General features: G+C 54.0%; 1 protein-coding gene across 1 annotated transcript; it reads right to left on the bottom strand.

The window, feature by feature from the left end:
• Positions 1–1,715: 1,715 nt before the first annotated feature.
• Positions 1,716–59,234, bottom strand: LOC144732598 (leucine-rich repeat and calponin homology domain-containing protein 1-like). Its single transcript, XM_078614066.1, is given in 20 exon segments — positions 1,716–7,674; positions 8,817–8,894; positions 9,170–9,307; positions 9,922–10,040; positions 10,723–10,807; positions 10,809–10,915; positions 11,618–11,675; positions 11,980–12,025; positions 12,544–12,615; positions 12,779–12,910; positions 13,634–13,689; positions 14,629–14,723; positions 15,416–15,560; positions 16,423–16,501; positions 17,249–17,382; positions 18,170–18,306; positions 18,804–18,909; positions 25,213–25,342; positions 32,035–32,179; positions 59,022–59,234. Coding segments are annotated over 20 exon segments (2,286 nt in total). The 5' UTR covers positions 59,206–59,234; the 3' UTR covers positions 1,716–7,434.
• Between the last annotated feature and the right edge of the window lie 1,714 nt (positions 59,235–60,948).

The raw sequence follows: 60,948 nt of genomic DNA, 5'->3' as shown, positions 1-60,948 counted from the left end.
AAACTAAAATGAAATCGGGAATTTTACACAAACCGAACACTCCCGGCTCCGAGTTCAAAATTCCCAGTCGGAATAAAATCATTACTGCGCCTAAAGACCAAACACTTCATTTAAAATTCTCGGCTAATGCAACATTGTCAAATAAATACAAAGTACAGAAGCCCCTGACTGAAATGAGGAAACTCAAGAGGAATGGCCCTGGGGGGCTCTGCGAGGCTGAGTCGCCACTGAACGTGTAGATCCAACTCAGTGTGGTGCCTGTACACGATCAGCACGTGCTCTCAATAAGGGCGAGGATGGGGAACCACAGGAAGCGATACAATTTGTAATAATATCACAGACTGCTTCTCAAGACTACCAAACAAAAAACGTTGTGGATATTAATTACGTGGAGAAGCAGTCGTGGGCAGACGCAAAACAAGAAAGATCATTGAACAAGGGGGGGCAGGGAGGTTTGGCTGGGGTAGGGAGTTCTAAATTGTGGGGGACGGCGCAGGAGAATGAGCGAACTCGCAGAACGCGCAGTAGCTCACACGCCTACCACCCACCAGTGGTTCTTAACCTTCACTGCAGCCTTGCACCCCCTCCTTTTGGTTCTCTATCGTAACAACTAAATAGACGTTACTACATAGGTTTCTTGAAACAAAGTAAGTTGTACTTACGTGCCCGTGCTTAATGTGTTTGGATGATTGACCTTAAATTTCGATTTAAAGCTTTCGTGACTGCAGGGATTCATCTTCTTGGTTCTTTCGGTAAAGTCACGTAGAAGGGAAGTAATAAAATAATAGCCGTCCTCAGGTGAACACTAGGTCTGTCGGGGAGACAGCGTCTGAATGGAATTCAGCTGCTTGCGTTGTGGCCGAAACGTCGTGAGAATTATTTCATGTTTTATTTGTATTATTTTATTACTTCCCTTCTATGTGACTTTACCGAAAGAACCAAGAAGATGATTTACCTTCTAAACAAAAACATTCTGTCCATATCTCGCAACCGCCAAAAATGGCATCTCGCACCCTCTGGTTAAGACGTTAAGAACCACTGGCCTACACCAACTAAGTGGAGGCCGATCTCACGTCCCCTCCCCCCACAGCGTCTCACAGCTGGGCCTGTGGGCACGCGGCTCTTGGATAACCGCCGCATCCGTGTCCCGGGTAGGCCGGATAGCCAGATGGAGGCCTCGCGTGTTAGTCAGGCCTCCCCCCCGCCCCCTCATCAGGTGGGAGCTGCATTGAACGTCAGAAAGTGTCAGCGGAGTTCTAAGTCCAGACTGTGCCCGGACGAGCGGCAAGGTCGATTAGAAGCGATCATCCAAAGACAGTGTGGCTCTTCATTGCAAGGCCGAGCGGGAAACTGGTGGGTGACTGGCGGGCCCCTGGTGGCCTTTCGTTGCGGACCCTGGCGTGCGGCCTTCCCGACAACGCACGGATGTGAAAACACATCGTGCTGTTAAACCCCCCCTCCCCCCTCCCCAAATGGTTTCGCGGCCCTCACTCACACTGATGGTGTCTTATCGGCCCAAGTGGACATCTGCACCGCCCAAAAAAAGCGCATTTCGCCGTGGCTGTATGCGCGAACACCGACTCTTTGGCGTTTGTTGGCGGTTTCGAGTCAAAACATTAGGTTGAGTCAATCCGTTGGAAATACATTGAAAACAAAACGTTTCAAAACCAGCCACTGTCACGCACAAACAAAAAAATGAACTCGGAAACAGGACGTGCTGATATCGTTACTGTCGATTGACGAAAACCGAAAGAACGACAGATTTCCCCCCCCAAGGGAGACGATTATCTCTGCGATGGGGAAAAAAGATCCCAAAGTTTACACCATAAGTTCCCTCCACTCGGTTCTTGCAGACGCCTTCCCACAGTTGGGCTTTTTGTGTTTTGTGCCATGAGAGTTGATAACACTGGTCAACAAAAAAAACATTTTTTTCTGGCCTGGACTTTTGCAGCTGTGTTAGACTAATTTCAGGGTGCTGATTCCAAATCTGATCTCAGATTTGCTCTATCACATCTCATTTTTATGCTATCGGCATACCACATTTTCATTGATTTTACCCGAAATTAACTCTGTCACTTATGATTGCAAGTTGTTGCGAGTCAGTGACTGCTTTAGTGTTAAAATATGGTGCTGTATTTTTAGGATAGTGTGTTTATAATATAATTTTATGTAGATATCCACATTTATTTAATATTTTTCTTCTGCAGTTTTGATTGAAAATGCAACATTTGATATCTCAAAACCTGATGTGATAGACAAAACTGATGCCAGATTTGGAATCAGCACCCCAAAATGACCTTAAAACAGTTGGAATATCTTATGCCAGAAAAAGTGTGTTGACCAGTGTAATTCGCGCCACGACTTCGCATGCGGAGGTAAATGCTTCTTTTTAACCACGTGTGTGCTTTAAGGGGGGGGGGGAGGAACACTTCTCGATTGGGATTATAAAAAAAAACTTGAGCACTAACATCTGATACAAGATCTGCATTACTTATCACTTACAGATTTGCTCTTAATGTGAGCACAGCGATACATACAAAATAAGCAATAGACACACTGTCAGACTCGTTGTTACATCTTATAGATTAGGTTCAGCTCGAGTTGGGATGGAGATGGAAAATGTGTTCATGAAAAGGGAAGTCGAGCGAGGAGGTGGAATGTTTGAAATGACGGTGAAATAAGTGACACGAAGACTGTTGTGAACAGCGCACACAAAGCTTGGCATACTTGCATAGCGGACATATTCACCGCTCCGACTGACTGCTGTTAGGTACACAAACCACACACAAACATACACGCACGCATGTTTTCCTTAATCCACGAGCACGCGTCCTTGCAACAACAACAAAAATCCCGCCTTGGGTGCGAAGCAGATGCAGGAGCAGTTTTGATTCAAATAATGCACACGGAAATAACTGCTCGTGCCTGCCAAGTATGAAATCAACCGACGGAATCTGTGGCGTGACATGACACGGGCGCTCAAGAGGAAAGTCACGCGCGTGTTATTCGAGGCCGCTTCGTGGGTTCAAGAAGCCGGGCGCGGGGAGGAGGGCACCGGCAGGGAAAGACTCCAGAGACAAGCGACGGGAGGGGGCGGCGGGGGGGCAAGAGGGTCCAGACAAGACGATGGAAACAAGGCGACTAGTGCAGAAAATGGGATGACAGGTGAACACCGCAGGCACGGGGAGGACCACGGTCGAGAAAGCCGCCCATCGTCTTGGCCGACGGCCCTTCTCTCGTGCCTTCACACCGCGAGGTGAGGATCGCACGGGCGGACCCACGGGAGGACCTCTCCTCTGCTGGAGTTTGGCCACCGCTTTGCCCGATCACCGGGGGGGAGCTAGCGAGCGTGGGCCATCTCCAGCAGGGTCTGCACCGTGAGGCCCACCTTGGCCAGGCCCTTCTCTTCCAGAATGTCATGCGGTAGGCAGAGGCGCTCCTGGCCGTGATGGAGGGAAGGTCACATGCAGGGAGGGATCGGGAGGAGGAGGGGGGGGCATCACGGACACGGGGCCATGTTAACGAGGAACATGCTTTTAATCACGGCGACCGGCAAACAGGTGGCTCCACGGGTAGAATTATGCTCGTGGTAACACCCTACATCGAAAGTGAACAAAACGTTGTGCCAAAGATGGAGTTACGGATATTGGTTATAGAAGGGCTAGAATTTGGTGGGTTGGTTTGATTTGGGTTAGGGGCAAGGTGAGGGTCTGGTTGGCGTTTTCTTTTTTTACCGCAACAGACTTTTCACTCTGTTGTTGTTCACTTCTCGGTTTCTGTGTTCGCACGGCGGCAACGCACGCGGTCTTTTTTTTTGACGCGCGGGCGTCGAAGGGCGCGGCGCGAGGCAGTGAAAGCGAGGCGCTGCAGCGCAACCCTTGAGAATGCTCTTCCCAGTAAAACAAACGCATGGAAGCGCCAAATTCGGAGCATAATTCCCCCGGGCCAGTGGAACCTTGTTTGCACTATTTATAGTAAATGACAATTAGAATGAACCAAAAAAAATCGGGGAGAAATATTACTGCACTTGTACCAGAGCGTGCACGCACACCGAAGGTTAGCCATGCGATCGGACAAAGCGCAGCGGGCGCAAGGAGCGACCTGTGTTTTAAAGGCCGCGAAAGGGGAGCGGTGGTGTCGCAGTGGACCCGAGGAGCGCTGTAGATGTACAACACACCGGGGCGATCACAGCGAACCATGCGTCACTGTGGGTGCCAGTGCAGCGATCGCAAGGGGTCGCAGGTGCTCTACTTACAGCTTTTGGCTATCGAACAAAGACGGGCACCGCAATCGCGCGCTTTCAGCTGCGCTTCTCCGGCCGTCTGGAACGCTCTTCCTTCCGATATTAGAAAGCCACTGGAGCGATGCACTTTGAAATCGTCTAGATCGATAACTTATTTCTTTAGAACTGCATATTGTGCTTAGTTTATTGTCCTTTACCCCCACACCTCCGATTAGCACGGTGGGCTATGTACTGTGCGAAAGAAGTTCAACATACACACATACGTACAAACGGTCGCGTGCTCTCGGCAGGGTCAGCTCCGAGCCACCGCAATTCGGATCTGCGGATAGGGCAGCACCACCATGGGGGCCGTCCGTCGGGGGCGGTGAAAGGTGATCTTTTTAAAACGCAGGTCCCTCTCCGTTCTGTTAGTCGCTGGTCTCAAGCGTACCAAAGCAAAGCAACACTCAAGCAGTGGAGCAGGAAAAGGCATCATTTTCAGGGCGCAAGCGTGAAAGCGATCTCAGAGCGTCGGCGCGGCTGGATCGCTCTCCGCTGCGCCGCACGCGATTGTATTTCGCTGACATTGCAACACTTCCCACTTTTGATCTCTGCACAAAGGGTTTCTGGGTTCAAAACAACGGCCACAGGCTCAGTCAGGACTCGGGGGGGGGGGTGGGGGGGACAATGCATCGACGGTTCCCGTCGCACCGACAGCCACCCACACACCAGCGTCACGCTGCGTTACATCGCGAGCAATATCCCATCTTCACAAGCGGTCGGGAAACCTTAGCCCAAACCCACCCCCACACACACCCCCCTCCGTTGGGAAAATGTACGTCGATTGCACGGTGGACATCAAGAGAGGGCCTCTTTAAGGTGCCCTACATTCATATCCGCGTTAAGGTGCGAAGAGGAGCACGTTGCATATAGAAAGAGCGGATCAGCCGACCGCAGAGGGCCACAGCAGCAAGAACAGGCGCTTGTAGTGACGCCTCGTGCACGGCCGCTTCCACATTGACCACTCGGCCACTCTTAGCGTTTTTTTTTTTTTACTCCCGACAACCAAAGCATTTAAAGTTAGCAGAACCGCTCCGAAGCCAACCTGTAACCAGCACTTATCCAAGGTCGCCTACGCCGAGTCTCGCACAACCCAGGACTTGCTACTCGGTCTCTTGTACGGAGAGGAGAAACCGTGCGACGAGTTGTGCGGTGTTAACCAAGTCCCCCAAATTTTCCCAGGGGGCACGACTTCATGAACGCGGAAGGCGCGCGGCTCAGCGCTGCCGCCTCCGCTGCAAGCCGCTGTGGCCACGAGCGGCGAGCGTTCCCCAGCTCGACGCGAGGTCCAACTTTTCCAGGAAAGCGCTGAATGGAGGTAACACCGGGGAGAAAGTACGGCCCGGTGAGAGCTGCGTTTGATGGAGAGATCCGCGCTCTCAGGCTTTGACCTCCCCCGAGGTTAAAGGGCGTGAAAAGTGGGCGAGTGGCCATGGAAGGAAGCCACTTAGGGAGCGTGCGAGGTGTTTTTTGGCAACAAGGAGAGGCATGGCGGAGTTCCACTGAGATAGTTTCACAACTATGGCTGCAGAATTCTACTGTAGTAGTGCTTTTAAAAAAAGAAACAATAACTCGTGCGAGAGCTAACATTTAAGTAGGCACGGGCGAGCCTTTAGTGAATTAAGAAAAACACAACGGACCATCACTTTTAAATCTCGCCTGAAAACGAATTTCTTCACAACTGCTTTTTGTGTTCAGTTTGTTGTCCTTCCCCCCCACCCCGCACCTCCGATTAGCGCGGCCGGCTACGTACGGTGCGAAAGAAGTTCAACGCACGTATACAGCACGCAAGACGTCAAAAGTTGGGCTCTGTGTCCTAACGGAGGTCGACCGCGTGGAGACGAACGGGCAAGGGGGTGAGAGGCGGCAGCGGCGGCGAGGAAGGCACCGCTCTCCGGCCGTGAACACACCGTCTCATCCGCCGAGTGAGAGGGGGAATGTGAAAGCACCCCCTCCCCTCCCCCTCTCTCCCCACCACGTGGGGCAGCCACGTAGGAGAAGCGGCTGCTTTTCGGCGAAAGTCAGGTCAGCTTTCGCTCATTTTGTCTCTTTGCTTTGCGAGTCCTCGTCATTGTTTTTTGATTAATCGTAAATGCTAAGTGTAAAGCTTGGAATGGCTATGTGCACGCAACGACGGGCGGACAGCGGGGAAACGGGAGGACTAAGGGGTGTCAGGCGCTTCACTAAGGAGGTACGTGGAAGGGGGGTTGGTGCGGAGGGCGGAAACGGGAAGAGATGCGGCACGTGGGGACACGTGGGGAGAACGATACGGGGAGCAACACGAGTATGCTTGGAGGACAAGCGGGCACGGGAGTGGACATGGGGAGGGGGGGATGATGGTAACCCAAAGTCAGACAGGATGCGTCACGCCAAAGTGAAATTAGTAGTGTGTTAACTTTAAATAAAGACTGTGAAGCCGAAACAAAACGGTGAGTCACTGTACAAAAGCAGAACAGAGTAGCGTATATAATGCATGCTTGGCATACGATTATAGTTAACTATAAATAATGTAACAAAAACAACAATACAACTTGAATGGAATAAAGTGAAAGGGGTGGGGGGGGAGGGAAACATTACTGTACACGATATTAAATACGATGTTTACGGTGATGGGAAATTACACAAAGCACTTTATAACATGTACACCATGCTTGTCTATAAATAAATATGGGCATCATTTATTGCGCGATGCGTTTAGAAAACTTTGGCAGAAGACGACCAACAAGCAGAGAAGGAGGAAGATGATTGGACGAGGAGGAGGAGGAAGAGGACAGCGGACACAGAGATGTGCAGCACAATGACGGGAGGGTGAAAAGCCCTGGGGGGTGCGAACGCGACGAACCGACCCAGCCCGCACGGCTGGAGCCGGTGGCGCAGCTGAAACATCGAGTGGGGGGGGGGGGGGGGAGCGCAGCCAATCACGCGCGAGCGTTCGCCAAAGCGGCAGAGTCACGGGGCTCCAACGGAGCGTGTCATCGGGTCGCGCGACGACTGCCCGCGGCCTCCTCCAGGGGCAGCAGTCGGGGTTCGTCTCCGTCGTGACGAGGGCCCTGGACCTGCCTCTCGTGGGGCCCTCGAGAGCGGGGGGGGCACGGGGGGACCTCCGACCGCGGTCAAGCACCCCCGACGGCGCGCGAGCGGACGTATCGGCGCTAGAACAGGGAGACCCCGTGCAGTGCGTAGAGCAGCATCAGCATGGCGAGGAGGTAGAAGAGACAAAAGCCGACAAGTTCGTGCACGGGCCGGCGGCCCATCAGAGGGATGGCCGCGAGGGCCGCGTCCGCGTCGGCGCCCAGGGGCCGCGGCTCGGCCTGCTCGAGCAGCGCCGACACGGTCACGTGTATGGCCGACAGGTTCCCCTGCGTCACCTCGTATGGCGAGCACAGCGCCGACTGCACACACGCGGTGGGGGGGGGGGGGGTGGGAGGAGGGGGGGGGGTGGTGGGGGGAGGGGGGGGTGCGTTCGGGGTGGGACAGGGCAGCCGGAGTGCACGATGGGAGGCATGTAGGTGGGGGGGGGAGGGAGAGGGCGACGAGATTCGGGTCCCAAACACGGAAAGTTTGGTGAAACAAAAGACCAACGGAGGGAGTGAGAGGATTACAAAGGGGGAGGGAGGAGTACCGCAGGCTCGAACGGAAAGGAAGGGACACCCGGGGGTGGTGGTTAACATCATGCATTGAGGGAAAAGACAATTGAATGAGTTCGGCATTCAATTAAATTAGAGGGGTCGCAAAGATGGGGTGGGGGGAGCGGCGGGGGGCAGGGACGAGACAGAAAAAACAAAAACACATTTATTAGTAACATGTGCAACGCTCGGAGCGCGACGGAGACTGCCAAGCCGCTCCTCGTAGAAGCTCGTTAGACGAATAACGGCGTCGAAACGCCGCGGTGGCGTTAGGAGCTAGCGCTGACGCAGACTCTGCTTGGCACATTGAACAAAGCGGTCGCCCGAAGACAAAACACGCCGTACGAAATGTCACGCCGGTCCCTGTCGGGTTTCAGAATCGTTCTTTTTTGGGCAGAACAATGACGGCGATGGATTATAAACCGCTGCCGAAAACGAGTCAAACTGGGAAGGAGCATGCATCTGGAATACATTGTAAGCCTCACACTGCTCCCACTAACTTTTGTTACCCTTGACCCACGATAGCATGCTTCACCATGTCGCGCTGCTGCCGACATCTCAAAATGCGGCAGCATTTGCCAGGACAAAACTGCCGACGTGGCTTGAGAAGGTCGAAACTGGTCCTGAGTTTACAGGCATCAACAAACGCTGCTGGAAAGAATTAAGTCTCCCGTAAGCTCCAAGGAAGGGTGATGGACTAAAAACATCATTTTCACGTGGCGACACGAAAGCAAATTACGTATCGTAGTATTACCCATAACAGCAGCGGCACATGTTGAGTTTGTTTATACAAGCGGCGACTTTGTATTTATTATGGCCTTTGACGACGGTCTGAGAGTACAAAAAGTATAAAACGTGACAGTAAACCCACTGCTTCGTTCAAGGCCGCCACCCGTTCGCAACGTTACCTTGGGAACTCCAATCCTTTTACAGGCGTTCAGGAAACTCTCCACGTTTTTTCTGCACTTAGTCATCGAGAGTTGCGGCTACAAAAAAAACACACAAACAAAAAATCACCACAGAGAGACGATCAGAATATGACAACAGGCTCTTGGACGTCAGCTGGTTTCGGAGCATCGAGGGCCTCGCAAGCCTTCCCATTGACCAAGCCCAGGGGTCGGCAACCAAAAAAACAAGAAGAGTAATTTATTTTAGACGTTACGAGATCCACCGGGAAATACGGTCGAGCGGCCCTGGTGTGGGGGTGGGGTGGTGTCGATGGGGGGGGGGGGGGGGGAGCGGCGGGGGGGGGGGCACGCACCACGGCGGGGGACGGCTCGTAGATGATGGGCACGGAGCGCGGGCGGACGTGATTGGCGAGGTTGCACAGCATCACCCCGTCCATGAGCGCCGAGCCCATGTCGAGGGGGAGGCACCGGTTCAGCCGCGACTCGATGTTCTGCGCACACGGCACCGTGGGGGCGCGCACGCAACGGCGTGAGCGGCAGGGACGCGACGGCTTGCGACGGCAACCGGCACAGCGCGTGACGCGACGCAAGGCGCCGGCACGAAACGCACCGCGGCAAGAAACGAGGATATCCACTTCCATTGCCGAATGAATGCGAACAAACAACTGTAATGTCTCGTAAAAAAAACATTTCTCGCAGGTCATTTCTAGCAGACTTCTTTGATGTGTGCATGGGTACGACAATACGTCTGTTATTGGATGTGTGTCGCTGGCCCAGTGATAGGCATGGTTGTGGGGAGCGGTAGTGTCGTTCGATTCCCGCTCACGACCAACCCCAGTGACGATTATATATCTGAACCGGTCCTGGGCCTCCTCCCCTAGGTCGACTCAGCCTCAAGCGAGTACCTGGTGAGGTGTGTAAAACCGCCTCCACTGGGAAGAGGAGGGCGGCCGGGCGTGGTGCTGGCCACCCACCTCCTCGTGTGCCGTGTCGGCCTTCAGAGGTGCCCGCTAACAGCACTTGCCCCGACAGTCTGTTGAGGCTATACAGGGGTCCGTTGTCTTTGTCCCTAGCACACCCCCCCCCACCCCCACCTATGCCTCACCTCCCTCAGCTGCTCGATGAGTTTGATCTCCTCCTTCATCTGCTCCATCTTCCTCCGCACAGTGAAGTTGGGGTTCTCCGGTAACAGCGGATGCAGCCGGCCCTTTTGCAGGCTGAACGCTGTGAACAAGACGAGTCAACGGATTGTATCCATCTGTGGATTTAATTTATGCTGTGGATTGAATCGATCTGCGGATTGAATCGAACTGTGTGGAGATTTTGAGTGTTATCCCACGTAATTAATGAAACCGATTACATTTAACAGGCATGTAACAATTTGGCCGTCTTACACATCACATTCATTTTTAACACATACAGCGCCTCCGAGTAAGTGCAAGGGCAACTATGAACACCGCGGTATTAAATGAATGAAGTACCAATGAATGAATCAATGCGTCGTCGCATGCCCACAACTTAAAAAAACAATAACCAACACAATGCACATCCAGCACTTGACGAGCTCTGCTAGACACATGCGCCGTGCATACGTACTGGACGTTGAACTTCTTTCGCAGCATACGTAGCCAACCGTGATAATCGGAGGTGCCGGTGGGGGAAAGACACGGAGCGTTATAGGGTGGCGAATCCACACGGCAGAACCTCGCGTGCCATTATTGGCAACGGGGGAAGCAGGGGGGTGGCGGTGGAGCAGCTGGGAACACGCGGTTTTTGATCACCGTCGACGAGCGTGCCAGCACCGCCCGAGCACCGCTAATCTCTCCCCGGCGCCGGTCAAAACGGATTCCGCTTCGGTCGCTCCGGACGGTAGCCATCCCCCCCCCCACCCCCCAAAACCACCTACCCTGAGAGTCGCCGGTCGGGGTGGCGGGGGAAGGACGGGGGGCTCCCCCCTCGGCGCCATTCTGCTGCCTCTGTGGCGGGGGGGGGGCGCCGCGGGTTTCCGTGGCCGTTCACGCGTGCGGCGGCGGCTGCAACGGCGGGGCATGGCGCTGCTGGTGGCTGTGGCGGTGCGCTAGCGGGCGGTGGCGCAGCGGCTGATTTTAGGAGTGGGCGAGCGAGCGAGCAAGCGAGCGAGCGGGCAGCCGGGGAGAGTTCGAGGTGAGGGGGGGGGCATGCAAGGCAGGGCAGGGTTAGGGCAGCAGAAGGCAGGGCAGGCCAAACCAAAGCAAGACGGAAGCACGCAAAATCACGCACGCGTGTGTAGACGTTGTGTGTTTCAGGGATAAGGTGACCGATATTGAAAAATGGTTGCAGATCCCAGCACAGGAGTGAAGTGCATCATTTATAAGAGAATGGTGAAGGGAAGGTACAAGTTCAGAGTGCGAACACAGATGGAGTTTTGTTAAGTGTACTTGGATGGATTCAAAGGATCAGGTTGAAAAAGTGTCGAAATTCATTGTTCGAGTTCCGATGGAATTTCAGTTCAGGGGGCATGCAAGACACGGATCAAAGGGTAAGATGATAAAGATGGCGGCGTGAGGATTTTTACGTGATTGGTGGCGAAACAAGAGTTTTGCGGTCACAGTGTTTAAGTGCGTGTGAAATGGAGACATTTAAACACTGTTAGTAACCACAACACCTCGACGTTTGCTTTAGTCGGCACAATACACAAGCACAGGGCACACCGATGAACTCAAGCCGCGGTGCGTGGACGCGCGTGAACGCCGGTGAAGCGCGCGCGCGCCGTACGAGTTCATACGCGCGACGTATGAACTGCGAGCGACCCGGAGCCCTACCTGAGCGAGGCTTGAGGCCAAACGGATGCCAGTCGCCACCGTGACTTGCCGCACGCTCCTGCGGGTGCGACACGCAGTCACAGCGCGGTCACAAAGCGATCACATTCACCGTCACAAAGCGGGCACATCGTGGTCGCCAAGCGGTTGTATCGCGGTCGATAATCTGACCGGGACGGCACGACCGCTCGCCAACGAGGGCAGCGGACGCTCTCCGCGGGTGAGCAACTACTCACCCGGTCTAACGGCCAGGGCACAGGTGACGTACGGTCAGATTGCGAGCCGTCAGGAGTCGAGTGTACTCGGCATGAAGGCGAGAAGGAGGTCGGCTGACACCACGAGTGGGTTAATGTGGGAAGCCTCACCTGTGCTGGTGGTGAGGACGAGGAGGCTCGTGCTCCTGAAGGACCACTGCAAGAGAGGAACGGCACACGTCAGAAGCCCACGACGTGATCGTGGATCAAACGTCAAGATCGCGCTCGCCCTCCTCAAGATCCTCCGTGAGACCTCTCCCCTTCTCACCGCTTCCCATTTATCTCCAATTCCCTTCCAGCACGCTCCCACCTAACCCCCGAACCCCCGTCTGTGTGATCGTGCCAGGAGTGTGCGGTCGTGCCGGGAGTGTGTGGTTATGCCAGGAGTGTGTAGTTGTGCCGGGAGTGTGCGGTTATGCAAGGGGTGTGAGGTCGTGCCGGGAGTGTGTGGTTGTGCCAGGAGTGTGTAGTTGTGCCGGGAGTGTGTGGTTATGCAAGGGGTGTGAGGTCGTGCCGGGAGTGTGTGGTTGTGCCAGGAGTGTGTAGTTGTGCCGGGAGTGTGTGGTTATGCAAGGGGTGTGAGGTCGTGCCGGGAGTGTGGCTACGTGGTCGTGGATGTGCCTTGTGGTCATGTGCTCGGCGAGTGCTGCCGTGTCTGGCGGGTGTGTCGCTCACTTGCTTGCCGCGGCGGTGCCGGACGCCCCTCCCTGTCCGGCCGCCATGGCGTGCTGAGACGATGGACTTGCGCTGCGGGCGGGGGAGCGCAAACGGTGCCGTCAGACAGACACTCCGACTCAATCGACCGTGCTTAACGAGCACGCCGCCACGTTCCACGGTGACAATCGTGACGGTGGCGGCGATGGGCGTTGTCATCGACGACGACCACGGCAGCGTTGGTGTGGCGGCGTACCGGTCTCCTCCGTTGTCCCCGCCGGCCTGCGGCTCCCCCTCGGGGATGGAGTCCATCTTCGCGAGTTTCCTGTGCGCGTCCGCGCTGCCCTGCTCTCCGCTCGACGCCCCTTCCCACTGCACAGCGCCGCTCCTGGGACAAAGACAAAGAACCCCACCCCCCCCCCCGTACAGCCTCAACAAACTGTAGAGGTTAGCGGGCACCTATAAAGGCCGGGACGGCACACGAGGGGGTGTGGTTAGCCGACACCACGCCTGGCCACCTTTGTCTCCCGAGTGGCTATGTTCACACGTCGCACCAGGTGCTCATTTGAGGCTGAGTCGACCGAGGGGAGGCCCAGCGCCGATTCAGATAAATCGTCTTTGGTGTCGGCCATGAGCGGGAATCGAAGTCCGGTCGCTGGGACAAGACACAGAGCCATGCACGTGCCATACACGCGCCACACACGTGCCACACACGTGCCACACGCGCGCGCTCGCTCACACCCTCCTCCTTCCGCTCAGCCGCCACTGCCAAAACAAGTCAGACAAAGCAGTCTGCCGTGCACGCGCACCGAAAGCCATCTCTAACCAAACTCTTGCGCGCAGACGTACAAGTCGTTATTCATCCAGCTGTACGCGGGAGAGAGCAAGCGAACTCCTTTGTGTCACAGGTCACAAGACGAGGCCTGGCGCCCGCACGCACAGTCTCCACCCCCCCCAACTACTGGCTCCACGAAACCCACAACCAAAAACCACGGCCATCTCTACGGCTCAAACCGTGGCACGCCACAGCGCTTGCGTCCACGCCGATCTTCCCCCCCCTCTCGTCCGCGAACATTTCACGCTGCCGTTAAGGGATTTACAAAACGCTCACCGGTGGGGCTCCATGGCGGGCGGCTCGCGCGAGTTCAACGTGGCCTCCGTCCTGCCCTGCAAGCAGACAGGAGACGTCAGACAAATATCCCCCGAGTAGCCTCAACAAACTGTTGGGGCAAGTGCTGCTAGCGAGCTGCACCGATGAAGGCCGCCACGGCACACGATGTGGAGGGTGGTCAGCGCCATGCCCCGGCAGCTTTTGTCTCCCCAGTGGCGATGTTTACACACCGCACCAGGCACTCATTTGAGGCCGAGTCGACCTAGGAGAGGCCCATGACCGGGAATCGAACTCTGGGTCGCAGGGTTCGTAGCGTGGCGCATTAACCGCTGCACTAACGCTCCCTAAAGGAGGCATCACTTAAAAAAATAGCTTTAAAACTAATTTCTTGTTGTGTTTAGTTTTCCATAATACAAGTTTGTTTGGGTTACATCGCGTAAACATATAAATGTGTCGTTAAACACGCCACCACCCAACACAGCCAATTAGTAAGGTTTGTCGCGTAAATTTGCTGTGTCGGGTGGTGGCGGGTTTAATGACACATTTATATATTTACGCGATCTAACTAAAAAAACCTGTATTATGGATGATATTGGTCGCCAAAGCCTGTGTGTTAAACTGTGTTTAGTTTGTTGTCCTTTCCCCCCGCACCTCCGATTAGCACGGTTGGCTACGTTACGGTGCAACAGAAACAACTTCAACACACGTGCAGCACAACACACGTGCAGCACAACACACGTGCAGCACAACACACGTGCAGCACAACACACGTGCAGCACAACACACGTGCAGCACAACACACGTGCAGCACAACACACGTGCAGCACAACACACGTTCAACATACGTACAGCACAGAAAAGAAGTTCAACACAGGTGCATACACACGGCCACGACAACCGGGCCCCGCAAACGGCGCCCCGTCGCCGTGACGTTGCTCGCTTTCGCCGGTTTTGTTGAAAGCGAGCGAGATGATTCGCTTCAGGAGGGGACGCACCGCGACGTGGCCTGGGAGAGCGGCAGACATTGGCTCCTTGACCGGCACCCCGGCGGCCTCGCGAGCGCTTGCTGCGTCGTGTTCGTGGCGTGCGCCTGTCAAGAAAAAAAACAACGCACGTCCTGTGAGTCGCGACGCGCGAGTCTTCGATTGCCCGTCGACGGTTCCCGGATTTCTGCGCGCAGCTCTGGCTAGAAAAGCGTTCGATGTGGCCACTCCGAAGCGCTTCGTCTCTTGGCGTCCACCACCCTGCCGTCTTGGTCCTCAATGAAACGACACTACTGAGATATTATTACGTTGTTGTTTTTAAATCCGCAATTGTGGAATGCTCCGATGTCGTCTGCCAGCCGAGTCGCCGCCAAAAACAGAGCTCCTTAGCTCTTTGGGTTTTACTCGGTGCCAAATAACCTTCTGATTATCTTCTTTAACGGAATGCAACATGTCAACTACGTCAACTCCGATGACGTGTTGCTAAATGCAGTTGCGAGGATTGTTCCTCACCGCTGAGATAAACAACAATTGGTGCGTTGTTTAACGCCTGTAGCGTGCTGGAGGGTTCCCGAGTGACATCGATTTGATCAGATAACAATCACGGGCGTAGCTGTGGAGAAAATGAACAACAAAGTAGATGAGACAAACGATGCGTCTCCATGCATCCGTCTCAAAACGTGCCCAACGGCCTTCTGGGAGAGCATATCATGGCTCAACACGAAGCGCTGCAGCGGTCCCCCAAGCAGACCCGACGACGGATCGCGGGAGTTGGTGAAAGCATCGGCGCGGACCTTACCGGGAGCCGAACCGTTCACCAGGGGCGGCTGCTTCTCCTCCTCCTCCACCACCACTGAGGAGGAGCAGGGGGGGGGCGGCGATGCCGGCGCCGGATCGGAGGTGGCCGACTTCTTCGGCGACTCCGCACACGGCTCCTCCTCGGTCTGTGGCGCCAGCGGACGCACGCACGCGGGAAAAACCGCACCGAGCCCATATGGCATGAGTGTGCCTGTTAAACCCCCCCCAACTGTTTTGACGCGAGATATTAAAATTTTTCTGCACGGTAGGGGGCACAGGTGGTGCATCGGGGGGCCAGTCGTCTCAGTCAGTCGAGCCATGGCGCCTGCTGGGTCTGTCCCGTGACCTTCTGCCAGCGGGCGTTCCGACACTTCACGTGGCCTTAACGTGCAAATAAGCCTGGCACAAGCGCAATGGTAATGTCACCGCCACTTAGTGGCGAATGGTGGTTGATGTTGTTTGACGCAGGTCACCCATGTAAAAGAGAATCGAGGCCTCGGTGGGCTACTGCGCGTATCTACAGCCACTTTGTCAATCCACTGCTGGACCAGTGCCCCCCCCCCCCCCACTCCGCGCGGGCTGCGGGGGCGTTTTTTGACATTGTCGGCGAAGGCGGAAAGTAAATGTGGGAGCACAGAAGAACAGCACAACAATGGATTTCGCTGCACCGCCCTCTACTGCCCACCACGTAAAGCCTGCGACCCTATGACCACCTGCGGGCGCATGGTGGTCATTACCGCGTGAAATAAAGCCGACTATCATGACGACGGTGACGATGACAATGTCGACAACGACGACAACGACGACAGGACAGACGTTACGTAAGAAGCCGGCATCAGCAGCGGGCCAGCGCCGCACCCCAATATTTGTCATCGCTGGCCAGCCGCCGGGAGTGGGGGGGGGGGTTTATTTTTCCCGAAAGGGCCCCGACTGACCTACGCGGGAGGGAGGGGGGGGCGGTCACCTCGTAAAACAAAAACGCCGGGTCGGTGACGAATGGACGCTCACCTCAAACCTCTTGTCGCCGCTGTCGCTCACGATGCCCGAATCTGGCCTCCAGCTGCGCTCGCGAACTGAATCCTCCACGCTGAGTTGGTGGGACGCAGGAACACACGCGCACACACACACGCGAGCACACACACACGCGAGCACACACACACGCGAGCACACACACACGCGAGCACACACACACGCGAGCACACACACACATGCGCGCACACACACGCGAGCACACACACGCGAGCACACACACGCGAGCACACACACACGCGAGCACACACACACGCGAGCACACACACACGCGCACACACACACGCGAGCACACACACGCGAGCACACACATGCGAGCACACACGCGCGCACACACACGCGCGCACACACACACACACGTCGCGCGGACAAAACAACAACAGCAAAATCGATTGGTGCAGGGGGGACATATTTGAACGTGTCTTGCGCCTCCCCTAGGTCGATTCGGCCTTAAACGAGTGTCTTTCACGAGCTCCTTTTATGGTACAGTGGGGAGCCAGTAGTGTAGTGGTCAGCGCGCTGCGGTACAAACACGGTAACCCGAGTTCGATGTCCGCTCATGGCCAACACGTGACGATTATCTGAATCGGTCCTGGGCCTCCCCTAGGTCGACTCAGCCACAAATGCGTACCTGGTGCGGTGTGTGAAATCATCGCCACTGCGGAGACAAAGGCGGCCGAGTGGGATATTGCCCGCACAGCCCCTCGTGAGCCGTGACGGCCTTCATAGGTGCTCGCTGACACCACAGCACTTGCCCCAACAGTCTCTTGAGATTATCCGGGGATCTTTGTCTTTTGACACTCACCAGCTGTCCACGAAACGCTTGGGGATGGGGCGTTTGAGCTGCTCGGGCGTCTCGAAGGGCTCGTAGCGGCCCTCGATGCGGCACGCCTCCACCGTCAGGAACTTCATGATGTGCACCTTGCCCTTGACGCACACCTGCACGGGCCCCGCACATGCCAAGACACACGCACGCCCACCCCGCCACGGCGGTGAGCAACCCAGGAGGCCACCCCCCCCCCCCCGCCAACCTTGCAAAATCCCTCGTCTCCAAACGACAGGTTTATCCCAAATGGCCGCTGCTAGACTCCCCGCCCACGCCCGTAAATCGAGAACCACGTTTGTAATCGTCACGGTCCAAATTTGCCAAATTTCATTAAATTACCCGCAAATTACTTGGTGGGAATAAAGTTTGGCAGGACCCTCCTGAGAAAGAGTCGCGTGACTCGGCAAGCCTTTCCTGGGAAAGCAAGCGTAACAGCCCATGTCGATGCCGCGGTGGCTGAGATGTTAACTACCTCACCTGGTATACAGGAGTTCGTGGGTTCGATCCCGCCTGTTTATTTGGACTTTGCACGTTCTCCGCGTGTTCCCGTGGATTTTTCTCTGGGTCCTCCGGTTTTTCCCTCCACATTTAGAAACAACTTGCGTTTTGAGTATTTGGCTGCTATACATATCCACGCGGTAAGTCACTTAGTTCAGCTATCATTTGTGGACAGGTCGCTTCTGAAAAAGAAGCTATATAGCTCAGTGGGGGCCTTACCTGGTAAAATAACAAAAAATTGTTTAGTTTAAATGCTAATGACAAGAACAGCAACCAAGTAGCCACGATTTCAGCTCACGGCGGTTGCTGTCGTTTTCCATTACAACCGGCGGCAGCTCCTGCGGAGAAGGGCCCAGCTAGCGATGCCCCGGGGGGGAGGAGGAGGGGGGTAGGAACACGCACCTGGGCGGGGGGCAGACGCAGCGGGTTGTTGTCCAGCTGGATGACCTGCAGGCCGCGCAGCCGGCGGTAGCACAGCGGGATCTCCGTCACGCGGTTGCACGCAAAGTCCAGCGAGACGAGGGGCAGCCGTGACAGCTCTGCAAAGCGCGCGGGGACGGGCACAGGGGGCACGGGCGGCGGTTTGGGTTTTCATGCCGGGCGGAGCAAAGGTGGCGCTGCTTGCCTGCTGAGTTATGCTGGGAGGTCCTGGGTAACGGAGAGTGGTGCTGGAGGTGCTGGGTGATGTTGGGTGACGCAGGGTGGTGCAGGATGGGGCTGGGTGGTGCTACGTGCTGCAGAGTGGTGCAGGATTGGGCTGGGGGATGTTGAGTGGTGCTGGGTGGTGCAGGATGGGGCTAGGTGTTTCTGGGTGGTGCAGGATTTGGGCTGGGTAGTGCAGGGTGGTGTAGGGTGGTGCAAGGTGGTTCTGGGTGACACAAACAGAAGTATGAGCTGGTATTGGGTAAGGGAGTGGTACGGAGCGGCACGGAGCGTGCCAGCTTTTCACAAGATTACAACCGGCGTCGCTGGCCGGCGTTGCGGGGCATGGCGGGACGCGGTGAGCTGCGGCGAGCTGCCCCCGCGGTGCGCGTACCGTCCGGCAAGCAGGTGAGCCGGTTGCGCCGCACGTTCAGCTCTCGCAGGAGGACGAGCGACCCCATCTCGGGCGGCAGGACCTCCAACTCGTTGCAGCTCACGTCCTGTGCGACAGTCACAAAATACAAATATCCCCCCCCCCCCGGTTACAGCCTGAACAGACTGTCGGGGCACTCTATGAAGGCCGCAACGGCACACGAGGGGGTGGTGTGGCCGGCACTACGCCCGGCCGCCTTTGTCTCCCCAAGCGGCGATGTTTGCACACCGCACCAGGTACTCATTTGAGGCAGAGTAGATCTAAGGGAGGGCCAGGACCGGTTCAGATAACAGTCGCTGGTGTTGATCGTGATAGGGAATCGAATTCGGGGTCGGCGGTTTCACAGCACAGCGAGCCGACCGCTGCACTACCGCTCCAACAACAACAACAACAACCACCATTCGCCACTAAGTGGCGGTGACGTCACCACGACGCTTGTGCCAGGCCATGTGCACCCTGAGGCCACGTGAAGTGTCGAACGCCCGCTGGCAGGAGGTCACGGGGCAGACCCAGGTGCCACGGGTCGACTGACCGAGATGACCGAGATGACTGGCTGATGCACCACCTGTGCCACGAGAGGGGGCCGCAAGGCACTACCGCTCCACACACACACACGCACGCAGGCAAGCACGCACACGCGTGGGGGAAACCAGGCAGCAGCTACCAACTCATCAAAGCGTAAAGTTGCAAAACATATATCCGACGATAAATTTGCCGGGTTGTTGGCAACACTGCAACCATCGCCAGTCACGTTGCCGTTACACGCAGCGGCCACGAGAGGGGGCCGCAAGGCACGCAATGGCTGCACGTGGACAGACAAGACAGACAGCCCTTCGACAATCCACTGCTGGATGAGGGCTCTCCCAAGGCCATCGACTGGAGGAATCCGATGAGCTACAAAGCTCTTTTCACAGATGTCCAAGGGCTCGGCCCGAGCTTCGGCAGGTTGGTTAAGAGCGGGTAAGGTCAAGGAGGGGGGAGCAGCGAGGGCATCGTAGTGTGGAGCAACAATGGATATAATGCTAATTCTAGATTTGAAGCTTTCGTGACTGCAAGGATGCATACTCTTAGTTTTTTCGGTAAAGTCACTTGGGTAAAAATTGAAATTAAAATTAATAAAAGTAAAATAATAAAAATCACGACCTCACTTGATACAGCAAATCTGGCTGTGACGGTCCCACCTGATGATGGAGACTTGTGTTGCCTCCGAAACGTCGTCATTTTTATTATTTTATTTTTATTAATTTTAACTTCATTTTTTACCTACGTGACTTTACCGAAAAAAACTAAGAGCATGATATCTTGCTAGTCGCCACGCGGCCTCGCGGCTTACGGCAAATATATCAAGCAATACCACACATATGCTTGGTTCTTCCGGTCAAGTCACGTAGAACAGAAATAATAAAATAATAAAAATATAAAACAATAAAATTATCACGACGTTTCGACTGCAACACAAGCAATCATCGTCAGGTGTGAAATCCACAGCAAAAAAATTAGAAAAAAGTGGCGTTTTTTTTCCTTAAATCAAAATGCAATACCACACGGTTTGGATTTATATAGGACAGTGTATAAATGCAAACGCATCTCAAGATGCTGCATGGAAACAGTGGGCATGTTTATTTTGTAGAGATGCAGTCCCGTCAGACAGGAAAAATCTAAAGTTGCCGTCGGATCTAGATTTGAACAGGGGGAGTTGGCAGTACAGATGACTGGGGGGGGCAGGGAAAGGTGGTTCTAGACAACAGGGGCAGCAGAGGAGAATGAGCGAACTCCCACTGAGTGGCGATTGACTCTATGGCTGGAGCGCTGTGATGTGTGCAGGGAGAGCAGAGTGAGCCGAGAGGAAAGGCGAGCGAGTACATGGGAGTGGGGGGATCTTGAATGCACCGCAGTCGTGAGATGTTAACTCCCTCGCCTGGTATACAGGAGGTTGTGGGTTCGATCCCGACCCTGACGCCTGCTGTATAATTTGGAGTTTGCGTGTCTCTCTCTCTCCGTGGTCGCGTGGATTTCTCTTCGGGTCCTCCGGTTTTTCCCTCCACATTTAGAGTCAACAGCACGCGTTTTAAGGGTTTTTGGCCGCTATAAATGTCCACACGGATAAGCACACTTTCTTGAGCCATGAATTGTGGCCAGGTCGAACTGTATAGCTCAGTGATTAAAGGTGCGATCTTGAAATCCATCCGGGATGGGGGATTGAGCGCCGGCGGAGGGATTGTGGCGAAGTGGTCTCGTTCACGGGGGTCGGGTAAACATCATCCCACGCTCGTCAGCAGAGCGGCCAAACTGTCTTGTTTGGTTGAACCTCTTTTGCACCGGACGTAGCCAACCGTGCTAATCGGAGGTGCCGGGCAAAGGGCAACAAACTCATTCCAGTTCATTTGCCGCCGACGATTTGACGCGGAGCGGTGCCGACCGCGGGACCCGCTGGTCGAGGGAGGAGCCGACACCGCCGGGTGGTGGTGGTGGTGGTGCGTGTACGCGTGTTTATTAAACGGGAACATTGGAGCTTTTCATGCGGACGTAACGCGACTTGACGTGAATGTCTAAAAGGAGGCTGGCTAAAAAAACACGCCAAGTCGGCGTATAAAGAGGCCGGGTGGCAGGGAGGGAGGGCCAGAGAGAAACGGCTCCCTGGCGAAAAATAAAAAAAAAGATCTCAGTTTTGACTTGGTGGTTTCACGGCACCGCGGCTTGTTAAACCAGGACAATAATAACCAAAGCGAGCATTTCAAAGGCCAAGCCGGGCGGCGTGGGCGGCGATCTCCGCATTTGGGAGATTCCCGCGCTGAACAAAATCGCGGGTTAGCGGGCCTCCAGCCGCTACCCCCGCTAGCGGCGCGCGGCATTCCCCACGGAGGAAGGCCAGGAATCGTCCACGCGCCATCTGTGCCCCGCAGATTCACACAGGACCACCCCCCCCTCCACTCCGAGTGCAGAACAAGCCGAACATTCGGCGGGGGGGGGGGACGTGAGGCAGGGGAGAGGGGTGGGCAGGAGAGGGGTACAGGAACCGACCCCACACCATCACCCCATCATCACCGCGCCCCACGCTCGCTCCCCTGAGAATCTTCCCTTAAACCGGCCCCTCCGACAGGGCGGCCGTGTGTTCGATTCCCAGCGGTGCCCTTCATCAACGGACCACGTGAAGTAGGAACGGCGGCATCCGTAGCTACAGCAGCGGCGGGGATGTTATAACAAGGTCCCATTTAGATGAAATATCTAGCTTGCTTTTATACCCTTGGTGGACGCGAGACACCTTATAAGGAGTAGTGTGTCTGGTTGAAGCCGAGACGTCATCCAATCGTGTGTGTCAGAATTGACGATTTACATTTGATGCAAATGTTATGCTAACGTTACAGATTGGTTAACGGCATGAACAAAAGAAACAGAAAACGAGAAACAATACTATGGAAATACAAGGAAAGAGACAAAAACAATAATTTATTCTTCACTCGAATCATCGCCGCGAATCGTGACGATTCACTCAACTGCTCAGGGGGAGCTGCATCGTCAACTCATAACACCCCGAATGAATACGCATATCCAACGACTTACGATTACCCGTCACGATTCGGCGTCGCAAATTCGATTAAAAAGTTCCTTGCAAAAGGTTTCTATTTGGTGTTTGAACATCTTAACACCTGTTTCGTTAACAGAAAGGGTAAAACCTGCTCTTATTTTTTCAGAAAAAGTTTTCATCACTTTAAACGTCATATTCCCTCGTCGCGCGTGGACCTTTTACGTGAACCCCAAGGCGTGCTTGTCGATCGTGAGCATGACACATCCACGAGCGGACGAGATCGACAGTGCGGGTTGCTGACGACAAGGAGCATAGATCTTGAAGCACGGGAGTATTGTACAACAACGGGCTGCAAAACAACAACCCGCAGTTGATGGCGGCCACCCATCCAAGCAATATCCACGGCTCAACTTCCGAGAACCACTCGCATTATTCACGACGATTCGGTCGCGAGGCCCTAACGCAACGATGAAAAAAGCGCAGAGTCAGGATGCCACCCCGAGACTCCTTGAGACCGCACGCGAAGGCTCGCGCCGGGCTAGGGCCCAGACCGAACGCCGCCCCTCCGTCACCCACCTCCGGTGAGGCCCTACGGAGGTCAGCCTCATTACAGGGTCACGGCGGTCACGTAAGCGCATTCCTCGCGGCCGCAACGCTCGCCACCGCCACCGCTGGCATGCGCATGCCCCGTGCGTGCTCGGAGCCCCCTGTACGAGGCAGCGCGAGCGAGCGTCACTCCCGTCGGAAGCTCTGGGAATGACATTTGACCCTTCCGACTCCGCGGCACGTGGCGGCTGGAGCCGCCTGCTGCAAGGTGGTTTACTGGCCGGGTGTTTGCCCCCGGAGGCCATTGGGGGGTGGGGGTCACACTGGTCCGAACACAACAACATCGGTCACCGGACGAAGCATCGCTGAGCTTTAGCAAAGGAGTTATCGAACGTTCATTGACTTTTTATGAACTCCAGACACACTGCGATGTCGATTTTCTGAGCAGGCTATCTGGTTACTGGTGCGATAGGACAAGAGGTTAAGAACCATCCAAACTTCTTAACTTCACTCAAATAGCATAGGCAACTACATCAACTGCCTAGCGTAACAATCTGGCCAGCTTGATGTTGTTGGTTGACGTTGCTGGTGTCCAGTTATCTCAAGAGGAATGGTGTAAGAAATCTAAAACCTTGGAATGTATTGTGTGAAATGCATGGCTATAAGGGCGCCATGGTGGCGAGATGTTAGCTCATTCGCCTGGGTATGCTGCAGGTCATGGGTTCGAACCCGACCCTGACGCCTGTTGTATATTTGCAGTTTGCGTGTCTCTCTCTCCCTGTGGTCGTGTGATTTTTCACTGCTCCATCCGGTTTCCCCCTCCACATTCAGAAACAAAGTGCGTTTAGAATATTTGGCTGCTATAAATTTCGCTTCCGAAAAAGCAGCTGGATAGCTCAGTGGGCCTTACCTGGTAGAATGAAAAATAGTTGAGTAGTTTAATAGTTTTTTTGTAAGGTTTTGTTTTTGGCAGATCACTTGTTTTATCGAGAAGCGCTGTTTATTTTAAACTCGATGCGTGTTGCTGTTGTCTTGCGAAAGTTCCAGCGCTGAACCTTTTGCACACAGTCCACGCGTTTCACCCCCAGATCTCATTTTCAAAGGGACTTTTGTATCAATTGGTTCTCACAGATGGTTACAGGGAAAGGCACATCATCACGTATGTAAGAACACGTGACGAAGATGTTCAACAGGGTGATGCCATCACACTGATGGTGGTGAGGTCCACAAATAGTGGTGGTGATGACGTGTATAGGTTGATGATGGTGGCGATGTGTATGAACAGTGCCAGTGGTGAACGTGGGGGATGTGTATGGATTGTGATGGTGATGATGCGTATAGACGGTGATGGAGGTGATGATGGAGATGGTGGTGATGTGTATGGATGGTGATGATCGTTATGGTGTCAGTGTGTATAAACGTTCATGGCAGTGATGATGGAGATGGGTATGAATGGTGATGATAGTTATGGTGGTGATGTGCATGGACGGTGATGGCGGTGGTGATGATGGCGGTGGCGATGTTTATGGATGGTGGTGGTGATGTGTATGGATGGTGATGGCGTTGGTGGTGATGATGGCGGCGATGTGTATGGATGGTGATGGCGTTGGTGGTGATGATGGCGGCGATGTGTATGGATGGTGATGGCGGTGATGTATATGGACAGTGATGGTGGCGGTGGTGTGTATGGATGGCGATGGTGGTGGTGTGTATGGACGGTGATGGTGGTGGTGATGTGTATGGACGGTGGTGTTGGTGGTGGTGATGATGGCGATGGTGGTGGTGTGTATGGACGGTGATGGTGGTGGTGATGTGTATGGACGGTGGTGATGGTGGTGGTGATGATGGCGATGGTGGTGGTGTGTATGGACGGTGATGGTGGTGGTGGTGTGTATGGATGGTGATGGCGTTGGTGGTGATGATGGCGGTGATGTGTATGGATGGTGATGGCGGTGATGTATATGGACAGTGATGATGGCGGTGATGTGTATGGACGGTGATGGTGGTGGTGGTGTGTATGGACGGTGGTGATGGTGGCGATGTGTATGGACGGTGGTGTTGGTGGTGGTGATGATGGCGATGGTGGTGGTGTGTATGGACGGTGATGGTGGTGGTGATGTGTATGGACGGTGGTGATGGTGGTAGTGATGATGGCGATGGTGGTGGTGTGTATGGACGGTGATGGTGGTGGTGATGTGTATGGACGGTGGTGATGGTGGCGATGTGTATGGACGGTGATGGTGGTGGTGATGTGTATGGACGGTGTTGGTGGTGTTGTTGTTGTGTATGAGAGCCCACCAGCTCCAGCAGGCTGCACAGCTGTCCGATGTTGGGTGGCAAGGCACCGATCTTGTTGTTGCTCAGCACCAGGACCTTGAGCATGGGCAGCTTGCACACGTGGACGGGCAGTGAGCCCAGCTGGTTGCGGCTGTCACACGACAAGACAAAGACAAAGGTTCCCCGTACAGCCTTAAAATGTTGAAGAGGCAAGTGCTATTAGCGAGCACCTATGAAGACCGGCACGGCAAACGAGGGGGCGGGTGACCAACACCACGCCCGGTCGCCTTTGTCTTCCCAGCGGCGATGTTTACACACCGCACTGGTTACTGGTTTCAGGCCGAGTCGACCAAGGGTAGAGGCCCAGTACCGGTTCAGATAATCGTCACTGGTGCCCACACACGTACACTGTATATAACACCCCACACACACACACTCAACCCCTTCTGTCGCCGGCAGAGTTAATTACTGCCCGTCCTCGCACACTGAAAAAAACTGAAATTTTAATGAGAAAGGGTTTTGGTTTTATTTGTGCGGTGGGAGGAGCACGGGGGGTGTGGGAGCGAAGTCCCTTCTCTCTCGCCAAGCACGCGGAGTCACCAGGCGCCCTCCGTGGAGGTAGTTTCTTCCCGTTGGGGAGAAACAAAACAAAAAACCCCGTTGTCGGCTTGCTTAAACGTGTGTTCGTTTGGCGAAGAGTGTCGTATTATTACGGTGTAAAAGTACAAAAAGCATCTCTCTCCGCTTAGCAACTCATTGTATCTCTGGAATCTGTCCTGGGGGTGAGGTTGGAAGAGGCAGGCAAGCGCTGGCGATGGTGCTCGCACATTAAAGAGGCAGAGGGCACGGGCTGCCTAAACAGGTCCCGTCTCAACAGTTCAACCCCGCAAAGGGTTTGCAATGCAATGGTGAGGACGACGCACGCTCGGGAGAGAGGCACACGGTGGAAAGACGTGGTTTTGGCTGTCATGAAAAAGTCAGAGTGGGGCAAGGGCAGGATACGTTGCTGGTCAAGGCCCAGAGTTGCCGAGCCGACCGTGTTGAGAAGCTGGTTCGGGATCTGTTGTTCGGGAGCTGTTGTTCGGGATCTGTTGTTCGGGATCTGTTGTTCGGGATCTGTTGTTCGGGAGCTGTTGTTCGGGAGCTGTTGTTCGGGAGCTGTTGTTCGGGAGCTGTTGTTCGGGAGCTGTTGTTCGGGAGCTGTTGTTCGGGAGCTGTTGTTCGGGATCTGTTGTTCGGGATCTGTTGTTCGGGATCTGTTGTTCGGGAGCTGTTGTTCGGGAGCTGTTGTTCGGGAGCTGTTGTTCGGGAGCTGTTGTTCGGGAGCTGTTGTTCGGGAGCTGTTGTTCGGGAGCTGTTGTTCGGGAGCTGTTGTTCGGGAGCTGTTGTTCGGGAGCTGTTGTTCGGGAGCTGTTGTTCGGGAGCTGTTGTTCGGGAGCTGTTGTTCGGGAGCTGTTGTTCGGGAGCTGTTGTTCGGGAGCTGTTGTTCGGGAGCTGTTGTTCGGGAGCTGTTGTTCGGGAGCTGTTGTTCGGGATCTGTTGTTCGGGATCTGTTGTTCGGGATCTGTTGTTCGGGAGCTGTTGTTCGGGAGCTGTTGTTCGGGAGCTGTTGTTCGGGAGCTGTTGTTCGGGAGCTGTTGTTCGGGAGCTGTTGTTCGGGAGCTGTTGTTCGGGATCTGTTGTTCGGGAGCTGTTGTTCGGGAGCTGTTGTTCGGGAGCTGTTGTTCGGGAGCTGTTGTTCGGGAGCTGTTGTTCGGGAGCTGTTGTTCGGGAGCTGTTGTTCGGGAGCTGTTGTTCGGGAGCTGTTGTTCGGGAGCTGTTGTTCGGGATCTGTTGTTCGGGATCTGTTGTTCGGGATCTGTTGTTCGGGATCTGTTGTTCGGGAGCTGTTGTTCGGGATCTGTTGTTCGGGAGCTGTTGTTCGGGAGCTGTTGTTCGGGAGCTGTTGTTCGGGATCTGTTGTTCGGGAGCTGTTGTTCGGGAGCTGTTGTTCGGGAGCTGTTGTTCGGGATCTGTTGTTCGGGATCTGTTGTTCGGGAGCTGTTGTTCGGGAGCTGTTGTTCGGGAGCTGTTGTTCGGGAGCTGTTGTTCGGGAGCTGTTGTTCGGGAGCTGTTGTTCGGGAGCTGTTGTTCGGGAGCTGTTGTTCGGGATCTGTTGTTCGGGATCTGTTGTTCGGGAGCTGTTGTTCGGGATCTGTTGTTCGGGAGCTGTTGTTCGGGAGCTGTTGTTCGGGATCTGTTGTTCGGGATCTGTTGTTCGGGATCTGTTGTTCGGGATCTGTTGTTCGGGATCTGTTGTTCGGGAGCTGTTGTTCGGGATCTGTTGTTCGGGAGCTGTTGTTCGGGAGCTGTTGTTCGGGAGCTGTTGTTCGGGAGCTGTTGTTCGGGAGCTGTTGTTCGGGAGCTGTTGTTCGGGATCTGTTGTTCGGGATCTGTTGTTCGGGATCTGTTGTTCGGGATCTGTTGTTCGGGATCTGTTGTTCGGGAGCTGTTGTTCGGGATCTGTTGTTCGGGATCTGTTGTTCGGGAGCTGTTGTTCGGGAGCTGTTGTTCGGGAGCTGTTGTTCGGGATCTGTTGTTCGGGATCTGTTGTTCGGGAGCTGTTGTTCGGGATCTGTTGTTCGGGATCTGTTGTTCGGGATCTGTTGTTCGGGAGCTGTTGTTCGGGAGCTGTTGTTCGGGATCTGTTGTTCGGGAGCTGTTGTTCGGGAGCTGTTGTTCGGGAGCTGTTGTTCGGGAGCTGTTGTTCGGGAGCTGTTGTTCGGGAGCTGTTGTTCGGGATCTGTTGTTCGGGAGCTGTTGTTCGGGAGCTGTTGTTCGGGAGCTGTTGTTCGGGATCTGTTGTTCGGGATCTGTTGTTCGGGATCTGTTGTTCGGGAGCTGTTGTTCGGGATCTGTTGTTCGGGATCTGTTGTTCGGGAGCTGTTGTTCGGGATCTGTTGTTCGGGAGCTGTTGTTCGGGAGCTGTTGTTCGGGATCTGTTGTTCGGGATCTGTTGTTCGGGAGCTGTTGTTCGGGAGCTGTTGTTCGGGAGCTGTTGTTCGGGAGCTGTTGTTCGGGATCTGTTGTTCGGGATCTGTTGTTCGGGAGCTGTTGTTCGGGAGCTGTTGTTCGGGAGCTGTTGTTCGGGAGCTGTTGTTCGGGAGCTGTTGTTCGGGAGCTGTTGTTCGGGATCTGTTGTTCGGGATCTGTTGTTCGGGAGCTGTTGTTCGGGAGCTGTTGTTCGGGATCTGTTGTTCGGGAGCTGTTGTTCGGGATCTGTTGTTCGGGATCTGTTGTTCGGGAGCTGTTGTTCGGGAGCTGTTGTTCGGGAGCTGTTGTTCGGGATCTGTTGTTCGGGATCTGTTGTTCGGGATCTGTTGTTCGGGATCTGTTGTTCGGGATCTGTTGTTCGGGAGCTGTTGTTCGGGAGCTGTTGTTCGGGAGCTGTTGTTCGGGAGCTGTTGTTCGGGAGCTGTTGTTCGGGAGCTGTTGTTCGGGAGCTGTTGTTCGGGAGCTGTTGTTCGGGAGCTGTTGTTCGGGATCTGTTGTTCGGGAGCTGTTGTTCGGGAGCTGTTGTTCGGGATCTGTTGTTCGGGATCTGTTGTTCGGGAGCTGTTGTTCGGGATCTGTTGTACGGGGTCTGTTGTTCGGGAGCTGTTGTTCGGGAGCTGTTGTTCGGGAGCTGTTGTTCGGGAGCTGTTGTTCGGGAGCTGTTGTTTCGGCCACCCGAGATTAAACCGAGTCCTGTCCCTTCACAGGCTCCCTCTGTCCGTACCCCCCGCATTGGTTTTAATATTCTCTCTCTGGTGTTCAAGGCCTTAAATGAACTTGCTCCTCCCCCTACATTCCGCCTCCCTGCATTCATGACCTTCCTTTCAGCCACATATATTCCATCACGAGTCATTAAGATCCTCAGATTGTGCATTGCTCACCGTCCGGCTTCACACTTGGGGGAGGGGTGATCGTTGCCTCTGCAATTGCGGCAGCACAACTCTGGAACTCCTTGCCCCTTTGAGGCCAGGGGACATCCGGGACACTTTACAAATCATTAAATCTCGACCAAAAAAACGCATCTGCTTAAAAGGGCTATCTCTCTTTTTAGTTACTTTCAAACGTCTCTCTCACTTCTACTTCTTCTTTTTCCCGGTCGATGTTAAAACTGCTTCCGCCTTTCCATGGCATAGCGCCCTGAGAACGATCGTTTAAGGGCGCTTCATACATTAAAATCATGATTATTAAGTGCAGGACCGAGCGGTAGGATGAACTGCGCGCAGCAGAAGTCCCGACGGGGAATTATTTTTTGTTTTCCTTTCCAAGGGGCACAGACACGCGATCGCAAGTTCAAACGCGCGCGCTTCAGGAAGAACGTTTACAGAATTAAGCAAACGCCGGGGGACGAACAGAGCCTCACGGGGGCCGGCAAAACACCGCCGCAGACAGTTGCAGTGAGAATAACTTTGGCCCAAGGCACATGCCGCCCCCCTGCCGTCCCCATCACCCCCCCAGCCCTCCGCTCCCTGTAAACAGAAGCGCGAGTGTTTTGTGAAAAGCGCCGAGAACGGCGGCAGCCCCGGGCCAGGGCAACAGTGAGCGGAGCTCAACGGCCTCGGCGTGGGTGGCGATGATGCTCGCTCGCTCACGGAAACGCAGAGGGGTGGGGGGGTGCTCTGTTCAGCTGGCGCAAATAAATTATTAACTTTTCAGGTCAACAGTAGGCAACGTACGTGCGCACGCAGGAACGCGTTACGGGCGCCTGCCACCGCCACCGAGGCAATTCCCTCGGTTTGTCGTCGGCTACTTCTCCCCGTTGACTCGCCCAGCCCGCACGCACGCACTCACTCCAAAAGCGCCCGTTGCACACGCACGCGCACACTTGCACTATTATCATCATCAGTTGAATTTCTGCTCGTCATCTGACAAAGCAGTCCGGCGAGCGAGCGCCAGCGGTCGCGTGCTGCGAACACGAAGCGACTTCTCCGAGGCGAGGGCTGGCGCACGGACACGGCTATTTTAAGACCAGGCACAAGGAAGGGTGCGGGCGTGCCGCCCCACACAGTGGACGTGGGGGGGGGCAAGGGGTGGTGGCTCACACAAACTTTTGTTAGACCTCCGATTATATTAACGGGCTGTGTGGGGGCAGCGGCGCAGAGTTGGCAGTACAGCAAGCGTCCCCGACTACTCCGGTTTCCTTCCACGCGAAGCTGAACGCTCACAATAAATGAGGTTGGTCAAACGTCCCAACGCGGCGTGCTCGTCGACTGGAATCATAAAACTGAGAAATTATATCCTGGATAAATGAAAGGCAATATTATTATTATTGTTTACTCGGCGGGGTAGGAGCAGTGGCTTGCGCACTGCACCACAAATTCGGTGGAGCGTGATATCGAAGCCGATCCTGGGTACCACCCTTTACGAACCCACACGATCCAGCAAGGTGAAGTATGGTAATAAAAAAACCCACAATTTTCTAGTGACGGTCAGCTGACAGAGGGCCGAACATTACTATTGCTGTTCTCAAGATGGAGACGACGATGACAATGATCGTGATGATGGCAACGGTGCTGTCACTGCTGGTTAGCAGCGGTGGTGCTCGCACGGCACTTCCGCGGACGCGCCCTGCCATGCCGCTTCAGTTCACAATGTCCGCCCCGCTGCTGTGCAGCCATCTCTTCGGCTGACGATCAAGTTTCCCCGCCGGCCTGGGGAGCTCTCTCGGCACGCCATGAAAACGTGGCGTGACGACACGCGGTCATCTCAACTATGCCTCTCTCTCTCCTCCAGGAATGCGCAGCTCTGCAGAGAGCCGGGCACGGGCAGTGCAAACCCCAGGCTCAGGTCTCAGCATCACAAACCCTGCCTCCCACAATCAGCATTTCAAACCCTGGCTCCCAGAATCAGCATCTCAAACCCTGGCTCCCACACTCAGCATCTCAAAACCTGCCTCCTACAATCAGCATCACAGACTCTGGCTCCCATACTCAGCATCACAAACTCTGCCTCCCATACTCAGCATCACAAACTCTGCCTCCCATACTCAGCATCTCAAACCCTGGCTCCTACAATCAGCATCACAGACTCTGGCTCAAATACTCAGCATCTCAAACCCTGGCTCCCACGCTCAGCATCACAAACTCTGGCTCCCATACTCAGCATCACAAACTCTCACAAACCCTGGCTCCCATACTCAGCATCTCAAACCCTGGCTCCCACGCTCAGCATCACAAACTCTGGCTCCCATACTCAGCATCACAAACTCTCACAAACTCTGGCTCCCATACTCAGCATCTCAAACCCTGGCTCCCATACTCAGCATCACAAACTCTCACAAACCTTGGCTCCCATACTCAGCATGACAGACTCTGGCTCCCACGCTCAGCATCACAAACTCTGGCTCCCACACTCGGCATTCCATGTCTCATCCAAGAGCAAGGAATATTCCTTGCCAGGGAGGTCTCCCCCAGGCATAGAGCGCAGCCACCACTCCTCATCAACATCTGCTGCCACCTGTCCCACTGTTGCTGCAACTCTGCTGCTGCAATGCTGCTGCTACTGCTGCTGTAGTAACACCACCGCTGTAACGCTGCTCGCTGTTGCTGCAATGCTGCTGCTACTGCTGCTGTACTAACACCACCGCTGTAACGCTGCTGCAACGCTGTTGCGAGTGGAACACGGCTGCTGCTGCTGCTACAATGCAGCTGATGCTGTAACGCCGATGCTGGAATGCTACAGCTGTAATGCTTCTGATTCAATGCTGCTGCTGCAATGTTACCGGCTGCTGGTACAACACTGATGCTACTCTAACGCCCATGCTGCACTGCCGCTGCTGTATTACTGCTGCTGCTAAGGCTGGAGGCCGCTCACCTGAGGTTGAGATAGGTGAGCACCTGCAGGTTTCCAAGCGGATCCGGGATCGACTTGATGCAGTTGTGGTACAGGTAGAGCGTTTCCATGGAGACGTAGTGACAGACGTCCAGCGGAACCTCGCTCAGCCGGTTCCGGGAGAGGTCTACGGGATGGCACGCAGACAGACGACGACACGGAATCAATCGGCAACACCAATTATTCAAGCGATATCCCTCGTTCAACGCGGCAGTAGTAGATGCGTTCCCGAAAAATGCCACGTCAAGTGAATAACCGCGTTAAGCAAGGAATCGCTGTACGAGCCGAATCACATTTGCACCATAAGGTCAGCCTGCAGTCACCCCATGGAGCGGACAAAGAACTGAGACGAGGGTACGCCGCCACGTACCGCATCACGTCACGTGCAGCATCATACCACTCAGACGCGTGGCTCCAAGTGGTTCGTCGTCAACTGCTCAGTAAGCGCGTTAGAATCATGGCGAGTGATTCCGCACTGTAACAACGGTGCACGGTTCCATGTTATAACAACGGTGTGCGATTCAGCGTGATAACAACGGAGCGTGGTTAAGCATTATAACAACGGCGAGTGGTTTCGCGTTATATCAACGGTGTGCAGTTCTGTGTTGTGTGAAAAGTGTTCCCCAACGGAGGAACCGCTTCAGACCTAAAAGGTGTTGTAGTGTGAATTCATTACCCGCTTCCAGTTTGCATTCACCTTTCTGTCCAACTAGCTTCTAATTGTTAAAACGAAGTGTTAAGAGGAGTTGGTTTTATTTGTCGCTTTCAGGTAGTGCCAAAACTGTGCCCGCATTCATCGGTTATCGAATTGTGCACATCGGAATAGACTGTGTCATTTATGCAAACTACACGCAGGTACAGAAATATTCGCCAACGTTTCTTTTCGCTGAGCGAGCAAAAAAAGAGTACAAACGAGATGGAAGAAAAGAAAAAAAACGAATTCTGGAACCGGAATCACGATTCGTCGTCACAAATCCAAGCATCGCGCGACACTGAACCGTTGGAGGGAATGACACCAGATCGTAACGGAGGCGCAGTTTTTTGCGAGCGGCGTTGACACAAGCCGCTGAGCCGTGTCCCAGAGGTTCCTTCCGACTCTTTCTGCGCACACGTCGCGAATCGAGCGAGAGCGACCTGGCCACGCCGAGGCCAATGGTGACAGCAGAACCCACCGCGATAACAAAAAAAAAACATCGGCCAACACTATGATACCTCCTTTACCAGTGGCAAAATATAGTAGTAGGTTTTTACCCTTTAAACTGGTACAAAACTGACACCTTTATACAAGGCATCATGTTTGCAATAACCACAACACAAGCAATCAAAATGAAAACAAAAAGAAACAACTCTGATAATGGTAATGATATGCACTGTCCTTGAAGTTGATTGGTCCACACCCGAGACAGCTTTCCTTAGAGCCTAGTCTCCATTGGTTTTGGACCAGATGACGCCAAAAGGAGTACACAACTCAAAAACAGCGCACTATCAGAGTATTGAGAGCAGTTTGCATTTTGACTGCTTGTGTTGCGGTTATTGCAAACATGATGCCTTGTATAAAGGTGTCAGTTTTGGACCAGTTTAAAGGGTAAAAACCTACTACTAAAATCGGCCAAATCGAAACACAACACGTTTTCGGGACAACGCAATACTCGGAGAGCGATCGCCTAAAAAAAATACACCGACCCTGCACATTTTTACGTGGGCCCGCCTGAATATGCGGGCCACATGGCCCGAATTGTTGACGTGTTCTCGCGTGCAATGCGTGGCGGGGGGTATGGGTCCTGTGACCCGCAGGCTGTATGCGGCCCCCTGTCACGAGAGGCATAAATCCATCACGCGAACTCCGGTCGTCCTTGCGGCGGTGGCTTTTGGCGGGCCATCGAACGAAGACGGCCGTTGGCATCAGGTGTGCTTCCGCGGCCGTCTGGAACGTCCTTCCTTACGATATTGGAGCTACGCATTTTTAAATCATCATCTACATTGACAAACTAATTTCTATAGAACTGCTTTTTTGCATTTAAGTTTGTTGTCCTTCCCCGGCACCTCCGCTTAGCACGGTTTGGCTACGTACGGTGAGAAGGACGTTCCACATACATACGAGGCATACCATTTCGAAACGGCCCACAAACGATATTTGTCCATCAATAAGAGCATCTTGGCCGCACTGATCTGTTGCTGAAGGGGGAATATTTTCAACTCGGCCACACCGACTCTCGACTCTTTCCTGGGTTCTTTCCTGAAGAAACTTGGCAAGGTTTAAAGTGAAACGTCACGTGTCGAATTGCAAACATTTTGGTTGTGAGAATTGTTCTTCGGCCGACACGACAACAATCGGGTCCGTTAATTGCTTCCACACGTGACAATTTACTTTGTTTGGCCGCGTCGGACGGAGGAGGGTTTCACAACACAACATTTGTCCGGCTCATTGCATGGCCTAACCCAATAGTCAATTACGAACATTGACATTGGAGTTGACATTGTCAGCACTAATTGAACACGGAGCGCTATCGCGGCCAATATTATTCATAATAAAGGTTTTTTGGGTTGTGTCGGTTGTAATATACCAGCGAAACGTCGTACTCAAATTCTAAATGTTGCGCGTTTACTCTCCAACACACTGGTGTGCTGAAGTAGTAAATAATTGGCACGTTTTGTTAACGTGACAAACCCTTACTATCTTCTTGGTTCTTTCGGTAAAGTCACGTAGAAGGGAAATAATAAAATAATAAAAATAAAACATAATAAAATAATTATCACGACGTTTCGGCCACAACGCAAGCAGCCGTCCTCAGGTGAAGAACATGTCTGCACCTGAGGACGGCTGCTTGCGTTGTGGCCGAAACGTCGTGATAATTATTTTATGATGTTTTATTTTTATTATTTCCCTTCTACGTGACTTTACCGAAAGAACCAAGAAGATGAATCCCTGCAGTCACGAAAGCTTTAAATCGAAACCCTTACTAAATCGGCCGTGTGGGGTGGTTGGTGGCGGGTTTAACAACACATTTATCTTTACGCGATCTAACCCAAAGCGCCCCCCCCCTTTATTACGAATTGCCAGCGATCTCGGTCACTTCCGTCAATGCGAGGGGCTCTTGCAGTGACACAAGTGACTGAGGCGCGTGCGTGCATGTTAGTGTGCGGTAGCCCGCCAAAGGTATTCGACGACAAGGCCTATTCGGCCCTCAGGAAGGTAAAGCGTTTCCTCCTCCTCCTCCCCCTCCTCCACTCCCACCCCTCCTGTAACACGACCGGACGCACCGGGCGTCTGCATTGGGATTATCTTCCTCCGCTGACCGACGGAGGGTAAACAATGTTGCTTCGGTGCGAATGATTGGGAGACCTTCTCTGGTCGACACGTCCAGCCTCGGCACCTCCCCACATCGCCAACTCCAAGCCGCGGAGATTCTCCAATTATTACATTAATTAGAACCAATGAGGGCCGCGACAAAGACATCAAATAAGTACCTCCGCGTTAATTAGATTTCGCTAGAAGCTGGGTAAAAAAAAAAAGTTTTCACAGAACAATGAATCCCTACGCGAGCGCTGGGATTTCAAGAGCCGCTTTTTAAGGGTCACGGAGTTTTGGTGATGAGGTTGGGGGGCACCGCTGCGTCGCAACGACCCCGGCGGGGCGGGGCGGGCCAGGGTCGTGCGTTGTGGACGTTGGCAGATGTCCCGAGGCGATAGCGGTGGCGATTGCTTACATGCTTTGGGTCCGGTGCACTTTCCATGAACCCGCACTGTGTGCGCTCGCAGCCGCAGCAGCAGCAGCAAGCGCCGGAGGAGTTTACAAAAAAAATCCCAGCAACAAACCACGACGTCGCCAGAGCGGGACAGTACAGCTCGAACCCAATTCTAGTTTGTTTCCCACAACCTATTTTACACGGTGGCAGTTCTATGGCTTCAGGTGCGCCGGCGGATCGTTACATCGCAGGGTCACGAGAGGTGGCGACGCCTTCATCCAGCAGTGGATCGATGTATGACTGATGATGATGAAGGCGAGCTAATGGCGCAGGATTCTCGGTAACTTTACAAAGAGGCTCACTTAACGCACCGGGCTTGCCGGGCTCGCGCGCGGATCGAATTATTATTTTATTTTGCTTCGAGCAGCCGGAACAGCTTAGAGCGGATTCCACTCCCGTCTCAAGGTTACGGGGGCCTCCTCTGAAGTTTGCATTCTTCAAGCGGACGTCGTCACTGGAGGCGACGCTGCCCTCCGCGCACGCGACACAGCGAGCGCAGCCGTTTAACCTTGACCGTCGGCGGCACAGCGCGACCAACGTGCTGTGCGCCGCGTGCACAAGCACACCTTCGCTTGGAAGCGCACGTGGGCGTGCATATGTACGCAGGCGCGCGCGTCCATACATAGAGCCTTACCAAAGACCCCCCCCCCCCCCAGTATAGCCTTAATAAACTGTTGGGGAAAGTGCTATTCGGGAGCACCTACGAAGGCTGGCACGGCACACAAGGGGGGCGAGTGGCCAGCACCACGCCCGGCCGTCTTTGTCTCCCCAGTGGCGATGTTTACGCACCGCACCAGGTACTTATTTGAGGTCGAGTCGACCTAGGGGAGGCTCAGGATCGGCTCAGACAATCGTCACCAGTGTTGGCCGTGAGTGGGAATCGAACTCGGGCCGCCGGGGTTCGTAGCGCAGCGCGCGAATCGCTACACGACCGCTCCTCACGAGCATTCACAGTTACACAGTCACATACACACACACAACGTAGCCACGCACGTGCAATATGGTAAACTCTGCGACCCGCACACTCCCACTGCTTCTCCGAACTTATCATGCGGGGGTTGCGGCATGGTGTCGTGCGCCATCCAAAGGGACGTTAAGCTTCGGTAAACTATTTTCACCGCGCTACATATACGTACATACCGTGTGTCGAACAAGTTAACGTCACTTTGTTCACCCAGGTCAGTTTTTTTTTATTTTTCAACGAGTCTCAAGACTATTTTTCAGGAGGGTGCTGCGCTGGTGATCTTTGGCCAAGAATGAGCAGGAGGAAATGGACGTGCCACGATGGAAACCCAAAACCCATCACACACACACGTGGAGGCAGCACTCAACCATCCACACGAGGCAGGATCATAAACCCACTTTTGCTGCCACGTGCTGCTCACTCGGATGCTTCGCAGCTTTGGGTGTTTTATAAAGCTGCGTCATCCGCCAACCCTGGATTGGAGGTGTGTGTGTGTGCGCCATCACAGCACTTGCATGAAGGCAGCACTGACTAAAACGAAACTATTTTTTATGTTTACCAGGTAAGGCCCACTGAGCTGTATTTAGCTCTTTTTCAGAAGCGACCTGGCCATCACAAATGATAGCTCAACGAAGTGTCTTATGATCACGTGGAAATGTAAAACAGTCAAATAGTCTGAAAACACCTTCATTCTAAATGTGGAGAAAAGTACCGGGGGACCCGGAGAAAAATCCACTCCAAATATACAGCAGGCGTCAGGGTCGGGATCGAACTCACGACCTCCTGTATACCAGGCAAGGCAGGTAACATCTCCTAGCCACAGCGGGGCCCAGAACTCAGCTAATGGTACGGTCCAAGTTCACGGCACAGGATGAGTTATAATGTCCCGTGGCGTAGAGCGAGGGCTTCACGCCCACCAGGGCGCCGTGGGGGACGTTAATGAGCAAACTCAACGCTCCCCCTGGCAACGCCACCTACGAGAGAAGCGTCGTGAAATTCCACACCGCCCCACCCTCTACCACCGCCATTCCCTCCCCCAACATCTCCCGAGGTCCAAGGTGCACCGAGGGGAGCTCTGCACAGAGCGAGAGAAGAATGGCGGTGAGCGGCGGAGAGGGCGGACCGACTCAAATTTCACCGTAATTTTGAACGCCACGGTCAGCACCTCCGAATAGCACAGTTGGCTAGGTACGGTGCGAGAGAAGTTCAACACACATATACGTGCGTACGAGGTAGGTGCACGTGTCGCCGTGCCTCCCCGCAGGCCACCACCACAACTGCCCCCACACCCACCCCGGTACACGCAGACGGTGCCAGGGAATGGGTGGACGCTGCCTCGCCTGAGCGAGCGGCGATGGGGCCCGGCGCTCGGCTTACGGCCCCCTAGGGTCTTCCGTGGGACTGGCGCGTCGCGCTCGCGACCCAAAATAACTCACCGCTCGCTCGCTAGCGCCCGTGCGAGAGTTCGCCCTGAGCCCGGAGCCTGCCCAGTGCCCACTTGCAAGCGGGTCGTGTTTGTGTAGGCAGGGCTTCCCACGAATACGCGGCCGCTCCCTGCCAGCATGCGCCATGGTGTGGGCAACATTAACGTTTTGGCAACATCACAAGCCGACTGTTGTGGCAGGAGGGTGAGGCTGGGCTGGGTGAGGAGGGTGAGGCTGGGCTGGGCTGGGTGAGGGGGGTGAGGCTGGGCTGGGTAAGGAGGGTGATGGTGTGTTGGGTGAGGAGGGTGATGCCGGGCTGGGTGAGGAAGGTGAGGCTGGGCTGGGTGAGGAGGGTGATGCCGGGCTGGGCGAGGAGGGTGAGGCTGGGCTGGGTGAGGAGGGTGAGGCTGGACTGGGTGAGGAGGGTGATGGTGTGTTGGGTGAGGAGGGTGACGCTGGGCTGGGTGAGGAGGGTGAGGCTGGGCTGGGTGAGGAGGGTGACACTGGGCTGGGTGAGGAGGGTGACGCTGGGCTGGGTGAGGAGGGTGATGGTGGGCTGGGTGAGGAGGGTGATGGTGTGTTGGGTGAGGATGATGTGTTTTGTAATGTGTTGAAGCTGATGCTCTGTTGGTGAATGAGACTGTTGGGTGAGACTGCATTAGGTGAGTATGGATGTATCTATGCTGAACTTCTTTCGCACCGTACGTAGCCAACCATGCTCAAAGAAATGAGTGACTGTTAGGTGAGCAAGCGTAGGCAAGGCTAGCGAGACTGTTAGTTAGGCGAATGCGACGGTGTTCGTTATCCGAGTGAGACTGTTAGGCGAGTGACTACAGTGAATGAGGCTGTTGGCCGAGTGAGACTGTGTTAGTTAGGAAAGTGAGTCGAGTTGGTTGTTGCCACGATGTCCGAGTGACGCTCGTACAAACCGCGGTGGTTCCTGCCTGGGGCCCCACACCCACGAGCTCGCAGAATGAGATAATAAATAAATAAACAAACGCAGCGAGCGCCAAGTTCCCCCTCGGCAGAAACAAAACACGCGGCAGTGGCGGCGGTGTCAGCAGCGGCGCCCTCCTCGCAGCCACCGCCCTGGCGGCGCTCTCAGCCGAGCCTCGCACAGCCACCGCACAGCCACCACCCTCTTGCATAGCACGCTGGTGCCACGCTGGTGACCACGCTCGTGACCACGCTGGTGCCATGCTGGTAACCAAGCTGGTGACAAAGGTGGTGCCACGCTGGTGACCAAGCTGGTGACACGCTGGTGACCACGCTGGTGACCAAGCTGGTGAACACGCTGGTGACCACGCTGGTGACCACGCTGGTGCCACGCTCGTGACCACGCTGGTCCCATGCTGGTAACCAAGCTGGTGACAAAGGTGGTGCCACGCTGGTGACCAAGCTGGTGACACGCTGGTGACCACGCTGGTGACCAAGCTGGTGAACACGCTGGTGACCACGCTGGTGACCACGCTGGTGCCACGCTCGTGACCACGCTGGTCCCATGCTGGTAACCAAGCTGGTGACAAAGGTGGTGCCACGCTGGTGACCAAGCTGGTGACCACGCTGGTGACCAAGCTGGTGACCACACTGGTGACCACGCTGGTGACCACGCTGGTGCTATGCTGGTAACCAAGCTGGTGACAAAGGTGGTGACAAAGGTGGTGACAAAGCTGGTGCCACGCTGGTGCCACGCACTCCGTGTGTCACACCCTCGCTGGGGAGCAGTGGTGCAACAGTTAGCGCTAGGCTGCGCTATGAACTCAGCGACCCAGGTTCGATTCCCGCTCGTGGCCAACATCTGAATCGGTCCTGGGCCTCCTCTAGGTCGACTCAGCCTCAAATGAGTACCTGGTACGGTGTGTAAACATCGCCACTAGGGAGACAAAGGAGGCCGGGCGTGGTGTTGGCCTCCCACCGCCTCGTGTGCCGTGCCGGCCTTCCATTGGTGCTCGCTAACGGCACTTGTCCCAACAGTCCGTTAAGGCTATGGCGGGGGGGGGATATTTGTCTTTATATCTTTATACCACAGACCAAGATTCCCCCTTGCGCTGGAATTGAACTCGGGTCGCCGGGTTCGTAGCCGCAGCGCCCCTGGCTGTAACACACAATACGCACACACAACACACGCTGCCCGCAGTTGTGTGTGCCGGGTTTAGCTCCAACGAGGAGGCCGGAGTGCGCGGTTTCACCGGCGACGCCGTAAACGTCGTACGTGACGATGCCCATCTTCACTCCCTCGTGGTGAAATGTTCCAGTTAACGCGCCGCAGAATTAAAAGCAAAAGTGCGCTCATTTGTTCACTTATTTAGTCGCTCACATTTTCTCCCGGTTTTATTGCGTTACCCGCGTTGACGTCGCGAGAAGGAGAGGGTGCCCGTTTGGAGCCGCCACGTCAGGGATCGGAAACCCGCAGAAGCACATGTCATGGAACTACTTCTGAGCCCCTCTTAAGACACACGCCACCTTTGCCACGTGCCCTGAATGAACCATGTTCCAGTGGTGGCACGGCAGCCAAACTCCATCGTTTAGCTCTCAAAGAGTTGCAATTTTGGCAGATTAAATTAAAAAAAATTGCATGTGCAAAGTCTTTTTTTGGGAAATTATTTTGGTTAACAGGTGAGGGGCCATCACCTCGCTAGGACTGAGAAACCTGTTCAGATGGGGGGGGGGGGCGGGGAGTTTCACATATTAAACAACCTCATCGTCAACGTATCTATTCCTAAAAATAACATATGGGGTGTCATAATGAAGGTAGAGTACACGTAGGAATCTACAGTATTAGTCAATGGTTTGACGCACGCAAGAAACTGGATTGCACTGTGACCAGCCCACCGTGGATGAAAGTCAGTACAGCAGGTACGCATACCTCCGACACCAAGGTTACATTAAGCATACTTTCCCTTCTCGAGAAAGGTGGACAAATTATTCTGACCAAAACTGGTTGACATACTATGCCCAAGAAAAAGCCACCCACATCTTTAAAGTATGAATGTTGAACTACTGTCGCAACGTACGTAGCCAACCCATGACCTCAACGGTTAGCACGGTTGGCTAAGTACGGCGCAAAAGAAGTTCAACATACGTACATACATACTCTTAGGTTCTTTCGGTAAAGTCACGTAGGTAAAAAATAAAATGAAAAGTTAATAAAAGTAATAATGGAAATAAAATAAAAAATCACGACGTTTCGGAGGCAACACAAGTCTCCGTCATCAGGTGGGACCGTCACAGCTAGATTTACTGTATCATACAGTGTATCATACAGTAAATCTAGCTGTGACGGTTAGATTTACTGTATCATACAGTGTATCATACAGTAAATCTAGCTGTGACGATTACATTTACTGTATCATACAGTGTATCATACAGTAAATCTAGCTGTGACGGTCCCACCTGATGACGGAGACTTGTGTTGCTTCCGAAACGTCGTGATTTATTATTTTATTTCCATTATTACTTTTATTAACTTTTAATTTTATTTTTTACCTACGTGACTTTACCGAAAGAACCTAAGAGTATGAATCCTTGCAGTCACGAAAGCTTCAAATCTAGAATTAATACGTACATACATCGTGTGCCCGATTCGTGTCTCCAACTCCTCAGCCACCTGACCACTTCAGTTTATTATTTTTGTTTAATATTCCCTTGACGCACTGAAACTGCTCTGCTCCTGAGTGCTTTGCGATCCAACGAGAAGCTGTGGGGGGCCTGCAAGCAGCCCCTGGTGGTTTCACGACCACGTGACCTTTGAACTATCCATGACAGAGGATTTTTTGGGTCAGACCGCGTAATACGAATGTGTCGTAAACCAGCCACCACCCGAGACAGCCAATTAGTAACGCTTCATCAGGCAAATCAGCTTCATCAGGCAAATCGACTGATGACGTTGGTTGTAATCGCCATCGAAGCGTCGTACTCAAACTGTATATGTTGTGGGTTTACTCTCCAACACACCGGTGTGCTGAACTCGTAACTAATCGACGCGTTTCGTTTACGTGACAAACCTCGCGAATTGGCCGTGTCGGGCGGCGGCGGGTTAACGACACGTTCATATTTTACACAATCTAACCCACGAACAAAAAAAACCTTGATCGTGGATAATATTGGTCACGAAAGCCTACTGGCCACGTGTTAAACCGACCATCGAGCTGCGTTAATGTGGCTGGTGGGACGCACACGGAGGGGGAGGCCCCGCCGCGTCCGGGCCGATGCCTTTGGCGAGAGAAGAGCAGCCCTCACTTCACAGCCACCCCCTCGCTGTGCTGCTACTGCAGGCACGGATGGATCCACCGCATCAGGCGCACGGTCATTAAGACCACCGCGGCCCACCCCAGTGACGCACCATCACTGCCATCTGACGAATCCCGCAGCTGTCGCCACAGCCGGCGTCCCGACTTCCAAGGTCTGCTCTCACAAGTTGGGGTGGAATGATGATTCACGGTCTTTGGGCAATTCAGTGAACCGAGGCCATTCGGGGTCAGGACTCGATGCGGACATCGGTTGGATGGTGGCGCCGGCCGTGGCTGCAGGGGCGACGTGAAGCCAGTGCAGAGTAGGACGCACACGCATCAAACAAACGTCGATTCTCAGGCACGCGATTCGACACGTGTGGTGCAGAACGACGAATCAATTCGTCGTCGCGGCCGTATCACGGTCATGTAAACCACAGCAGTCTCCCCCCAACACACCCCTTTTATAACTTCCCAGACTCACCGCATCAAATGCGACACACACTGCTGCCCAAGCCACTCACGAAGGGGGTGCGGTTGGGGGGGGGGTAACGAACCGCAAAATCCAAAGGACTATTCAGAATATAAATGAGTAGGTAATAATAAGAAAGTCACACCCACCCATCTCCCCCATCCCACCCACCTATCCTCCACAATCAACTGGAGAGTCTGGAATGAAAGTGAATAGTCAACGGAAGCCCGGACGGCTTTATTTGTGTGGCTCTTGCGCCGGCGTGCCGCTCAGTGAGCCGCACAAACATTTGTAAATGGCGGTGCACAGTTGAGGTGGCCCCCGGTGGCGAAGAGGGCAGAGCGCTGAGCTGGCACGGACGGATATGCTGCTGGGGTTTAATCCCCGCAGCTGCCGGTGATTAAACAGAGTCCTGAAGTACAGTTGAGTTGATTGTCTCTGGCCAGTCGCCGCTGGACTGTACGCGATAAACCCCCGTGATATTCACGTTGCATTCAGCACTTCCGTCTTTGCTAAATTCCAGCTGTGAGAATTGAAAAATACTTGGGGGCTTGGCATCGTGCGACAAAGATGGGTGGGAAAGTAATGCCCCCACCGCCCCCCCCACCGCCCCCCCACCGCCCTCCCCACCGCTCCCCCACCGCCCCCCCCCACCGCCCCCCCACCGCCCCCCCACCGCCCTCCCCACCGCCCCCCCCACCGCCCCCCCCCACCGCCCACCCCCACCGCCCCCTCCCACCGCCCCCCCACCGCCCGCCCCCCCCACCACCCCCCCCCCACCGCTCCCCCACCGCCCCCCCACCACCCCCCCCCACCGCTCCCCCACCGCCCCCCCACCACCCCCCCCCCACCGCCCCCCCACCGCCCCCCCACCACCCCCCCCCACCGCTCCCCCACCGCCCCCCCACCACCCCCCCCCCCCACCGCTCCACCACCCCCCCCCCCACCGCTCCCCCACCGCCCCCCCACCACCCCCCCCCACCACCCCCCCCCACCGCTCCCCCACCGCCCCCCCACCACCCCCCCCCCCACCGCTCCCCCCACCGCCCCTCTCTACTGTGTGGATCAGAGATTGCTCGATGGGATCTCGGAGGTAACGCGGAGGAGAGTTGTACTGCTCTGTGAGCGTTCCAAACGGATTTGATCGTCTGGCGAACCTGATACCAACGGCACAAAAAAAAATCATTAGGGAGGGTCAAAAAAATTTACTGAAATGTCAAAATAGAATTGAAAAAGGGAAAACATGACCACGGTGCTACCATAAACTCCAGAAACTGGGGCACAGGCATTTGAGGAGGACATCACGCGCATATGTGCCTTGGCGTGCGTGCGCCGCTCGCTCGCTCAATAATTGATGAGGGCAATGAAGCCGATTTAAATGGAAGCGCCTTGAGCACAGCATCCTCCGCCACGTGGCCGAGCAGCGGTGACAGTGATGGTGGTGGTGGCGGCGATGATGATGGTGGTGGTGGTGGTGGCGAATCGCCAGCTAACCAGAACCCAGCGCGTGCCACCAACGCGCCGGCCGTACTCGCCGATGGGTGCGTCACGAACGCGTCTTAGACTAACGCGTCTTTTCGCTGCTGCCGTACATTGCTGCACGATAGATAAGCCACTCCGTTGAGCTATCATTTGCGGCCAGGTCACTTCTGAAAAAAAGAGCTACATAGCTCAATCGGCCTTGCCTGGTCAAATTTTTTTAAATACTGTCGTTTAGTTTGACTAACGCGCGTCACTAACGAGCCTCAACGGTACGCGCCTAACAGAACGTGCTGTAATGTAGAACTAGAACTAATCAAGTAGTAACATCCTTCTTTTCACTGTACAGTAGCACGCTTGCCAATCTTGCCAGTTCAAGCCGCAAGATACCGATTTCTTTTACGTTTAATTTTACATTAAATCTGGTTTACATAGGTGGTCGCGAAAGCACACTCCGGGTAAAGTACAGATGCAGTGTGTCTGTGAGCACTACAGGAATAACCCGTCTACCCGATGCCAATTCTCAAATAAATATAAAAATCCATCAAACAATGTGTCTTTATCTTTAAAAATATACATTTCGTAACGTGGTATGATTATAAACATAAGGACTGGCAACGTATGCAGTATATACAATTATTGTACGTACTAAATTTTTGTTTGAATGAGCAGGTTTTTGTTTTGGATAACGGCCAAAATCTTTAAGGAGAGATTTTTTTTGGTTAGATCGCGGAAATAACCTAAAAAACCTCTATAATGGATAACATTGGATCGCGAAAGCCTACGCGTTAAACTGGCAAAACTCTTTTTTGCACACTTCCCATCCAGCGCGGGCGGCAGCAATCAATGGGAAACACCTGGGCTAACCTGCCCCCCCCCCCGCAAACTCTGCGGGCACTGTACGATGGCCAAACAAGACAAGCATGCGCGCGTGAGGATACGTCATGCATTACATGCATACATAACAAACGTCCCCGGCGTAAAATAAGTAATGTTTAGAATTTTTTTTTTTTAAACACGCTTTTATGAAATGTACTAGTAATGGCAGAACTCCACGACTCCAGGAAGTGGCCCCGAAGCTTGCCACAACGTAAGGGACCGTGGCCAATTACAGCCAACGTCAGTTGACCGTGGACAATTAGACCCAAGCCGAAACATAACATTAAAAAAAGATTGTATAAAAATATATATTTATATTTTTTATGATAGAATATAGTATTGTCATCAGTATGACATAAGTATACCAAGTTTGCAGTCGATACCATATTGGGATGTGGGTTAAGATTGAGTTACAAGATTTGAGGATACATCAACAACAGATAAAGTGAGTTAAATGAAAGCGTGTAAGAAAGCCTCGACGAAGACTTGCTGGTGGCAAGCGAGAGCGCTCTTAGCGGAGTGCCTCTAAAAGCCAGCACGGAGCACGGGAAGAGGTTGGTGGCTTCGATCATCACCAATGTCATCTTCTCCTCCTGCCCCCCTTCCCGGTGCTGATGTTTTTACACGCACCACACCAGCCGATCTCATTTGTAAGGCTGAGTCGATCTAGGGGGGGGGGGGGGGGAGGCCTAGGAAAAAAAAAAGCTCTGATATCACCACTTTGCTACTGACGTTAGCCCAAGACCGGGAACCGATCTCGGGTTGACGAATTCATCGAGCGGTGAGCTAACCACTCTGTCACCGCATCCACGCACAGAAAGATCCCCCCCCCCTCCCCCCCCATTGAGCACATTGACTGTAGGGGGGTAATGCTGTTGGCAGCACGCATAAATATTAATAACTACTGTACATTAATCCCTATTAACACGCACGCCTACATACACGCAGACACGCGCGTGCGTACATGTAAAATGATGCAAAATACGCACGCACAGATGCACCGACAAGATTCGAACTCCCGAAGCTCTCTCGGCGCGGCGAGTAGACATCGTTACATTGGCACTTAGCTCCTGGACATACTCTGCGCCATCGTTACGCAAGAAAACAATTCACGCCACGAACCTTAATTGCCAGAGGGGCAGCCCTGGGAATGACGAAGCCAGTTGTGTGGGTCGGGAAAGCTGCCACAAGTGGTGAGATACGGGGGAAAAAAACAACGAGCCACTCGTTCTTCATCCAAACAGCACCACGCGTCCAATTACATCACTCGGCGAAGCCTCGATGCTCAACGCAGCCTCAACTTCTCGAAGCGGCAATGCAGACGGCATAGATCCAGCGGAAGGGACGAGGTCTAATTGCGAGTAAACAGTGCGGGCCACCCAAGCTATGGACCGTATAAGTAAACCAACCGTAACATGGGGCCTTGTTAACCAGCATCAAAGTACGAAATATAACAATCGGTTTTACCCTTTCCTGGCAATAAAACCGGAGGCGTGAAGATGTCCAACACCAAATAGATAGCTTTCGCAAGGCATCGAGTACTGCATTAACCACACAGCGTACTTGTGGTGAACATGCAAACAAACATGCTCTGATGATATATGGCATTGCCTGTGAAACTGATTGGCCTCCACCAGAGACAGCAGCCTTCTTTATGGCCGAGTTTCACTAGCAGTGTCAGAGCAGAGAATGCCAAGAGGGGACCAATACAAAGACAATGCCACTATCAGAGCACTTAGAGTTCAGGGTGAGCAGCTACATCATGGGACCTTTTTGCCAGTATCAAAGTAATTAATATCAGAATACGTTGCATGTTCACCACAAGTACTCTTGTGTGGTTAATGCAGACATGATTCCTTGCAAAAGGTGCCACTGGTTCTTCATGTTCTGCAGATGTAGATGCCACCTCCGCCATCTATTGCGCGGCGGGTGAACTTACGACTCTCGGTCTGAAGAGGCAATCGAACAGACATACGGACAGGTTTGGCGAATATTCGTAAGTAGAGCCCCCTTTACAGCAAAGCCCTGCTATTTGTGACCTGTTCTTGACCGCGAAAACACACGGGGGAAAAAAACTTCCAAATACCCAGCACAGGAAAAAGCGACGCCTTTTACTGTCGTGCTTGTGACATGCCGAGGCCTGTACATTTGCTGCAAATGCGACGAGGTGCCGCTGTTTACTTGCTTTTACGCAATAAAGTAATAAAGGGACCGTGATTTATTGCTTAATGGAGGACATTATCTCCGTGTGATAAGACTTTCAAAGTTGGCTGAGTTTTGTGGATAGCGAAGAGGATGTGGGTTGGAGGATGGGGAGGATGGCAAGGAGGGAGGGAAGGAGGCAGGGAGGGAGAAAGGCAGAGAGGGAGGCAGAGAGAGAGGCAGGCTGCCTCTGCCTTCAAACCAAACACGCAGCTGCAAATGCCACACTGCTGGGGTGCACTTTGCGATTGTGCATCGCAGCAGTGAGTGGGGAGAGCAAAGAGGCGTAGGGGGGAGGGGGGCAGAGAGAGGCACGGGGCAGGGAAACCACAGTGAGGCAGGCGGAAGCCAGCCACCCCCCGAGCCTTCACACGCTTCCCTAGGCCTTGTCCTGCTTTCCCCCGTGGCTCTCTCGTCTCTCCCGTGTCTCCTGTCCCGACTGTATTCATGCCTCTCTGGGTCTCCCTGCATCTCCCCATACAGATTTCTGGTTCTCCATATCTCCCTGCGTCTCCCCATATCTCGCTAAACGCACCCCCTCTCTCCCCTCCATGCCTTTCTGCCTCCGCCACGCCTCTGTGTCGCCCGTATCTCCATGTTACTTTCCATGTCTTCACTGTCTCCACGTGCCTCTCTGCGGACTCCCTCTGCACCCAAGGACATGCTGCCTCAAGCGGCAACGCGACCCCCCCCCCCCCCCAATTTTCCCCAGACCTCCCCTTATCGCAGTGGTGCACACATTTTTTGTGATGACGTGAATAAAAAAAAGGTCGATATCCTGCAGTTGGCGGTGGTGATGTTACTGTTTTTGAATGCGCGCTTCGGCTCGCCTTGCACAAAGCAAGCCGCAGCACGGGTGCACCAAACTTAATTCGAGCTCATACTCTTAGTTCTTTCGGTAAAGTCACGTAGGTAAAAAATGAAATTAAAATGAATAAAAATAAAATAACTATTTTATTTTTATTAATTTGTATTCACGTCAAATTAAAATGAATAAAAATAAAAGAATTTTTTTTTTTTACATTTTTATTTCATTTTTTACCTACGTGACTTTACCGAAAGAACTAAGAGTATGAATCCTTGCAGTCACGAAAAGCTTCAAATCTAGAATTAATTCGAGCTCCTTTATTCGTGACCAATCGGCGTTTGGGTTCACGCTGATGGCTTTAATTTGTATTTAGAATCATTTGGAGCAGTTCAACGCGGGGCACGCCGAGGTAGAACAATGAAGGAGCTGCTGCTGCTGCCGCCGCTTCTACTCACAAGCAGGACTCATTGTGAACCCTGCGTGTGTGCGGCCAGAACTGATGTCCTGGACTCGCACGTGAAATCAGTCCCGTTACACCCGTGCGTGCGTGTGTGGCGCGCGAAGGAAAAATAGAAAAGCCTGCACGCTCAGTGCCCTGCCGATAACGACCGAGTCTGTAAAGCAAAGCGCACGCTTAGGACGGCTACATTCCCTTGAATGCGAAACTTTACTAAAATAAACCTTTCTGAATCCTCGGCCATCGGCACGAGGGCTCAGTCACCCGCCCCCCGCGGGGTTCCCCAAGCGAGCGGGATTCATGTCGACGACTCGAGGGTGGAGCCTGTGGCGCAGCGGTGAGCACATCATCATCGCACGGTGAACCCCGGCGCCTTGAGTGCGACCCCCCCACCCCCCCCGTGGCTATTGTCAGGGAACATGTTCTGGGCCCCCCCCCCATCCCACCACCCCGCCCACCCCCATTCCACCCCCCCCCATCCGACCCCGCCCCCCCCATCCCACCACCCCCTTCATCCCACCACCCACCCCCATGCCACCACCCACCCCATCCCACCCCGCCCCCCCCATCCCACCACACCCCCCATACCACTCCGCCCCCCCCCATCCCACCACCCCCCCATACCCCCCCCCCCATCCCACCACCCACCCCACCACACACCCCCCCTCATCCCACCACCATCCCCCTTCATAAAACCACACTGAGCAGCATGGTGAACTGACTGAACAAACTATGAAACTAAACAATTTTTCATTTTAACAGGTAAGGTCCACCGAGCTATACAGCTCTTTTCAGAAGCGACCTGGCCACAAATGACAGCTCAAGCAAGTGGCTTATCTGTAAATTTATAGCAGCCAAATACTCTAAAGATTGACGGAGCAGTGGCACATTGGTTATCACCCACTTCCCTAATAACCCAGCGGCCCGAGTTCGATTCCTGCCCACGGCTAACATCAGTCGTGAGTGGTACTTGAGCCGATTCTAGGGATTCCCGCTTCCACCAACCTCAACCGGCGTGGTGAAGTATGGTCAAACACCCAAGCGTCTGGGCGAGCACTGGGTGACAATCGCCCCGATGTTTCCACGGCAAAGTGGCTTATCAATGTTGACATTTATAGCAGCCAAATACTCTACACACATGTTTCTAAATGCGGAGGGAAAAACCGGTGGACCCGAAGATAAAATCCACACAACATGCAAACTCCGAATATACAAGCGTCAAGGTCGGGATCGAACCCACGACCTCCTGTAAACCAGGCGAGGTAGTTAACATCTCGCCAAAACCCCCATGAATGACCTAGTGAGGAGGTTTTCATCCAGCAGTGGATTGGTATCGAATTAAGTTTCTTCCTCCAGACGGTGTTATTGTTGTTGTAACTCGCTGACCTGCCCATAATAAACAACTGTGAAAAAGAGCTTCATGGCTCATCGGATTCCTCCTCCAGTCGAAATAAAGATTTACATTCTCAGGTGGATGCTGCTTCTCGTTGTTGGCTTCACTGCATGTACGCCGGCTCGGTTAACGCAAAAAAAAGACGTGGGAACAGGTGGACTACAACGCTGCTTTTTTTCCAGAGAAATGCTTCAATAAATTAATTTACAGCCCCCCGTTTGACACACTTCACCACGTGGATTGGTAGAGGACACAGAGAATGGGGCAGGAGTGGTTCTCCCCCCGCGCCTCCCTCCCAGGAACGATTAAGATTTCACTCGCCACTCATGTTAGCCGTGGCCGGGAAACAAAATGTGCAGGTCACCGGGTTCATCGCCGCAGTTCGTCAAACATTGCACCACCGCTCGCTTCAATCCGCATTGTATTTAGCGGCGTGGGAAGGCCTTGGCGGCTGCGGCAGTCGGTCAGAGCGCCCCCACTGGGACCCCTGGGAGCTCCCGGCCCAGCGAAGCGTTCAGGAACGGCGAGTGCTGAAGGACACAGGCTCGTGCGGCGGGCGCACACTGCACGGATAAACTATGCACTCCGGTCATCCGCGCTGCAGATTGTGGCTATCCATTAGCAAGAAGAAGTTTAACGTATGTACGTGCGTGCAAAAAGACGGTCACTGCATCGCGCGCTTTCAGATGCACTTCCGCGGCCGTCTGGAACGCTCTTTCTTCCGATATTAGGACGCAACTGGAGCTATGCACTTTTCTATCGAACTGCTTTTTGTGTTGAGTGTGTTGTCCTTCCCCCACACCTCCGATCACCATGGTTGGCTACACTCGCTGCAACAAAAAGTTCAACACACATACATACTGGTGTGTGTGTGTGAGTGCGTGCCAAGGTCACGTGGGTTTCAAGATGCTAAGCAAGGTGAGTGGAGTGCCCTGCATCGCTGGCTACAGGCTGTGGGTTAGAGGCTAGCGGTTGAGTGCTATGGGCTCCAGGCAATGGACCACTGGCTACAGATTATAGGCTACAGGCGTACCCATATGTCATGCAACAATAAAAAAAACCAAAAGCCCTTTATATACCCAGGAAAGCCTGAGAATCGAGACTCTTTTCAAGAGAGTCCACCTACACGTGGGAAAGACGTTCAACATATATCCATACATCTTGGTATGTTTGACCAAACCCAATTTGTTGTCCTTCCCCCGCACCTCTGATTAGCGCGGTTGACTACGTACGGTGCGAAGGAAGTTCAACGTGCATGCACATATAATGGGTGTTCATGCAAGTGGGAGGAAACTTGAGAAACCGTTATAACCACATATTCTTAGGTTTTTTCGGTAAAGTCACGTAGGTAAAAAATTAAAATTAATAAAATAAAAATAAAATAAAAATCACGACGTTTCGGAGGCAACACAAGCTTCCGTCTTCAGGTGGAACTGTCACAGCACGATAGCTGTATCAAGTGATACAGCTATCGTGCTGTGACGGTATCACTTGATACAGCTATCGTGCTGTGACGGTTCCACCTGAAGACGGAAGCTTGTGTTGCCTCCGAAACGTCGTGATTTTTATTTTATTTTTATTTAACTTTTATAAATTTTTTATTTTAATTTTTTACCTACGTGACTTTACCGAAAAAACCTAAGAATATGAATCCTTGCAGTCACGAAAGCTTCAAATCTAACGTTATAACCACGCCTATGTCGAGGAGATGGGGGGGGAGGTAACGACCAAAGTGCAGCACGGGACGCAATGAAATGATGGCTGCACCGTGAGGCCCGTGAGTGGCTGGCTGTCTCTCAACGAGGACACGTGGTGTGGCAACGGAGGAGACTCCCTCGCAGGGGACGTCATCTGTCGTTGGGAATATCAGCCGCGCGGTCAACGGCGGTGCCCATCACAATGTTGCGGGCAATTAAACAGGGCCCAGTGCCTGCCGCAACCCCAAGCAACGCCTGTACTCTTGTCGGGGAGGGCGAAAGCCTTCTTATTTTTCAAAAATTCCAAGTCCACCCGTACAATTATGGGCGCCCGCATTTCTTCAACCGACTTGCCACCAAACGTGCCATCCCCTGTACGGCGCCAACCCCATTTTCAGAGAGAGGCCCCGAAACTCTGCCGGCCCACACATCCCGCTCCGACTTAAATCGAGCCACTTCTCTCGAGGGCACCGAAATCCACGTCTCCAGTTCTCATTGCACAGCATTCTCTCTCTCTCGCCGCACAGACCCTAATAGCCTCTGCCACAGGGACCTCCTCCGTGCGTTTCTCGTCCAAGCCCAGTGCAAAAAAGAGAGTGGGGGGGGGTGGGCTCTGCGCCAACCCCTTGAATGGCACCCACGTTTACTGGGTAAGTTACTGGCGGAGTTTGCCACCGAGTTAGTCGCTCGGCGGCTCGCGCGTGGCAGTGCGAGGCGTGGGTACTCGCTCCCACCTCTTTCAAGATCCCCGACTAGGGCGGAAGGGCCGATCAAAATACTGCACCCTGCAGAGGGGATACCGAGAGGCTCCGTTCTAGCTGAGGCCTCTTCCACCAGCAGTGGCCAGAACAAGAAAATGCAGCGCCGCGGTTTTCGCTGATCCTGAGTTTTCCCACAGGTATTGTGTACGCAGGTTTTTACCTCCATGGTAGATATCTGGGACTCACTTCACGTACGGTTTTGGCATGTTCCTTCTGCTCGCGCACTACCAAATCGGCTCTCAAGCACAATAACAACACCCTATATTTACCCAGGGAGAGTCTCAGTGGGCCTCAAGGCTCTTTCTTTTCGGGATGGTCCCTTGGTTATCACGCTTAGCCAATATTCCATTAATAAGTGCTTGAAACGCAGCAGAAAACAGGAGTACGCGGAGAAAACCCCACCCAGATAAGGTGGTAACACCCAGCAAAGCCCATATTCTGGCGAACCCGAGGCTCCACTCTTACAACAGCTGGTATCCCCAGGCAATCTACCATCCAAGCCATGGCCAGGCTCAAATCGTGCTCGACTTATATGAGATCTAACGAGACCGGGTTCATACGTGGCGATTGTCATAGAATTATTTAACGGGATGTAACCAATAGGCTTTGAACCTCTGGACAGCTTGTGCCTCTTGCGTGAGGGACACAACAAACAGGGCACGGAATGGGACTGCTGTCCAACACGCCCTCGCCTCCCTTTTGACAGCAAGCAGTGGTCATGAGCACTACTGCAACATAAATAGACCAATGTAATCCCACTGTGGCTGGAGGCCTACACGTGTACCCTCTGTACACACTACGGAATGCAATGCCTTCATGTTTATTTGAACTCTTAAAAAGTAATGACTCTACAAGGCAACGCTAGCAAAGTGCCACACGTAAAAGAGAACAACACAACCAGCATGCCGCCACCCGGGTACAAGACGGTGAGTAAAACGGCGCTGGGAAAAAAACTAAAAACTGGCAGGATTGTTTGGATAAGCGGTCTGAAGTTGAGCTATCCCTCAACCGTTCCACGTAGGGACAGGAAGCCAGTTTCTCCAGAAACCAGGAACTCCATAAGACCAGGTCCTCCAGGACACGAGGAGTTAGGTCCTCCTCGAACTAAAAAGCCAGGCTTTCCAGGAACCAGGTCCTAAATGAGCCCGTTTCTCCAGGGACTAAGTCTTTGATGAGGTCAGGTCCTCCATGAAGTCAGGTTTTCCAGGAACCAGGTCCTTCATTGACACACGCAGCAAGGGCCTCCTAGAACCACAAAAGCCAGTTTCCTCCAGGCACCTGGTCCTCGAGATCCCAGGTCCTCCAGGAACTAGAGAGCCAGATCCTCCGTGAAGCCGTGTTCATCAAGTCCCAGTGATGGGCTAGCTGGGGTGACTATGGCCCAAGCAGCTATAAGGCCCCACTTATGATATTTAAAACAACCTGCCAGATCATTACAAATCCATCAAAATGCTGTGCGTGATTTACCGTAGTCATCCAAATGCTAACCTTTCTCCAGACGTGAAGGCTAATGACCAGACAGTCTCCACTGTCCCTAACGATGTCACCCCACACTGGTCATCGCCACTTGGCCTCTATCCATTTGTCTCGATTCCCTATGCACCCCCGAGCTAACCCAATTAAGGTTTCCTGCAAGAGCGTGCAAACGGGCATACGCACTCACAAACCTATGTAAGCATGCACGCATGCGTCGAGCGAGCGAGTGAGCGAGCGGGTGGCGGGCCAGATGGGGCCAGATTATTTGTGTAATTAAAACCTCACGTGGGGGGGGCGGCTTTTAGAGAAAAATACCGGAGCCTTTTGTCTCGCCGAGCAACCCCCTTTCCCCTCCTTAACCGATGATGGCACTGTGCCCCTCCTCGTGCAGAGGGGGCCAGGCGGCCAGGCAGCCGGCTCAGGAGCTCGACGGCCAAATTGGAGAAAAAGTGGCGAGGGTTTTTCTTTTATTTTTCTTCCCTCCCGAGGTAGACGACCACTCAAAGCCTTCGCCATTCACCCCGAGCACTGACAGCCGCCCTAATTATCCGTACGGGGCTAGGGTGCAACCTTTCCCTGGCAGCACAGCGGAAATCCCAGGCTGACCTTATCGACTGCAATATTTAGGAAACGCTCGACTGATATCACAGCTGTGAGCAACCGCTAATTGTGCGCTCGGACCAGGAGTCGGATTTAAAGGCGCTCATGTTTTCCAGGAGTCGCCCTAACAGCCGATGCCATGGATTTTATTGCCACACAAAGCAAATGTGCTCCGACCCGCTAGACAAACCCTGCGCATAGAGAGCCCCCGAATGCCTCTTCTGTTGCCGTGGCAGACGGGAGGACATTTCTGTGGCGACTACCCACGGGGCCGTGCGTGGAAGAGTGGAGTAATTGCGTGGATGTTTGCCGAGTCTCGGGTCGAGATGAAACTTTGGCGCAGGGATTTGGGAGTTTTACGCAGCACCGCTAGCAGTGGAGATGTCATGCATATGTCAGCCACATAGCTGTGCTCCCACAGGGGCTCCCGACATAGGGAAATTAATTGACGGCCCACTAATGCAAGAGGGCACTTGCACAGTTAGCACGCCATGTGGAACACAACGACATATGACCACTCCAATCGGTTCTAATCGGCTTAGCCTCAAGGAAAAATAAAGACTGCCTAAGTAACAAAGCAACAATACTGGAGGGGGAAAAAAATCACATTTAAAACGTTTCATTATTGTAGCCTTGTGTGCCTTGCCATGCATATGTACTGTACTACATTTACAGCAACGAATCATCCCCTCAGAATCCCAAGGCTGAATGCTGGGAATTTGAAAACATGGAAAGCTAGGGCATGTGGGGACGAGAGGGCTGCTCTAGGGACGCCTTGCTGTACGTAGTACGTTAAGTACGTTAAGCCACAATGGTGTAGTCACAAAAGACAAAGATATTCCGTATTGTTTTAACATACGTTTGGGGAAAGTGCTGTTAGCGAGCACCTATTAAGGCCGGCACACGAGAGAGTGGTTGGCCGACACCACGCCCGGCTGCCTTTGCCTCTCTCGTAGCGATGTTTACACACCGCACCAGGTATTAATTTGAGGCCGAGTCGACCTAGGGGAGGACGAGGACCAGCTCAGACAATCGTCGCTCATGTCGACCGCGAGTGGGAATTGAACCCGGTTCGGCGGGTTCGTAGCGCAGCGCGCTAACCGCTACACAACCGCTCCCCAGTGTAACACTTGTATGTGTGTGTGTGGTCTCACACACACACACACAAGCGTTACCATGGCTGCCATCATCACAACGAACATCATTTGCCTCCAAACAAATTACTCGAAACACTTCAGATAGTCAGATCTCAGAAGCTAAGCAGGCTGGCACCTGGTTAGTACTTGAATGGGTGACCAGTACATGGGTTTGCCAGGTATTGTAGTAATCAGAGCTGCGAGGTGTGGCTTAGTGTCACCCCCTCCAATTTCCTCCGGCACAAAAAGCTAAACACGATTTCATGGAATTAGCCAACGCATGATTTTCCTGAACAATCGTCTTAAGTTTCAGCGACGAGTTCGTGGGGTGGCATTGTGAGCTCCAGCAAACTGCAGGTGGCCCGGACACATGCTCTTTGCCCCTATGGCAAAATAGCGTCTATTAACGACTGTGGGAGCGTACGGAGCCAATGGAAATGCTCACAGTTCTACAATCTACCCAGAAATGATAACACTCACGGCTCCGACATCGCAGCCTGGACGGATTGTCAAACGTGGTTTGTTGAGCGTTGCTTCAGCTCGGGCTTGGCACACGACGTTGTCATTTAGGCGTGGAAAAAGCACCACGCCCCGGCCGCATTTCTATTTACACAACGCGACAGGCATGAGGGCCCATCGGCTTGCGCGAGACCCACGGGGAGAAAAGTTCAGATCATCAGCGCCACCGGCCGTAAGCCACGGATGGGAATCGAACCCACGTGGGTCCCTTTCTCCCCTCCCATTGTTAGCGCACTTAACCGCTACACACAAGACAAAGATCCCTCGTTATAGCATGAATAGGCTGTTGGCGCAAGTGCTGTTAGCGAGCACCTATGAAGGCCGGCACGGTACACGAGGGGGTGGGTGGCCAGCACCACGCCCGGCCGCCTTTGTCTCCCCCAGTGGCGATGTTTACACATCGCACCAGGTACTCATTTGAGGCTGAGTTGACCTAGGGGAGGTCCAGGACCGGTTCAGATAATCGTCACCGGTGTTGGCCGTGAGCGGGAATCGAACCCGGGTGGCCAGGTTCGTAGCGCAGCCCTAACCACTACACTACCGCTCCCCACTACACACACACAGACGTACACACACAGCGTACACACACACACACTGACGTACACACACACAGACGTACACACACACACAGACGTACACACACAGACGTACACACACACAGCGTACACACACACAGCGTACACACACACAGACTACACACACACACGTACACACACAGAGACGTGTACACACAGAGACGTACACACACACACACAGAGACGTGTACACACACAGAGACGTACACGCAGACGTACACACACACACAGACGTACACACACACACAGACGTACACACACAGACGTACACACACACACTGACGTACACACACACAGACGTACACACACAGACAGACAGACACACAGACGTACACACACAGACGTACACACACACAGCGTACACACACACAGCGTACACACACAGACGTACACACATAGCGTACACACACAGACAGACACACAGACGTACACACACAGCGTACACACACACCCACTGCCTGAGCTCCTTTTCACATGATAGTGAAGGCTGCTACAACGCTGCTGTTATCGCCACGCTGTTAACATGCTACCGTCATCACCACCCTACTGTAACATGCATGTTGTAAACATGCGACTGCACCTTTACCGCGTACCGCACGTGGCCACGCTGTCCGTAAGCTATTGTCACTTGCCACGCTCGTGTAAACAAGCGATACGCTAACACACATACAGCCGGTATTCTCATCGCAGCAGCAAGCAGCGAAACCTTAACGAGGCATCACGCCCAACAGTCGATTCACACTTTCGTATTGCGTCACGCGTCCGTACGGTTCACCACCAGAGGTGGCACAACTTTATCGGAGATTTGTTTACATTCTCCTCACGTGGGCAACGACGACGAATCGTGGCTTTCACGACCCGTTGTAGTAATAACGCGACTCCTGGCCAAGCCTCGCGCACGAATTGTCACTCTGCCCCACGAGGTGGAGAGAGGCGAAGCGAGCGGCGTGGGGGCCCCGAAGTGCACGCAGAAGCGCTCTTACATTTCCTAGCCCGCATCCGCACGGCCCACCTCAAGTCCCCCCCCTTCTCGCCCCCCCCCACCACGCCCCCCCCCCCACACACCCCCACGCCCATCATTCCCCCCCACATGCTCTCTCCCCCCCCCCCAATTCCACGCCCCCCCCCCCCTCACTTCCACGCTCTCCTCCCCCCCCCCACTTCCACGCTCCCCCCACTCCCCCCTCCCACGCTTCACCCCCCCCAACACCCCCACGCCCCCCCCCCACTCTCCTCCCCCCCACAACCCTCACTCTCCCCCCCCCCACGCTCTCCCCCCCCCACGTTCTCCCCCCCCCCACGCTCTCCCCCCCCCCACTTCCACGCTCCCCCCACTCCCCCCCTCCCACGCTTCCCCCCCACCAACACCCCCACGCCCCCCCCCACTCTCCTCCCCCCCCCACTCTCCTCCCCCCCCCCCCACTCTCCTCCCCCCCCCACTCTCCTCCCCCCCCCACTCTCCTCCCCCCCCCCACTCTCCTCCCCCCCCCCACTCTCCTCCCCCCCCCACTCTCCTCCCCCCCCCACTCTCCTCCCCCCCCCACTCTCCTCCCCCCCCCACTCTCCTCCCCCCCCCACTCTCCTCCCCCCCCACTCTCCCCCCCCCCCCACTCTCCCCCACCCCCCCCCCCACTCTCCCCCACCCACTCTCCTCCCCCCCCCACTCTCCTCCCCCCCCCACTCTCCTCCCCCCCACTCTCCCCCCCCCCACTCTCCCCCACCCCCCCCCACTCTCCCCCACCCACTCTCCTCCCCCCCCCCACTCTCCTCCCCCCCCCACTCTCCTCCCCCCCCCCACTCTCCACTCCCCCACTCCACTCCCCCCCCCCACTCTCCCCCCCCCACTCTCCTCCCCCCCACTCTCCCCCCCCCCCACTCTCCCCCACCCCCCCCCACTCTCCCCCACCCACTCTCCTCCCCCCCCACTCTCCTCCCCCCCCCACTCTCCTCCCCCCCCCCACTCTCCACTCCCCCACTCCACTCCCCCCCCCACTCTCCCCCCCCCCACTCTCCTCCCCCCCAATGCTCCCCCCACGATGTGTACGCGGGCAGCAGCAGCGGCGACGGCGTCCGCGCATCCAGACTGCGAAATCAAAAACGAGCGGAGGCGGCGGCTTTTGCAAAGTCGCTGGTATGAGCGTGAGCCACCCACCCGCCTCCGTCACGTCGGAGAGATCGAAGCTGGCGGTGCTCCTGGGGAAGTCCTTGAGCTTCCTGCCGCTCAGGTTGAGCACCCCGGACAGGCAGGCGTCCTCCAGAGCGCGCTCCACGCTGCGATGGAGCAACGCGGCGCCGCCGAGCGCGGGAGCCGCCGTCGTTGCCGCCGCGGCCGCCATGACTCGCGGCGCGCGCGGGGTTTGTCCGTGCGCATGCGCGAACCGCGGTTAGATTTGATAGCGCGTGTAGGCGTGGAGAGCCACGGGAGCTGATATGGTAGTATCGATGCGCTACGGAGCACTGTTGGGATTATATTTGATAGCGCGTGTAGGTGTGGAGAGCGACGGGGACTGATATGGTAGTATCGATACGCTACGGAGCGTTGCTGCGATTACATTTGATAGCGAGTATAGGCGTGGAGAGCGACGTAGGCTGATATGGTAGTATCGATACGCTACGGAGCGCCGATTACATTTGACAACGCGTATATGCGTGGAGAGCAGAGGAGCTAGATATGGTAGCATCAATAAGCTATGGCGCGCGGCTGCGATTATAATTTGATAGCGCGTTTAGGCGTCGAGAGTCGGGTGGGGTTTTGGAGTTGTACGATGCCAAGATGAGAGAGAGGGGAGGGGGGAATCTTAATTTGGAGCTTTCGTGACTGCAGGAATTACTCTTTGGTTCTTTCGGTAAAGTCACGTATAAAGATAAAATAATAAATTAAATACTAGCATACGACGTTTCGATTGCAACACAAGCAATCGTCATCAGGTATAAATGAAATAGCAACAAAAATCTAACCAGAAAACTATAGACAGACATATAAGCAGACAGATATCACCAAGATACACAGAGAGAGAGAGAGCAACACATAGGCACAGAGAGAGAGAGAACGTCTCTGTGGCGAGGCCTTAAATAGAGAGAGGGGGGGACACAGCGATGATTCGGTTTGACAGTGCGTAGAAGGAGCGACGGAGAGTGGATGGGGCCCATCGGGAATATAACTTCGCCCGGATTATATCTGTTATCGTGGATAAGGGGCCGTCCATAAATGACGTCACGCGATTTTAGACGATTTTTGACCCCCCCCTCTCGTCACACGGCGTCACAAAAAGTCAGACCCCCCCCCCCACTCAAATATGACGTCACAATGCTTTGTCCCCCCCCTCGTCACACGGCGTCACAAAAAGTCAGACCCCCCTCCCCTCAAATATGACGTCACAAAGCTTTGTCCCCCCCCCCTCCTCGTCACACGGCGTTACAAAAAGTCAGCCCCCCCTCAAATATGACGTCACAAAGCTCTGCCCCCCCCCCCAAAAAAACATTCTTCAAATCGCTTTAAACTATTGTCGTTGTAGTGCGTTTTTAATGTGGCGCTGCACTCTGATGTTGTAGGAGAAAACATTTATTAAAAAGTCTATTTAATTAAGTAGAACGTGTTGTCTATATTTATTTAAAGTTGCGCATTTTTATGTGACGCCACATTTCTCACCCTCCCCCCTCGTCACACATCGTCACAAATGTCTGCCCCCCCCCCAGGTGCGTGACGTCATTTATGGACGGCCCCTAAGTCGTCGAGAGACGTGATTGTATTTGTTAGTACGGTACAGCGACGTAAATAATGATAAATGCTTGAACGCATACTGATAAAATAAGTGTTATGTTACCCGAAAATGTAATTGTTTTATTTTTTAACACAGATTTATATTTTGCAACATTGCTTTGCAGCACAGCACTTTTTTTTTTACTAATTTTGGTGACCCAGGCCGCTGTTGGCCAATCTGCTGCAAGGCAAAAACTGGCCCACGACCAACACGAATCACTCTGGTTTATTTGTCTTCACTCGCACTCGTGAAATGTGAATCTGTCACACAGACGCAGTGCCCTTGACAGAGTCCCAGGACGCCACGGTGGCTTAGGAG

This window comes from Lampetra planeri, chromosome 43 (genome assembly GCF_965212315.1).
Source record: "Lampetra planeri chromosome 43, kcLamPlan1.2.h2, whole genome shotgun sequence".
Lineage (NCBI taxonomy): Eukaryota > Metazoa > Chordata > Hyperoartia > Petromyzontiformes > Petromyzontidae > Lampetra > Lampetra planeri.
This window is presented reverse-complemented; position numbering and strand designations above follow the sequence as displayed.